The sequence below is a fragment of the Agelaius tricolor genome, unplaced genomic scaffold (assembly GCF_023055355.1).
Source record: "Agelaius tricolor isolate 1412-34295 unplaced genomic scaffold, bAgeTri1.0.p SCAF_18, whole genome shotgun sequence".
NCBI lineage: Eukaryota > Metazoa > Chordata > Aves > Passeriformes > Icteridae > Agelaius > Agelaius tricolor.
Window position 1 is genome coordinate 3878472 of NW_027269278.1, and position 55660 is coordinate 3934131.

At 53.5% G+C, this 55660-nt stretch overlaps 1 protein-coding gene across 3 annotated transcripts; it reads right to left on the bottom strand.

Moving 5' to 3' along the window:
• Positions 1-15267: 15267 nt before the first annotated feature.
• Positions 15268-51822, bottom strand: UBE2D2 (ubiquitin conjugating enzyme E2 D2). 3 transcript variants are annotated; one of them, XM_071443077.1, is made up of 7 exons: positions 51251-51803; positions 42555-42618; positions 39011-39042; positions 38843-38920; positions 38649-38754; positions 29069-29162; positions 15268-15484 (listed from the first exon to the last, which is right to left on the bottom strand). In XM_071443077.1, exons 1-7 carry the CDS (start codon positions 51272-51274, stop codon positions 15469-15471), a joined length of 414 nt encoding a protein of 137 aa, XP_071299178.1. In that variant the 5' UTR covers positions 51275-51803; the 3' UTR covers positions 15268-15468. The 3 variants fall into 3 exon arrangements, with proteins under 3 accessions (XP_071299178.1, XP_071299177.1, XP_071299176.1); XM_071443076.1 differs by lacking the exon at positions 15268-15484 and adding an exon at positions 26651-27536 and having other exon boundaries at positions 51251-51794; XM_071443075.1 differs by lacking the exons at positions 15268-15484; positions 29069-29162 and adding an exon at positions 36028-37781 and having other exon boundaries at positions 51251-51822.
• Between the last annotated feature and the right edge of the window lie 3838 nt (positions 51823-55660).

The following is a 55660-nucleotide window of genomic DNA, read 5'->3' on the forward strand; positions in this document are numbered from 1 at the left end:
GGTGCCCTGGGATCCTCTCCACTAAAGGCTCCCTCCTTCCTGAGGGCTCAGCATCCTCAATGGGTGCTTCACAGGCAATCAAAAATTGCTATTTTTTGCCTCTGGGAGAATTCAGCAGCAATTCAGAGAAGAGCCTGGGATTTGGGCCATCTGCATCCTGTCACACATGGCTTCACTGAGTCCCTAAATCATCCCATGCCTCAGTTTCCCACCTTTATATAGCAGAGAGGCCATTCCTTGGGTTGTCCCACTCTGTATCCTCCTTCTGGAAACCCTCTGGGTCAGAGGCTGCCTCTTGGTGTGGGGACTGCCTGCATCCTGACTGTGGAAATGAAATTTTTGGGTATCCTGCTGCAGCTGAAGGATCTGTCTGCAGTTGGGATGCTCCTACCCTCACACAGAGTGAGGGCCGGGCGCCCCTCATTCAATTTCTTGGCACAGCAGTTTGCTTTCCCCTTTTGAAAGTGCAGACTGTGTGTTTCCAGGAGCTGAGGGCTTGCCTGAATGCCCTGATTTTGGAAGGAGCTCAGTGAGGCCAGGAATGGAGTAACTGCCCTCTGGAGCTCAGAGGGAAGGAGGAGAGAAGGTACCACCAGCCAGGCTGGGGTGCAGGGGTGGCAGGAGCCTGGAGGTGTCACAGCTGAGGTGGCCATGATACACGGGGTGTCACCATATAATATCAAAAACACTCCAGCCCACACAGAGTAACATCACACCACTCCAGAAGGCTCCAAACATCTGCCCTTCTTGTTCTTCAGCCCAACCTTGTATCCCCTCCTGTTGATGCCCTGCCCCTGTGTGCCCTCTGCTCCCTTTGGTGGTTGCTCAGTGCCCCTGGCACTCCATGGCTCATTGCTGGCAGTGCTGCTCACCTGCTGCTCACAGCTGTGCCCATGGGGATGGGGCTGGGCCAGCCCATCCCAATCACCACAAACTCTGTGCCTGCATGGAGGGACCGGTGGCCTTTGGAGAGGTGGGGTTATCCCACAGCATCCCACACGCTCCTGGGACCAGGAGAGCTTTGCAGGCACGGAGTCACTCCAGCCCTAAAAACCCAACAGTGCCAGGATCAATGGCAGGGCCAGAGGATGTGAGGAGCCTCCTCAGCCCTCACAAGTGCTGCTTCCAGTTGCATTTCCCTCCCTTTCCTCTCCAGTCTCACTGAAAATCTTCTCCACCTCCTTCTTGGCCCCTTCCAGAGCCCACATGGAGTGCAGACCCTGGGTCTCCAGGCGAGCCCTGCATCAGGGGCAGAGCAGGGATGGGTGCTCAGGGTTCCTGGGCTGGGGCTGCCTCTGCTCAGCCTCCCAGGGGACACCAGGTAGGCAGTGCCCAAGAAAGCAACTCCATCCTTGCCCTGCACCTGCCCAGGGAGAGCGGAGATGCTGGGGCTCAGGATGGCAGCAGGGAACCCCCGTCCAGGGAAGGATGCCCAGTGAACAGTGTGCACTCCATGGCCAGGGCTCCCTGCTGGCTCAGGCTCAGGAGCCCTGGTCCCACTCATTTCACCTCCCCCAAAATTCCCCCTCCCCACTTTGGAAAGGGCAAAGGTCTGGAGAGCAGCTGAGGCACAGGAAGGTTCTGTGTCCTGATGGGAAGTGGCAGGGGAAATGATAAACCACCTGCCTTCTCTGAAACTGGGAGCAAAGTGGAGAACCACCTCCTCAGTTTGGTGAGTCCAGATCTCACTTCCCATGGCTGGTGGTCAGTCTGAGGCCTGGAGCCCCACGGGGAGGGAGGAGCAGGCTCCCAGCAAAGCTGTCCTGCCCAGAGCCCATCTCCCAGGGCTCCAGTGGCCTGTCCCCACCATGGGGACACCCCAGCTGTGTGGGGGCAGGCAGAGGCAGAGCGCCCTGTCCCCTGTGGAACGGGGATGGAGGAGCTGCAGAGTTGCCATGGAGATTTTCTCCCTAGCAGATGCTCTGGGCAGGTGCAAGAAGAGGCTCTGCCCCCCTCGCTGTGCGGCACAATGCCAGCCGGATCCTGCAGAAACAGGAAGCCTCTGCAACCGCCTGCTGCCAGCCCAACGGCCACCACTGCCACCACTGCCACCACTGCCGCCACTGCCGCCACTGCCACCACTGCTGCCGGCCTCCCTGCCCGCACCCGCGTGGGGAAACTGAGTCACCTCCCCAGGCACCCCGAGCTCCTGGCCTCGCCTCCCCCAGCATGGGTGACAATGGCATTTCTGGGGTGTTTCCACCCGCCCTTGGGACCTTCCAGCCCCTCTCACTGCCTGCTCTGTCACCCTGCTCTGTCACCTGAGGCTATCACCCATTGGTTCCTCACTGAGCAGAGAGGTCACGCACAGCGTTACCCAAAATATCACCCACAGGACCCACACTGCCAGGGCACTGGCAAGGCCCACATGGACAGTCAGCACATGCCAGCCTCCCCAGCCTGCCCCAGGACTGGAGGGGCACTGTTGGCCCCAGGAGTGGCACAGGACATCCATGAGATGAGTGATGCCATCCCAGGGTTGTGCTGCTGGGGACAGACCCTCCATAGCTCTGAACCCATCTGTCCTGGGTTGACTACATGATGATTTTATCATATAGTTCTCTCCCAAATTTGCCCTGAACCAAGACACCATCCCAGAGCACTCAGCCCTCCACCTTTCCTGCTGCTCCCAACACTTCTTCTTCCCCCCCAGTCCTTCCAACTACTCATTGAATCATGGAATATCCAGAGCTGGAAGGAACCCACAAGGATCATCCAGTCCAGCCCTTGGCCCTATACAGGACACTGCAGCAATCCCACCATGTTCCTGAGAGTGTTATCTCACTTCTCTTTAAAACCGCCCTCTGAAGTCCCCAAAGCCACAGCATTAGACACCTAAAAATCCCCTTTCCCTGGGTTTTCCCCAAATGCCTCAAAGCCCACATCATCAGAACAGTTAACAGCCAGCCAGAGTGTGGCTCCTGCAGCAGGGCCCTCCTGAGGAGCCGATTTCACCCGGGCTCTGCTCAGCCATGCGGGCTCTGCCCAGCCATGAGGGCTCTGCCCTGTGTGCTCTGCCCGGCCCTGTGAGCTCTGCCAACCCGTGAGGGCTCTGCCCGGCCCTGTGTGCTCTGCCTGGCCCTGTGGGCTCTGCCCAGCCATGGGGGCTCTGCCCATCCATGCAGGCTGTGCCCGGCCTCATGGGCTCTGCCCAGCTGTGCAGACTCTGCTGGGCCCTGTGGGCTCTGCCCTGCAGGCTCTGCCCGGCCCTGCGAGCTCTGCCCAGCTCTGTGGGCTCTGCCCAGCCGTGAGGGCTGTGCCCAGCTCTGTGAGCTCTGCCTGGCCTTGTGTCTCTGCCCTGCGGGCTCTGCCCAGCTCTGTGGGCTCTGCCCAGCCATGATGAGAGCTCTGCCCAGCCATGATGAGAGCTCTGCCCAGCTCTGTGTGCTCTGCCCAGCTCTGTGGGCTCTGCCTGGCCCTGCGGGCTCTGCCCAGCTCTGTGGGCTCTGCCCGGCCATGAGGGCTCTGCCCAGCCGTGATGAGGGCTCTGCCGGGCCGTGTTTTCCCCTCGCTGCCTTGCCGGTTGCGAGGCGGTTGAGGCAGCAGTGGGAGGGTTCCGGGAGCGACACCCACACAATCAAAAGCTGCTCTATCCAGCCGGGCCGAGCGTTTCCGTGGTAAGAGGAGCCGCTGGGTTGTGTACCTAGCGCAGGGGCTGCGTTTCAAAACACGCCGGGGTCACTCTGCCGCTGGTGCAGAGAGCCCGGAGCGGATAATGGAGGCAGTGTTTGCGCTCATTTCGGCACCATCGCGGAGAGAACACGAGCCTCGCTCCTCCTGCAGCTGCACGGCCACCGGAGCACCCTCCCACGGGCACCTGGGGGGACCGCAGGCCTGGCCGTGCTGGGATAAAGCCAAAAGAAGCCCCCAGCTCCATGGGTCCGTCCTCTTCCCAAAAACCCAAAGGCATTGCAGGATTCTGCTGGGGCTCCTGGCAGCCCAGGGCTGGCAGATCCCTTGCTGCTGCACTTGGTTGGTCATGGCAGTGAGTGGCACTTGCACCCTAAGGGACAGGGTTTTAGGGTGGCAGTGCTGGGTGGGTGTCCCTCAGGGGTCCCAAAGGGGCTGCAGTGTCCTGAAGGGACACTCCCAGGGAGCAAAGGGCAGCAGGGGTACGTGGTGTCATGCTGGGTGGTGCTGGGGTGGCAGCCGTGGTGTGGGGTGCTGGGCAGTGCTGTGGCACAGGACAGCCTGGCACAGTCCCACACTGCAGCACCCAGTGCCCTGCATGGCACTGCCCAGTTTGGTGCTGGTGTGGTGCTGAGTGACACTGTGCCTCTTCAGCACCTCATTCAGTGCCTGGTGTGGCAATACCCAACTGGTGCTGCCCAGAATGGTGCCCAGTAGGGTTTTGTGCCTGCTTAAATGGCTGGTTCGGTGTCATCATAGCTCTGCCTGGTTTGGTGCCCTGGCCAGCCCTGCCTGCTGCAGTGCCTGGTTCTTTGCCCAGTTCATATCCAGTTTGGTGTCTGGTGCAGCACCCAATGCAGCAGCTCCCAGTCAGTGCTCACTGCAGCATGGCCCAGCCTGTGCCCAGTTCTTTGCCTGGTTTGGTACCCAGTTCTGTGCTCACTGCAGCAGTGCCTGGCATAGTGCCCAGGTCTGTGCCTGGTTCCATGCCCACTTGTTTGCCCAGTCCAGCACCCAGTCTGGTCCCTGGTTCAGTGCCTGGTTCAGAGCTTGCTTCCCTATCTGCTCCAGTGTCTGGTTGCCTGCCCAGCCTGGTACCTGGTTCAGTGCCAGTTCAGTGCACGATTGTTTGCCTTGCCTGGTACCTGATTGTTTGCCCCAATGCTTTCCCAGCCCATTGCTTGTTTGTTTACCTGGTCTGCTTCCAAGTTCAGTGCCCAGCTGTTTGCCCAGTCCAGTTCCCAGTCTGGTGCCCTGCTTAGTGCCCAGCTGTTTGCCCTGGGCACTGCTCAGCTGTTCACCCTGCTCAGTGCCTACTCTGCTGCCCTGCTCAGTGCCCTGCTCGGTGCCCGGCTGTTTGCCCGGCTCAGAGCCCGTTCCGGTGCCCGGCTGTTTCCCAGCTCGGTGCCCTCCCCGGTGCCCTCCCGCCGCCGCCCCCCGGCCGAGCGGCTCCGCGGCCGGCGCGGTCCAGGCCGGGTGTTCGGGGCAGCGCGGCGCGGGCGGCGCCAGGCGGGTGCGCGGTGCCACCGGCGGGTCCCCGGGCCGCCGCCGCCCGACATTGGCTGGAAACTGGAGCAGCGCGGCGGGGACGGTCGATGCCGATCGATCGCGGCGCGGGCGGCACCGCACGGCACGGCCCCGGCGCGGCACCGCACGGCTCCGGCACCCCGGTGGCCCCGCTCCGCGCCGCCCCGCAGCCCCCCGAGAGCGGCACCGGGCACGGGGTGAAGGCAGGAGCCCGTCCCCGGGGTGTTCTGCCGGCACCGGGGAGGACCCGCTTGGGGCTGCGCGGGACTCCGGGAGTTTTGCCGGGTGATGCTGCCCGGTCCCCGTGTCCTTGTGAGCCGGTGGGACGGGGACAGGCGGCGTCAGCCCCGTACCCAACCCCAGGGCCACCCCTCGTCCTCCCCGCTCCTTCCTCCTGCTGAAGGGAGCGGCTGGGACATCGCACTTGCAGTCTCTTCCCGCAAGTTCTGGAGCTGGAGGTGTCCTTCCCAGTGGCCCCGCTCCATGGCCAGCTCCCTCCAGCTGTCCCCAGCACCGGGTACAAAGAGCTCCAGGACCGGCCAGCGGCGCTGGGACGCGGCCGAGGGGCTGTGCCCGCACAGACCCGCACGCTCCCGCACCCCCAGAGCCCCGAGCATCTGCCGTGCCCGAAGCTGGCGAGAGCTGCTGCCGCCGGGCTGCTGCACAGGGGACGGTGCCCAAAGTTTCCTTCCTAGCAGCAGGAAAACCTTTTTTAATCGAGGAAAGCAGAGCGGCGGCCTCGCAGTGCTCATGCGTGGCGGGCAGCTCAGCACTTCCAGCCGCCCGCAGGGACGGCCGTGTCCCTGCCCTTTATCTTCCCCAGGCAGCGCCGGATTGTCAGGGCCAGGGACGCGCTGCTGGCTGTACCACAGCGGCAGAAGGAGGACACGGCAGCAGCATCTCTCCCGCCCCGGGCTGGGGGATGCGCCGGGACCCTGCGGTGCGGGATGACGGCCCCCGACGCCGGAGCAGGGAGAGCTACTTTCCCGAGATTGCCGCTAATTAATGGCAGAAGGAGCTGACGAGCGGCTCGGCAGCGCTCAGGAAGGGGTTTAGCCCTAGAGCTGGCAGTTCTGCACGGATACCCCCTGCCCAGAGCGGGCAGCCCCGGCCGCTGCCGCGTCTGAAGTCGGCACCAAAGTTTCCGCCAGGTTTTGCTGTTGTTTGAAGCGATTTCAATAATAATGAAATGGAGGGTCCTGTGGCAGCAGGAGCGCCGGGGGGCTGAGCATCCCCCGGGGAGGGGCGCAGTGGGGGGGGCGGCATTTAAATCCAGGAGATTATGAAGACTTGGTAAGGAAAAAAAAAAGTAAATAAATAACGGGCTGAATAAAATGCGAAATCGTGCTCCTGGATTTGCTCTCCGCGGCTTTTTGCCCCCGTGGAATTAGCAGGCGTCTGGGGAGGAGGTCACGGCGCTGTGCATCAGGGCAGCCGTGGGCCCATCCTTCCCTAATTTATTTTTTCTTAAAAGAAAAGAAAAATTCCTTTCTTTGGCAACTCCTGCATGAATCAAGTTAGCATTTCACAGCTATTTAACACCTGGTTACAGCGTCTGCGGCAGAACCGATGATGCTCCAGCTCAGCACCCGCTCCGCATGGCGGGATCTGCCCCTTCCCGCAGGCGGGGACCAGCCGGATTTATTTTCCCTCCGTTCCCGGCAGGGATTTGAGGCAGGAGGTGCTTTGCGTGACTTTGTCGGGGGTTCCCCCCGGCCCTGCCCGGCGGAGTGAACCCCCAGCTCTCCCCTCAGCTCTCCCCCAGCGCCGCCCCTCGCCCCGTCCAGCTGCCATTACGGTCGGGTGGGAATCGACTCAAGTCCTTAAACCCCAAGAGTTAATCAAAGTGCTTTGAATATGTAAATGCTGAGTATTGTTTATCATTGCCTAGAGCTGATACAGCAGTTTTCCTGCTCAAAGCCCCGTTCAGATGGGAGCTCATGAAAATTCACAACAGCCTCGCAAATAGGTGATGGGGATTATTACCCCCCGTCTTCCAAATGAGCAAGGGGAGGAAGAGCAGCGGGGTGATGCTCCCCGGGGTGATGCTCCCCGTGGCAGCGGGGATGGGCGGTGGAGGTCAGTCCATCCCAATAGGTGTAAACCAGCTCTTGCTTCATTTCCTCTGGCCAAGCGTTTGCCCTGGGCTGTCGGGGCTGCGATGCAGCCCTCGATGGCCGGGTGTGACACTCCTTTAAATATACACCGTGTTGGCACCAGGCAGGGAATTCCAGGCAGGCAACACACAATTTTCCATGAGGTTCTTTGGCAAGACCTCCAGCAATGAGTGCTCTGTCAATGAATGCAACAATGAGCTTGGTGGGGATCTGTGGGACTGCAGGGAGTGAGGGCAAGGGAGAGGAGTCTGTGTCCCATGGGAAGGGGCAAATCGGTCTGTGGGTCTTGACAGGACTCCCTGGGCACAGACATCCCTGGCTGGGCAGGCAGGGGGTGCCAGGATGGGGAGAAGGTTCTCCCATCACTCAGCTCCTCTGGGTAAGGGCACTCTGGAGGGGACCAAGGTGCTGGAGACCAAACCCACCCACACCACAAGAGCTCATCCCACAGTGCTTCCCACCTCGTTCCTGTGGGTCAACCTGTTGGACCAATGCCTGGAAGAGCTTTTGCCCTCAGCCTGAGCTGAGTTGCCTCTGCATCCAAGGAGATGTCCCAGTTTTGGGTTCCCCTTGTGCAGGGCAGCTGACCCTGGAGCCCAGGGCAGCCTCCTGCCTCGTGAGCCGTGCCTGCAGCAGAGCTGCCAACCTCAGGGGAGGCTGGGGGACAGCTGGGAGCAGGACGTGTCTCAGCCAGCCAAATTTAATCCTCCTACGTTAGCAAGGCTTAAAATAGGCTCCCTGCAGCATCGATGAGGGTGGTGGAGTTGGCCTACTCCAGCCCTCCCAAGTATTTTGGGGAAGCAGGGATGGCTGTTTTGCAGACAAGCACAGCTGGGAGGAACTGAGCTGTGCTGTCAGGGCGTCCTTTGCTGAAGCCATTCCAGGAATTAAACACACCTTGAGGTACCCTTACCCCTCTAACCTCCCACTGCCACCTCTCAGGGTGCCACCTTCTCCCTTGCCATTCCTCCACAGCCCTTTCCTGGCCTCTCCCATGGTCAGAGGATTCAGTTTTCCCTGCACCTCATGGAAATGATCCCTTTTGGTTAAGCCCAGCTTATGGATCCCCATCCATCAGCTGCCCAGAGGAGATGCCATCCTGAGAAGTGGTTGGCCAGGACATGACCTGGGCAGAAAGCCATGGAGGAGCCCTTGGAGCAAGGCAGGTGAGGTGACACACTCAAGGAGCCATGGTGGGAACTCTGGGGACACAAAGGACCATGCCGTGCTCATCATGTGGAGAGACTCATTCCATGGCCCAGGTGTGCTGGCTGCCTCCTCAGTGCTGGATGCCCCATGGTGAGGGTGTCACAGCCTTGGGCAGGTTCCAGCAGCTCCCTGGGCAGGGCAGGATGGTGGCTCCAGGACAAAAGATTCCTCCTGCACCTCGCCCCCAGGACCCCACTTGAGCAGGGGGATGCAGGGGCTTGCTCTGTGTGTTGGTGGCTCCTGGGGACCAGGCTTGGGTGGGGTTTGGGGGCTCCTGGGAAAACGCTGCTCCTGCTCCAGCAGTGCCTTTGGCAGTGCCTGTGGTCACTGGTGCAGCTCAGTCACTGGTGCTTCATCCACCCCACAGGCTCTGCCCTCCTCCTGCTGGCTCCCTGCCACAACACTGGCTCTCCATCCCCTCCTGTCCAGAGGCAGGGGCTCCCCTCGAGCTCTGCCCTCCCTGCCTCACCCCGTGCCTGCCTTCCCATGGCACCTGGGGGTTTACAGAAGGCATTTTCCCTTTTCTCCTTTCTCTGTGCAGCCTCTCTGTGGGCCCACGCACCAGCTGGGCCCCCCACCATGCTACTCCCACCAGCCCTGCTGTGCTGCCTGATGCCTTCCTGCCTTCACCTGGTGGGGCCGAGCCCTGCACGGGAAGGCAGTGAGCACAAAAGAGGTGGGAGAAGCCTCATCTCCCTTTGTGATCCCTCCAGAGCTGCTCTTCACCTACCTGGTGGAGCCCTGAGTGAGCTGCCCATCTTCCCCATGAACCACCCTGTGAGCATCTCCCTGGGGAATCCTCTGGAATTAACTCCCCTTGGCAGGAGCAAAACTTCCTCAGGAAAGAGTGCAGAGACAAATTCCTGTGTTCTCCTGGGCTTTGCCAAGCTCCCTGAGCTGGGAGCATCGAGGGTGGCACTGAGGCAGCAGACACCCCGGTGTGCCATTGTGCTTTTTCCTCCATGTCCCTAAAGAGTCCCCAGAGGACCCCTCTAGGCTGTCAGAATCCTTATTCACATGCAATGCAACCTCCCATCTGCATCCTTCTCTGCCAGCACAAGACAGTCCTGTGGCATGGGACCTGTGGGCACTGCTCTGTCTGCCCAGAATGCCTGTGTCACTGCTGGGGCTCCAAAAGAAAACAAAACCCCCAGTACAGCCCTGGCTGTGCATCTCTGTGAGGAGGAAGGGTTTTATCCTGGCACATCCATTGGTTGGGGTGGCAGGGCTGGCCACCCTCAGTGGTGCCCATTCCTCTGTCCTTGCTCCAGCGCAATGTCCCAGCCCCGAGGGGCTCACACAGCTGCACTGAGGGACCATTGTCCTGCTTCCTGCGGGTCTGAGAGACCTTGAGACACAGTGAGGGGGGAAAGGAGTCTGCATGGGATGGAAGGAGCTGGTGAGGGAAGCTAAAGGACACAGGAACTCCCTGAAACATGGAAGGAAAGGAAAAGGGAGAAGGTTTCTCCATAGCAATGACAAAGAATAGGTGAGGAGAGGCATTAGTGCATTGCTAAGGAGAATGGTGGATATTCCCATTTGTGCTCAGAAACCCACTGGGACACAACAGCTGTTGAGCTGCTGTCCCAAGACAGACCCAAAACATCAGCTTTCCCACCATCTGGACATGGGTACCGGCAGCAGCCACTCAGCTGGAGGCACACATGGAGCACTTGGGATGCTTGGAGGCACCTGGGAATCCACAGCACATTGGTGGCACAGGAAAAGAGGAGCAGGCGCTTTCCAGGAGGGTGTGGGACATCCTTGCTCCTGACCTAGATAAACACAAAATGGGAAGGAGAACGGGGGACCCTGACTGAGCGAGAAGGGCAGAGAGCAGCATGGTGTGTGCCAGACCAAAACCATGAATTAGGTCCTGTCCAGTCCCAAGGAAATCCCGTTCTGCTGGAGCGGGGCTGGCAGCAGGAAGGCGGCTGCCAGGACCGGCTTCCGCAAGACTTCCTCTCCCATGGCCCTTCGTTAGGGAATTAGGACATAACGAGACCAAGGCAGCAGAGAGGAAACAGCGCCCGGGGAGCCGCCGCTGGGGGAGCTTGGGGGCTCTGCCCTGGCCCTGCGTGCTCTCATTAGGGAGGGGAGGAGGAGCAGGCAGAGGCTGGCAGGAGACCCATGGCTGGGGGGCAGCGTGACCATGCGGATGCCTGGAGCAGCCTGGAGGGTGCCCAGCCAAGGGAAAACCAGGGCACCCCACAAACCAAGCCAGCAGGATGGTGGGGGGGAGAGGGGGTGAGAGGGGAGCTGGGGAGCAGTGGGAGCAGCAGGAGCAGTGGGAGCAGTGGGATCATGGGGAGTAGTGGGAGCAGTGGGAGTAGTGGGAGCAGTGGGATCATGGAGAGCAGTGGGATCATGGAGAGCAGTGGGAGCAGTGGGATCATGGGGAGCAGTGGGATCACCAGGATCAGCAGGAGCAGTGGGATCAGTGGGATCATGGGGAGCAGTGGGATCATGGGGAGCAGTGGGATCACCAGGATCAGCAGGAACAGTGGGAGCAGTGGGATCAGCAGGAGCAGTGGGAGCTGGGGAGCAGTGACAGCAGTGGGAGCAGTGGGATCAGCAGGAGCAGTTGGATCACCAGGATCAGCAGGAACAGTGGGAGCAGTGGGATCAGTGGGATCATGGGGAGCAGTGGGATCACCAGGATCAGCAGGAACAGTGGGAGCAGTGGGATCAGTGGAATCATGGGGAGCAGTGGGATCATGGGGAGCAGTGGGAGCAGTGGGATCAGTGGCATCACGGGGAGCAGTGGGATCATGGGGATCATGGGGAGCAGCAGCATGTGGGGGTGCAGGCTCTGTGCCATGGAACGGAGGGTTGGGCACAGAGCTGATGAGCTGGCACGGGACATCAGGCACATGCCAGCAGCTAAACCTGCATGGGGCCATCTCCAGGCTCAGTGTGGGCAGGTTGCGGCACCCATCCCAGCCATGAGCACCCTCAGGAGTGATGGGGCTGAGCCCCAAAGGGGGTGGGATGGAGAGCATGTATCCACAGGGCTGGAGCTCGTGAGGGTGGGTGTGTTGGATCCCATTGAGTGGGTGGGGTGGAGCTGTGGGGATGGAAGGGTTGGATCCTGGGTGAGTGGATGAGCTGGAGCCCATGTGGGATACCCAGAGCCCCTCATCTGTCCCTGAAATCCCCCTCCCACCCCTGCTGTAGGATGTTTTTCTATCCACACATCCCTGGGACAACCTGGCCTTTGCCCTTCCAGGCTCCAGCCTGGATGTAGCCCCAGCTCCAGCTGCAGCACCCACAACCAGCAGGTGACAATGCTGGAATAGCCCTAGCTGCTCTCCCTGGGGGCTCTGAGCCCACTGCCCCCTTTCTCCTGGGATCAGGGAGGCTGAATCCCCCATGACCTCCTTGCAGCTCCATCTCTGGGAGCTGCTGGCCTTTCCAAGCCGAGCAGAGGGGAACACCTGCCCTCCCAACCTGGCTCCCCGTGTCCTCCCCACACAGGGGCAGCGGGGACGGCGCTTTCAGTCGCTCGCTATTTTTAATTGCTCTTTCCCAGAAAGGCTGGTGCAGGCTCCTAAAGCTGCTTCCAGCTGGGAGTTTGGAAAGCTGGTTCCAGTTAGGCGCCCGGCGCTCGCTGCGCTTGGAGCTGTTATTTTTAGAAGGGCTGAAGGCAGCAGCCCCACTCCCCAGGCTCTGCTCGGCTCTGGCCATGTCCCCTGGTCGGCAGGACCCCGCTGCACCCTTGGCTGGGGACATTTTGCTGGTGTAATTCTATGACTGCCCTTTTTTCCTGGTGCTTTTTTGGCAGGGAGGGACTTTCATCTCCCCGTGTCAAGCTGTGCAGCCAGGAAGACCAAAGGCAGAGGATATGAGCAGTGGTCATCCCTGAAGGGCCGAGGCGCAGAGCAGCATCTTCTGGTTTTAATTAAAAACCATCCGCTGGCAAAGTTTGATGGCGTGAGCGGTGCCTGGGCCAGGACGGGACCAGCAGGGAGCGTCTCCAGGGGAGCGACCGGCACCGGGGCCGGGGCTGCGCTGCCAGGGCCTCTGCCCCGCGTCCGAGCTCCGCCCCGCGCCCGGGCTCGTCCTGCTCCTTCCCCTGCTCCCTCCCCTGCTCCTTCCCCTGCTCCCTCCTGCCTCCTCCCCTCTCCCCAGGGACCCCAAGGCCACGCTCTGCCATCGCTTGGTCACCCCATCCATGGCCGTGACCCCTTAGAGCTCTTCCCATGCTCGCTGAGGTTCCCCAGGGCTGCCCAGCTTGGGGGGTGTGGGGCAGAGGGCTGGGGGTCCCCCCCAGAGCCGATTATCCCAGGGATAATATCCCATCCATCCATTCCCGGGCCCTGCCATAGACCCCAGACATTTGCCACGGGCACTGTCCCCTCGCTGTGACCCCCATCTCTCTGCCGCGGGGCTCCCCCATCACTGGGACCCCCCAGTCCAGTCCCACCCTCTGCACACCCCTCTTCCCTGGAGCTCACCCTCTCCCATGACCCCATCCCATCCCCGAGCCCCCAGCCCTTCTCTGCAGGGCTGTGACCCCATCCCTGCTCCGAGGGGCTCCCCAGCCCCCCCGAGCCGCGCTGCCTTCACCCCGGTGCGATTTTCCCGTCACATCAAATTCGCCCAGCCCGAGCCCGGCGCGGCCGCTAATCAGCTGGATTATCTGCGCCCCCTTTCTCCAGCGCTCCTGCTGTCCGTGCTGCCCCGCCCGGGCGCGGGGGCTCATCCCACCGCCCTCCTCCTCCTCCTCCTCCTCCTCCTCCCCGGAGCCACCTCCATCCTTCCTTCCCACCCTGCAGCCCCCCCGGCCGGAGCGCGGCCAGCTGGCTTTGCCTGCATTTCGGCTTCAACCTCCCCCAAGGATTCCTAAATCTGATAAGGGAGGGGGGTGCTGCTTTCAAAGGAGCGGGGTTGACCTTTGCCGCTGCAACGAGAGCCGCATGGAGGAAAAAAATTGGCTGCGGCGAGCGGGGGGGAGCGAGCGAGCGAGCGAGCTGCTGTGGTTTTACAATCCCTAAATAACGCCGGGAGCTGAGCTGTAAACACATGGCGGTATTGCCTGAGCGTGTCCGCACCCCCTCGATGGAAACCCAGCCTGGAAAATACTCCGACCTTAAAGGGGAAAAAATAAAAAGGAAAGAAAACAGCTTTCGAGAGAAAAAAAAAAAAAAAAAAAAGAGAGAGAGAGAGAGGGGAAAAAAAAAAAGGAAGAAATCTCGTGAATTATTTAGCGAACGGTTCCAATCCGACGGCTAATTCTGGCGGCAGACGCCGGCGGCCGGAGCCTGGCGTTGGGAGATGATGATGATGATGATGATGATGATGATGATGGCTATCGGCGGGGCTGGCGGGGGCTCCCAGCCCGGGGGCCCAGCGGCGCCGCACGGGTGAGGGCAGAGCAGGGAGCCCTGGCCGGTGTCACCTGGCCCTGCCTGCTGCGTGTCCCTCGTGCCCTGGGGACAGAGCACCCCAGCAGCAGAAGGGGAGGTGCTCCCACACAGCCCCGTCCCCTGCTCATCCCAGAGACACGCAGAGAGGAAACCCCATCACCCGGAAAGAGCCCCGGCCCCAGCATCCCCTCCTCAGCACCCCCGGCCCCGTGGGCACCCCAAAGCGTGCCCTGTTCCCGGGGACTGTCCCCCACGCTGCCCGCAGCGCCCCGGCAGCCGGGACAGCGCCCACCCCGTCCCTTCTCACCTGCGTCTTCCCAATTTTTTTTTTATTTTTTTTTCCTCGGAAGCAACTAACACTTTTCTTTGAAGAGCAACAGATGAGCGAGACCCTCCCAGCGCCTTTTATGATGTTAAATTTATTGCCTGGCTCCACAATTGCCATTTTAATGACGAACGCTCCCACGGCTTTAACGCGGCTGAGTGCTGGCATTGAAAACAGAAGCCGGGGGGGACACGCTGTCTCCGGTCTCCTGGAGGAGAACGGATTCCAGCCCTTTTCCTGATCCTTGCACAAAGTTTTGCCAAATAGATAATGTGTTTTATAATTTCCAGACGGCGCTGTGCTGGTAAGGGAGGCCCTCTGCTGGCACCGGGCTGATGGGGAGAGCCCCGGGAAGCAGCTGGGAACCACCAGCGAGGCCCCGAGCCTGGGAGACACCTCTGGCAAGGTGTGCCTGGAGAACCGAGCCTGCAGATCCATGTCCAGCAAGCCAGGCCCAGGGAACCTCCGTTCTGGAGGTGCTGGGGAGCTCCCAGAGGTGAGCACAGGGAATTGAGCCCACGGGAAGGAGCCTGGGAAATCGAGTTGGGGAAACCAAAGGGAACCAGAAAAGTGAGGCCAGAGCCAGGAGCAGAGACCTGGCCCTGGAGAAAGGTGCATGAACAGAGCAGCCCTGAGGGTCACGCCTGGGCTGGGCCCAGCCCCAGCCCTGCTGCATCAAAAGGGAGCCCCAGTCCCTGCAGCCCTGCTGGGGCACAGGGAGGTGGCTGTGCACACCCAAAGGGAGCACCCCAGACCTTCCCTTGGCTGGGGAAAGCCCTGGTACCTCTGCCCCATGGGTGGGGCCATGTGGGAATGTCTGAGATGCTGGGAGGGAAGGGCGGCAGTGATGGCAGCTTTGCCATGGGGTGTGATGGAGCTGCCACAGCCCCACTGTGTCCCAGATGGGGCTGGTAAATGTTCCCTCTCCACTGGGCACAAAGCCCATAGGTGACAGTCCCCACACTGGGAGTCCCCAGTCCTCTCCAGGAGGGCATCAGGGCCCTGCCAGAGGACAAGGATAAGTGTGGAGGTGGCAGTGTGGGGCCAGCCATGCAGACCCACACCAGGGATTTCATCTGAGGACATCAACTTCTACCAGGAGATGCTTTATTTTTTTCAACAGTGCCTGAAACTCGGCCTGGGTTATCAGGAAGATATTAAATTGCTGCTGGAAGCGACACCAGTGAGGTGGAAAAGCCATGCTGTGCTCTTACCTCTTCCCACAAGGTCGAGGCAGGCAGCCCCGGGGGACGGCGCGTTCGCCCGTCCTTCCTGTAGCAAGGATCACATGTCAGAGCCAAGGAAGCCTGGAGAAAATGAAACCCGTGAGCTCACCGCCCTCCTGAGCGCAGGCGCCAGCCCTGCCCGAGGTCCCCAGGCCTGGAATGCCAGCTGGGGTGGCCTGGCAGCAGTGCCAGTGCCAGGAGGATGCCACGTCCCCAGGGACAGCAGCATTCCCCCGGTGTGGGTGTCCCTGCAGCTGGGGTGTGCAGTGAGGGAGTTTGAACCCTGTTGTGCTTCACTGCCTGATGGGGAAGGACCTTCCCATGGGAAGAAGCTGTCAGCCTTGGCAGAACACAGCTGCAAAAGTCTCCTGAAGGCCTTCAGCCAGATTTCCTCTGGGGATCCAAGTTCCTGCTTGGGCAAAGGGATAGACAGATGGGTTCAGCCCTGGTGGCACTGGCACATTTTGCCCAGCTCAGGCTTGGGGCTGGGTTTTTTCCAGAACAAGGTAAGTGCTGTTGCCTTTGTGGCACAGTGGAGGGACAGAATCAAAGAGAAAGGCAACAGAGTCCTCAGGAGAGCCTGTGTGGGCATGAGGGCTCACCTGGAGACCCCCAAGAACCCCAGACAGGGACCCCAAGCTGCCCACGCCTCAGTCAGCTGGGACCATCACTGGAGAAGGGACATCATGAGTAACACTGCCTGGGAGGGACAAGAGGTGCCAGGACTATGAGTTTGGGACCTGGGGACAGTGAGGGATTGCCCAAGATGGCAAGAGGAGCAAGGGGAGGATGGAGGAGAGATCCAAGGGAGCACCTAGAGACAATTGTCCATGGGGCTGCTAAAGCTCCAGGCTGAGCCAGACCTCTTCCCAGGGCACCCTCTGCTCTCCCAACTCTGCTGACATTCCCCAGCTCAGAGGGGGAGCAGAAAAGCAGCTCAGCTCCCATCTTCCCCTCCAGATACTTTCTCCTTCATCACCCTCTTCCTCCTCGAACCAGCCCAGCTCTGCACCTTGGCTCTGCCCCTTCCCAACCACCAGGACTGGTTTTTCACGTTCCCACTGGGCATCCCCCACAAGGATCAGGGTTTCAGTGGATCCATGGACCCCTTGGCACCGCCCAGTGCCAAGGGGGCACTCTGGGGAGAGTCTCCAGTTTCACTGGTGGCACAGGCAATGCAGTGCACACACACACACACACACAGACTCACAAACCGCCTCTCCCGGCCACCACAGGGGCTTCAGAGCCCTCCCCAGGGCCAGCAGGGACAGGGGCAGCCCCAGCCCTTGGCACAGCCCAGCCCGGGCAGGGACGGCAGCAGGCAGGCAGGAGCCGAGCGGGGATGCTCCAGCAGCTGCCGCCAGCACGGCTGGCGGATGCCCTTCGGCCAGGAGCAGCCAGGCTTTTTTTCCAACCCTTCCCAGAAAAAAAAATACCCAAAAAACCAAAAAAAACAACCCAAGCCCCATAACAAGCTGTAGCGAAGCAGCGAGGAGGCGGCAGATAAGAGGCTGGAGCCGCGCGGAGGCCTCACGGAGATGAAAGGCGATTGCGAACGAGCCTCCCCATCCCCTGCGGACAAAAGAGCTCCTAAAATATTAACGAGGCCCCCGTGCCGCCAGGTCCCCCGGCCCCCAGCGCCGGCAGGAGCCGGCGGTGCCCGCCTGGGTCCGGGGGGATGGAGGCACAGCGGGGAGAGCGCAGGATGCTCATTAATTACCTCCGACGGGCCCCTCAGGGAGCCGCTGCCACCTCCCCAGCGGAGCGGCCTTTAAAGAGCACCGAGCAGGGGCTGCGCGGGCATGGGGGCCCCTCGCTGCCATCTCGGCCCCCGCGGGGGCAGCCGCAGCCCCCCAGAACCGCCCAGGTGGATCTGGGGAGAAGCTGGGGCAGCTCAGGGGGTGTTTGCACACCAGCAGCAGGGTGGGGAATGGGGAACAGGGCAGGGCGCTCGCTCCTGCCTCGTTTGTGTCTGCGGGTGGCTCATCAGGCCCAGAATGGGGATGGGGTCCCGGGGGTGGGGTCCTGTGGGAGCGGCCCGGCCCTGAGGGGAACGGGACACGGGCACTGCTGTGCTTGGGCACGGGCACCGCTCCTGCCGCGTTCCCTCCTGTGCTTGGGCACGGGCACCGCTCCTGCCGCGTTCCCTCCTGTGCTCGGGGCACAGGCACCGCTCCTGCCGCGTTCCCTCCTGTGCTCGGGGCACGGGCACCGCTCCTGCCGCGTTCCCTCCTGTGCTTGGGGCACGGGCACTGCTCCTGCCGCGCTCCCTCCTGTGCTTGGGGCACGGGCACCGCTCCTGCCGCGTTCCCTCGCCATCGGCTGTCCCAGTGCCTCAGTGGCTCTGTCCCCACTGGTGCTCATCCTCAGAGCCCACCTGTGCCCAGCACAGCCGGCCCGTGTGCTGCAGCCCCGGCTCCATTTCTCGGCGGGGACAGGGGTACGGTGACACGGGCAGCCAGGCCGAGCACTCTGGGGACTGGAGGTGGCCTGGTGGAAGCAGCCTCCATGCCCCGAGCCCATCCATCCCCCAGAGCTGCCCCGCTCCCTCCTGACGGCACGGCCCAGCTGGGCAGAGCACAGGGCTGGGTGCCAGGGGCAGCAGGAGAAGGGGGGGATGTTTGTGATGTTTGTGCTCCTCGGAATGTGGCGCCGGGAGCAGGAGCGGGATAACAACAGCTCCAGCTCTGGGTCGGGAGCGGGTCCACACGCGGCCCTCAGACTGGGGGATTTGCATAGCACAGATGGCAGCCCAGGAATCCCAAAGCATCAATCCCAAAGCATCCCCCGAACCGCGGCAGCTGAAGGGCTCGGTGGCTCCGCGCAGCTGCCGGAGGGAAGCGGAGCTGCCCCGGCCTCCAGGGCACAGCGGGCACGGCACGGGCACACCGGGCATGGCACGGGCACAGCGGGCATGGCACGGGCACACGGGCACGGCACGGCACGGCCAGCACCCTGCCCAGCCATGGGGCAGCGATGGAGGGGAACGTGCGGGCGCCGGACCCTGCCGGGAAGGAGCCGCACGGAAGGGCTGGAGGGCATGACATGTGAGAGACGACGGGAGCTAAATTTACACGGCGGCGGAGCGAGCTGCCTCCAAGGAGACGTGAGCACCGGCTATAAATACCTGCGAGGAAACAACGGGGACAGGGCCGGTGAATTATTCACAGGCGCAAGATGGCAGGGCACGGAGCGAGCCGGGCCGGGAGGAGGGAGCTGGGGCCGGGGGCAGCCCGGGATGGGCCCGGCTGTGGGGCAGCGGGACAGCCAGGGCTGGGACAGCCCCTGTGCCCGGAGCTCCTCAGTGGCGGTGTGAGGGTCCCAGGGGTGAACCCCAGCCTGGCACCGTGGGTGCCTCCTCCAAGCGGGTGGCTGGCACCAGGGATGGCCGCTGGAGGGAGGGCGCCGCCAGGTTGTGGGTGCCCCCGTCAGACAGGGGGTGAGGGCAGGTCCGGCATCTCCTATCCGGGCCCTGAGTCCACCAGAGGGGACTGCAATAAGGTGATGTCCCATGTCCCCTGCGCCGGAGGCACCCCCAGCCTGGCCTGTCCCGCTCCGTGGGTTTCCCAGAGGATGCTGAGCAGACACAGCAGCAGGACAAGCCCTTTGTGTCTGCAGGAGACACTTGGGAGAGGATTTGGGGGCTGGAGCGTCGCGGAGCACATCTGCTCCACTCGGGCTTCACGGGCTTTCAACGATAATAATCAAAAATAGAAATAACAACGAGTTTTATTGCTGCTAATGAGAGCAGGTTCCTAAATCCCCGTGCTGGCGGTGCCGTGCCCCGCTGGCAGCGCAGGGGGAACGGGGCAGCCCCGGCCCGGCCCGGCCCCGCCGCTTCCCGGCCTCTGCTGCCCTCGCCCGGCCGCGGGGAGCGGAGCGGGAGCGGGGACCCCCCTCCTGCAGGTATTTCCGAATTCGGGCCCTTCTGGGGGGATATTTCCTCTTTTCAGCTGGATTTTTTCACCCACACCGAATGAAGGAAAGAGGAGACGCTGCTGTCCCTCAGCCCCCTCCGCTTGTCCTCGCCTTCCCCCCGCTCCCGGCTGGGGATTCTCCTTGTGCCCAGCTCCACTCCCAGCTGGAAAGCCCAAAGCTGTCCTTACAAACCACACCTGAATGAGAAATGCTTTGCCATGGAGGTCCAGCAGCCTCTCCCCTGGCCAGCCCAGCCCGGCCCACCCCTTCCACCAGGAGCTTTAAGGTCCTTTCCAACTCAAACCAGTCTGTGACTACAATTCCCACATCCTTGTTTCCCCAGCAGCAGAACTTCTGCCCTGTGACCCCCCAGCACTCCAGGGGTCCCTTGCAGCCTCCCACAGCCCTTGGTGAAGGCACAGCAGTGCCCAGGGTGCCACATCCCTGCTTGGAGCAGCATCCCTGCCCTGCCTGTAATCACATCCCCCAGCATTCCTCCTCCTCCTGCTGGAAAGGCCACAGGCAGCCAGGACACAACACTCCTGCCTGGCTCGGGTCTGAGGGAGCTGGAGGGGGCTGTGAGCTCCAGGGCCAGCACAGGGCCCTGCCTGGCAGGATCCCAGCCCCAGCTCTCCCAGCAGCTCTGGCCTTGCCATGGCTCCATCCTTCCTGCTTCCTGAAGACGTCCTGGAGCTTCCAGCAGTTCCCAAAAGCAGGAGGGATGGATTCTCTTTGGAAAGAGTTTCTGGATCTGGTGGTTTCACCTCAGGGGCAGGCTTGGCTTGGGCTTGAGGAAAGGATCAGCAGATCCTTTATTTACACTGAGAGGTTTGGGGACTCTGGGTCTCAGCACCAGCTCCAGTCCTTTTCCACAAAAAAATCCCTGCAACCAAAGGGAATGGCACAGGCTGGAAGGCAGAGCTAGGGAAAAACCCCCCCAAACCTAGAAACACTCAGTGGTTTACAGTGGCTACACAGCCAAGGGCTTAACCAAGAGGATTCAGTGCTCAAATGCTGCTAATGCAGCTCAGGGCTGGGATGGACATGGCCTGGCAGAGAGACAACTTTGCCAGGAGAAAAAGGGAAAAGACAACAGGAAAGCAGAGGAATGGGCTGAACAGTAGGAGTTTTCATTCAGCTCATGGAGACTGATGCAAGTCACCCCCAGGGCACAGGATGCATGAGAGGACTCAAAGCAATCCCACTGCAAAGCCCCTTGCATTTTGTACCAAAAGGGCCTCACCAACACTTTCCTGAGGCTCATCCCGTGTCATTCCCTCAGCCCTGGCTCCAGGCACTGCCACAGGAGGTGCTCCCAGTTCTGCCCCATCTGCTCCTCCCTGGGGCTGGGGCTGTGTCATCCATCACCCATTTCCAAAAAGCCTCTGGTCAAGGATTTGGGCATTCCTGGTGGGTGCCTTACAGAGGCCAGCACAGCATTTTTGAGTGGAGTTACTTGCCCAAGGCAGGATTTGACATAAGGGAAGATTTCAGCATTTAAATACAGAGTCTGTGCTTACCTGTCCTGTGTCAGCCCAGACTGCAGCGCTTGCACTCGATGATCTCTGAGGTCTTTTCCAGCCTACATGATTCTCTGATTCGAACAATTACCCCATAACAAACCAAATAAAACCTACTTGACAAAACCCCATCCTCCCATGGAGTGTCCAGCATCACAGGCTGGAGCACTGAGTGCTCTGTGTTGGCACTCAGGGTTACAGCAGGAGAAATCTCCCAGGGAGCTTTATGGAAGTGGTGAATCCAGCAGGGTCAATCCCATCTCTGACTCAATAGGATCAATGTGCAGCTGAAGCTCACCTGGCCCAAGGTGCCACAGCTGGGCTTTATCTCACACACACCTTTATCTCTGCAGGTGAGTCCCCACATGCACCTGCTTGGACACAAGAACATCCAGGAACTGCTGTCACCTCTCTGTCCCACATCACCCTGCTCACACATCCTCACCCACTGCTCCATTCTGCTTGTTTTCCTGAAAATCAGAACTCTTATCCCACACAGTCCCAAGCAATGGGGATAAAAAAGAGGGGACAAATCAGAGAAGTTGTGCACAGGGTTAATCAGGGGAGCAGGAATGTCGGGACATCCCTCCTGCAGCTGTGCAGGTGACAGCCAAGGGTGAGTTATGAGGACAGTGATCCCTTCCTGGAGCTCTGGTGACTCCAAGTTACTCCTCTGTTCCCTGCAGCTCCTGGCAGGAGGTTTGAACCATATGGGGTCAGCCTCTTCTCCCAGGACAAGAGGAAACAGCCTCAGGTTGTGTCAGGGGAGGTTCAGGTTGGATATTAGAGAAAAGATCTTCACTGAAAGGTGGTTGGGCATTGGCACACACTGCCCAGGGATGTGGTGGAGTCACCATCCCTGGAGGTGTTAAAAATAAAAATCTATGGATGTGGCACTTTGGGACATGGCTTAGTTGTGGCCTTGGCAGTGCTGGGGGAACTGTTGGACTCCTGATGGGGTTTTCCATCCTCTCTGCCTGATATCCTGCAGAATTCCTGCTCCCCACGCTGAACTGGCCACGCACAGAGCTCCCAGAGAGCCCCAGACAGCAGCACTGCAGTGACTCACTGAGCTCCAGGGCAGGGGGCAGACAAATAATCCCCATCCCAAGCTGTAGGGGAGGTTGTTTCAATAAAAACTGGCTAAACACTGACCCAAGAATAGCCACAAGGCAGGGGGATCAAAGCTCCCAAACAGCACAACTGCCTTGGGCACTCAGGGGGAGCACAGAGAGGGTTTAGACACAGAACACCAGTTCTGCTGAAGGCATTCCATGGCTACCAGCTTTCTGGGCACACCAGAAAGCTCTGCAGCAGTCACTCCATGGCTGCCTTTCTCCATCAGAACAAGGAATTAATGCTCCCCCCTTCAGAACACTGGCACTTGCTCCCAGCTGTGGGGGCCAAGGCCAGCTTGTTCCTTTCTGCCAGCCTGGCCAGCCCAGATGGCTCCTCCAGAGGCAGCAGCAGGGCAGGATGAGCCTCCCCAGGCACCTCCAACAGCTTCAGCTGGGCAAGGGCAGGACCACAGAGCTTCTGCTGGGCACAGGGACCACAGACACCGGGGAGAGAAAAGTTTGGGGTATGCTGATTGTGGCTTCAGGACACCAATTCACTTCTTATTCAAAACGCCATTTTTATCTATACCCCAACAACCAGCTCTTCCAGGCAAAGAAATGTTTCGAGTTGAGCAACAATCAGATTTGCTGAGGAAAGGAGGAGAATGGTAAATACACCCAACCCCCTCTCGCCCCGAGGTGGTTTCACCTGACTAGACAACAATGAAAACGAAATCTTCTCACCCAGGGAAGGAGGGGGTGGACACAGAGAGGCAGCAACACAATAAAATAGAACCTGTGGGTGCCAAATCCAGGTTAGAGAAAGCCATGAGCTGTGGGAACCAACAGCTCCAGCTTCCCCAGCAGCCCCTGTGCCTTGTGCTCTGGCTCCTGAGCTGATCCCAGGTTTTCTCAAGTGACCCCACTGCATCAGGGACTGGATCAAGCTCATGATGAAATCAGAGCACCAACAAACTTTCTATCAAGTCACAACTTCCAAAAAAGAAGGGGACAGTGTAGGGCTTGGTGAGAGCATAGGGATTTCTGCCACTCCAGCTCACCCAGAAAGCCCTGCCTGTGGTCAGAGGGAGCCAGGCTTTGCAGGAAGCTTAAAAAACAAGATGAGGGTGACTGGAGAGAGTTGAGAGAGGGACAGTGCAAGACTGGAACCTCGGGGAGAAGAGACAGAGCAGCCACAAGAGGGAAGGAAGCAACGTGAGCCAAAATAAACAGGCAAAAGGCACAGGTAAAGCAAAAACAAAACAAACAAACAAAAAAAAGGCAATCAAGCCAGAGAGTTTAAGGGAATTATTTAATGGTGATCAAATTGCAACACAATACAAGAGTACAGACAGTGTTAGCATGGATGCAGTCACACACACTTCCAGGGGAGGGAGGGGCAGCCAGGACAGGCTGCAGGGATCCCTCCCAGTGCAGTCACACACACAGGGCTGGGTCTCCACGCCTCCCCAGAGCTGCACAGCAGGATCTGTCCTGCTTTGAACCTTCCAGACACCCTCAGTGCTCTTGTCCCTGTGCATTCCCTGTAAGAAACCACATTTGCTAAACCCCAACAACTGAGATCTGCAGCTTTTGCTCCAAGCCTACCCAAAGAGCCAGGGAATGGATGGAAGCAGGAACTGTGGGGATGAAACTCCATTCCAGCTACAGGAGAGGGAGGGAGGCTTCCCTGATGCTGCAAGGATGAGAAGACTTTTCTGAGGTTCTGTATTTCATGGGGACAGCCTTCCTGCCACTCACATACACCTCCAGGCTTCTTTTCTCCAAGAGGTGACTTCCAAACTCTGCCTGGATGCACTGGCATGCCTGGAGCCTTAGCCAAGGGCTCCTCCACCTGGAATGGGAGTGCTGAGCACATTCAGAGGTGGTTTCTTGTCCTGGTTCTTTAGAGCAAGGTGACACATTCACTATTGGGAGCAGTTTCTCCACCTCCCACACCCCCAGAGGCTCCTGCCTTGCTCCCCCAACAAAGAGCTGCTCAGGCACCAAGAAATGCCCCTGTCACTGGGCACAGCTCCCCTCGGGATCCTCATCTTCTCCTGCACATCAGAACTGGGAACACGAGCAGCTCCAGAGATGTTTTGCTGCTGAAGATGACCAAGACTGTAAAAACCAGAGCCAGGCATTGCTGTCTGCAGGCACAGCTGCCAAACAGCAGGGACCAGACCTCCAGAGGCATGGGACAGTGAACAGTCTGCTACACCCACTAAGGACACAAGATCACATCCAAGTTAGCCCTGCTGGTTTTCCCACATCATCTGTTGGATGCAGACTGAACAGAAGAGTCTGAGGATACTTTTGGATGCAGCTCAGTTGGAAGCATTGGGATAATATGGTAATAACTGAATTAAAAAATCTCTCTTGCCTTGCCCAAAAGCTGTGACAGAAATGCAGCAGCACATCCACCACAGGACAAGCTGGGTGTTTGAAGCACAGCAATCAGGTCTCCAGCACTTCCCAGGATCAGCTCCATCCCACTCTGCAGGTCCTTGGAGGTTGGGAATGTTTAAGCCAGTTCTGCACAGACAAGTGGTTGCTCAGTGCTGAGCCAAGAGAGGTTCCAGAACACAGGGATCACATTCCTGCTCTGGGTCACTCTGAGCACTGGACAGGCACTGATGAGCACAAGGAATGCATCCAGGCACAGTGTTCCAGCTTTGCTGCCAGACCTGGGGGGTTCTAAGCAGCCCAGCACTATCTTTAAATAAAACACACTTAGCACATGACAGGGGAAAAGGGAATTGCATGAACAATCCACATCCACAGAAGGCCCAACACAAAGAAAGCCAAGCAAAGGGAATCAGGCAACTTAAATTACTAAATCAAGGTAAAAAACTGCACAGGGATGGAAATGGAAAAGGTTGATGACATGACAAGCTCAGGATTCCTAGAAAGGAAGTGACCAGAGCCCCTGGCCTCATGTGCTGTTTGACATTACAACAAACTCAATGTACAGCTTCCAAGGAGCAAGATTCTAGTCCCAAAAATAGCTAAGCTGGGTCAGGTTTGCAGTTAAATGCTAAAGGCTCCTGCATCTAGCTCACAGTGCAACCCTCAACAACAAATGGCCAAGCCACAGGAGGCATGCAGAGCACATCCTCCCCTCTCAAACATCAGCAGACCTGCTTTCAGTGCACCACAACTGTGGTCATGCCATCAGCAAAAAGGTCAGAACTGTTTAAACAGCTCACTGCAAATGAGCTCATCCCAACATGAGCAGATGTGTTAATGCATCCTCCAAGCTGAAGCTGTTACAGGTTCAGGATTGTTTCAGGGCGTGAGTGGTTTGTTCATGTCCTGTCACCTCATGCTCATGGCTCCTGGCCCACCAGAAAGAGAAACCATCCTCCTCCTCAGCTCCCTCAGCTGTCACTGCTGCCTCCTCTCTGTCTCCACTCCCATACGGTCTCTGATCTCTTCCAGTGACTGCCAATTTCCAAAGGCAGCCAGATCTGCCACAAAAATCATTCTTGGGTGGCTCAGTAGCAAAGCAGTTACAGAGAATCCCCCCAGACTGTTCACAGTCAGTGCAGCCCCTTCCCTGCACTTCTCAGCGAGCCCAAGGAAAATCACAGGAGGGCAACTCCACCATGGCCAAGGTGAACTGGGGAGTCCAGCAGGAGCACAACAGGTCAGGAGAGGCAAGGCCATGGATCCAGGCTGCCACCAACCCCAGCCACACCAGCAGCCACCAACTTACACTCCAGTCTGGCTGCCACAGGTGTTATCCAGGGTCACAGGCTGCTTCCCAGACACCCTGTGGGTAACACGAGTTCCAGGTGACCCAAGCTGAGCTTGCAGCCCTGCAATGTCTCCCCTTCCCCTGTGACCCTACAGTGTCCCTCAGGCAGGACAGTGGCCACGTGCTCCCTTCCTTCTCCAGAGCAGCAGAGGGACACAGCTCCCTGCAGGAGGGCTCACACCTGCCCAGCACCAGAGAGATGAGACAAGAGGAACAGATTTAGACCAAAAGCAGTGGACATTTATTCCTCGTTTGTGCAAGAGTGTCAAGATGCATTTGGGAATGGCTGGGACAGACCCTGTGGCTGGAGAGCCAGCGGCTCCAGCCTCTCCTGCCCGATGGCTTGGGTTACAATTCTACTAAGAGGAGATAAACTTGCAGACTCACCTACTGTCACACCAACGATGCTGGCAAATACACTTGTATACAAAGAAAAGTTTCAAACTACATTTTTTTCACTAGATTCAAGTGAAGACTTTGTTCCAAAAAAAAAAAAAAAAGAAAAAAAAAAGACACATACAAGTACAATTTAAAACTGTATGAACATTTGCAAATGTTTAGTGCAAAGTAATTATGTAAAAGCTACATTTTATGAAAGTTTGTGCTGATGTGTTTGGTAGGTTTTTTTCTTTTTTTTACCCTTTTACATCCATTTTTTTAGTTACATAAGGTTTCACTTACCTACAGTACATATGCATTGTGTTAGGTCCCATGCAAGTGGGAGTAATACCATCAGGCTTTGTAAAATGTCACTCTGATTCGCATTTAGTAAACTGCTTATTTGGTTTAACAGTCAAGTTCCTGGCACACTACACATCCTGATTTCATCTAAGTGCTCAAGCTCCTGTTTGCCTCTTCAGGTGCCTTGTGTGATGCAAACCAAACTGCTTCACGACTTCAGCCCAAAAAGTTTTTTTTTAGAGAAATCCACCGTTAGTTTAAGCCTGTAACAAACTGCTCTGAAAATTAAAAGCCTATTCACACAAAGTTATATGTAATGACTGTAGTAATCAGTTTATTACACAGATTAATTCATTCTTGAACGTACAAGCTCCAGGGGAGCAGTTGGGTCTTTAAATACACACAAGTTTTCTGTCATATGGATTTTTTTTTTTTTACCCTTACATCCAGAAAGACCTAAGCAGTTAAAAAACTTAAGAAAAATAAGAGCTATTAGCTAGGTATTAACTGAGAAACCACATACAAACCAAAAAAAGTATGAAGGGAGGGAGAGAGTTGAAACAAATCAACATCACTTGATGCACTAATAGCTCCAATCCATTTAAATGGTGACCGGTTAAACTTAGACCTTAAACACAGGATGTGGGTACAGTTTCTCATTGGTCATAACATTTACCTAAGGTGTAGGTCCTTCAGAATAAAATGAATACAGAAACAGCTTCAAGTTCTTCACCTTGCTTTTCATAACTGTTATGAGTTTAAAAGGATTCCACTTAAAATCCTTCACGGATCAGCAACACTGTCCCTAGAAAATCTGAAACCCACCAGAACTCTCCCCATTCCCATTTGATTTCCCAATTTAACTCAGCAAGGAATGCTTTTAGGCTCACAAAGTTATGACTGAAGAACCAGCTTTTCACACACACACTTCTCTGCTAGGAGTCAATGTTGGTACGGGGAAATACAGTATTTCTAGTTTGTTGTTCCAAGTATGTACAACACGCAGCACTGCTGTATCAGGTAAACATGTGCACAGGGGAAGATGAGGCGTGGGCTCATAGAAAGCAGTCAAATGGAAATCAAAAGGACTTTCTCTTTCAGAGTTCCCCTATCTTTATTTGTAGAGGTTATCCAATAATTTCTTTAATTACATCGCATACTTCTGAGTCCATTCCCGAGCTATTCTGTTGTACCTGTATGTATAAAAAGAGGATTTATTTAACATGGCATCTGCACAGTATTTCAGCTCCACCACTCTAGTCTACACATGGCATGAAATCACAGTGCTATCATCAGTTTGTAAAACTGAAGAGCAAAATTAAACATTAAGCAAACAAGGGAAACAAGAAAGCCCACAGTGCTTCATGGAAAAGAAGTTCATGGTGGTATTTACAACAGGAATGTGAGATCTTTGTGATTGGAGACACAAAATGGAGCCACAGCAGGGCTGAGGGAAAGGATTTTCAGGAAGGCTTTATCTGTGCCTCCCCCAGCCCCATCTGCTGTGTCCCTGGGGAAACTCTTACTGTAGGGCTTCACTTGGTCATTGTGGAAAACAGATTAACATGTTCCCCCATCTCCTGCTTCCCTGCAAAGTTAAGCCCAGTACCTGCCATCAACTCATCTGCTAAACCCCAACAGCCTCATTTCTTCCTACACATTTGGCTATTTTGATGGCTGTCAGGAGACAATGATTTGTCCATCAGAATCTTTTTATTCTAAAGGCACAATATAATTAAGTTCCCAAGAAATCCCTGGCTTTTGCACCCAAATACTCTTTACAGCCAGAGGAAGCTGAGGATATTTGTGTAAACAAAGCACTTGTGTGATTAACTGCACTGCTAAAAGCTTCTCTCTGACAACAGAAGGCAAGTTGTTCATGTTCCACAGAATTTGCAGAGTAAGACACAGCCTGAAATTCCCTACAGTTATGTACACCAAGTTGGTTTGGTGTTGGAATTTAGTCTGTAGACAATGTTCTTTAGCTTAAACAATCTGACAATCCACTCCTAACTAACTCTCTCCTTCATATCACTGCTCAGAGATTACCCAAGGAGCAAGTCCTTCTGTTTAAATCCAAAATTTGTTTCCCTATTTTTGTAAAAACCAGGAAGGATTTCTGCACACTTAAAAGTGCAGATAATCATTGCTGATTGTGTATACAAACATGTGCTGCTGGTCTTGCAGCTCTCAAAACCAGGATGCATAAACTTCTCTAACATTGCTCCTCAAGTATGCAGTAGAAGAAGCAAATCTGTGGACTGTTTTCCCTTCCCTGATCAGGTCTGGAAGGGAATAGTGAGATAGAAGTGTTTACAACACTCAACTGTTAAAGTGCTTGTTAGCACTGAAATTTCTCTGTGCTTGCTGGAGAGTCCTCCTGCCCCACTTCTACACCACTGGTTCTTCCCTTGTGTTGTAGAGTGAAGGTAAAGCAGGGAGTTTGTTATTTCCTTGTATGACTCCAGACCCAGAGCTGCCATTGAATATTCTCCCGTTGGAGAAACTTGCTCTCCCTCTGGTGGTTACATGGGATTAAAGCAGCTCAGACGGTGGTAAAGATCCCAGGAAAAAAAAAAAAAAAAAACCAAACCCAAAAATCTCTAAGAAGACCACAGAGCTGTGATGTGCCTTTTTTCACTCTCACTCTTTTCCAAGAACCCTTCAGTGTGTAAGTGTGGATGCTGCCCTGTGAAATCCCATGGGTTTTGGTTTCCATACTCACTTTTCTCTATCTGTTTTGTAGATCCGTGCAATCTCAGGCACTAAAGGATCATCTGGATTGGGATCACACAACAGAGAACAGATGGACAAAAGTACTAAGGAGAGAAAAGAGACACTGAATTAGTTCCAGGACAGCTGAGGACACGTGCACCAGTCAGCCCATGCACTTCCTCCCCCTCCAGCCAGTAGCATCAGCAGCATTTATTTCAGTTTGCCAGGAGCACCAATCCCAGGTAACTCAGCTGAGTGATTTTGAATAAACTCCTTTTACCAGTGAACTACACAACTTTTCACAGGCACAGTATCACAGGGAGTAACCTCCTGGATAGGTCTAGCCAGCAGCAGCCTTAAACCACAAGGCAGAAGTGTTCTGCCTGAGTCTGGTACCTGAGAGTCCTCTGGGAAAACATCCTTGCTTTTGCACCTGAAATTCAACTGTTCCCTAAAGCAGCCACCTCACTGTTGGATGACTTGGAGAAGCATTATCAAAAGCATTAATCAAAAGTGAAACAGCAGAGTAGTCCAGCTGAAATGAAGGAAGCAAGGGCTGTTCACAGCCACTTAAGAATCACAGAATGGTTTGGGATGGGAGGGACCTTGAAGCTCATCTTGTTCAAACCCCTGCCATGGGCAGGAGCACCTTCTACCAGCACAGGTTGTTCCAAGCCCCATCCAACCTGGCCCTGAAGATTTTTTAAAATTTAAAGTTTAAAAATAAGCTGATCTTGCAGTGAATTGAAAGGCTTAATTATTTCCTAAGCATAAAGAAAGCTGAGATGGATTTAGGGTAGAACAGCATCCAAAATGACCCAAGAATGCCCAGCTCCTTGCACTTCTATGGATCACAGAGCCCCAGAATGTGAGTGTGTCACTATAAATACAGAGTGGATGTATCCCAGAAGGCAGAGTGACAACCCTCATCCATACAAGGAGCCAGGACACTGCTGCAAAGCCACAGATAGCACATGGACATTCCTACACTCACTGCACAGGAGAAGGGAGGAAGTTCTAAGCAAACATATTGGGACAACACTACACCAGGCATGGCAGGGACATCTTGCCCCACTCCTGAAAATGCCAAACATTCCCTTCTCTCAGCCTGTTTGGATCCAACAGTGCCACTCCATATGTCCCTTCACCAATTGCAGCAAAGCAGTTGTCACAGTGCAGCCTCCAGGCAAGGTGCAGATGACAAGAGTGAGGAGTTTGAAGACACTAAACACGAATCTGCTCCAATTCCCATCACTTGCAGGAGGCAGAGCTATCTATGAAAAATGAAAGGAAACAGCATGCAGCCCATAAAAACAACAAAGGCTTTAAGATAGGTTAAAAGAGGGCCACAAAAGTGAGATCACAGAATGGCTTGGGTTGGAAGGCCCTTCAAAGTCCATCTCATTCCACCCCTCTGCCATGGGCAGGGACACCTCCCACTAGCCCAGGTTGCTCCAAGCCCTGCCTAACCTGGCCTTGGACACTTCCAGGGATGGGGCAGCCAAACCTGCTCTGCCAGGGCCTCACCACACTCCAGAGAGAAGATGGAAACAAGTCTGATACTCAGCTTTTTTTCAAGTGGGACAAGAGTGAAAGCTTCCCTTAGGTCTGAACTGCACAAGTTGCTCAGCATTGTGAGCACCAAGACCCCACAAAGCCACTTGGTTCAGTTTTCCCACCTGTTTCTGTAGACCCTTCACTAAGGAATTATCAATTCCCAGTTCAAAGCTTCTAAACCAAGTTTGACAATAAACCAGTCTTGGTTTGGGAGAACATATTTCTTCTTCTAGGAAAAGGAGCAAACCTCTTCTCCCTTTCCCCAGTTTTTTTACAGTGCACTTATGAGAGTGAAAAGCTTCATGGTTCTCCACCATCAGCTGACCCAGGGCCCATTTACTGAGCTCCCTCTCAGCTCAGAGTGTGCAGGAGCTCTGCAGAAGCCACTGCTGCTGTCCTGCTGTCCCTCAGCAAGGCAGCACACTGAGCACCTGTAGCACAGGTCCAGCACCAGCTCTTTTCCCCCCTTTACTAAATCAAGTCAAGGCCATGTTAGTTTTCAATGGGAACACCTCTGCCCCCTCACACTGCTCAGTCAGTGCAGTTTGAAAACAGCTGTTTCTCCAGCAATTTTCTTGTAGCTCATTTCTTTCTGTCAGACTCCACTGCTCTGGTCACTGAAGTTTCTGTTTCTTCAGCTGTAGGATGAGCAAGGCAGCTCTAATCTGTCCCCTGCCCTCACCAGAAGACATAGGAAATCCAATCAAAAGTTTTCTGGTTGTAACTACTCCCTCCAGTTTTATCTCATCACAGTCCTTTAAAACCCCAAGGACTTTTTTGAACACAGTGGCTCAGCCTTCATCAGCAGAACCACACTGCAGGTCTGTGCACTGCTCTCTGCCCACCCTCACACCCCTTCTAACACCCAGCAGTTCACTTTGCAGTATCACCCCAAAAACACTGAATAAAAATGGACACAATTATTTGGCTTCAAGCTGGACTGCCACATTCAGCCACTTTGATTTATTTTTCTAAGTCTTCATTATTCCAAATTATTCTCATTACACTCACTCTTGCTGGTGACTTCACATCATTCCCCTTTTATCTGTACAGCCACAGCAAAAAAAACATTTTTAACTAAACTGGTTTAATTTTAATATCCTGCTGAACCCAGCTATTTGTCCAAAATCAATTCTGCAAGTTTCTCCCAAGGCTTTCCACTAGAACACTGCACATGCACATGTTTTAGAACAACATACAGAAAAATGCCTTTCCCTTGGAAAAGGCACCACCTCAGAGTTTCTAGTGCAAGGGGAAAGGGGAAGCAACCCTTACAGATGTCAGCTGTGTACCAGAGTTCTTTGATGCATCAGATAATGAATTAAACCAACACCACAGAATAAGAGACTCACCAGGCCTCCTCCCTCTGCAATCAAGTATTAGTGCAATGAATTCCACAGCAAAGCCTTGACATTTTCTAGTCAAATGACTACAACATTGCTATCAGACAGTAAAAAGAGCATTCCCTAAGAATTGTGGAACCACAGAATGAGGTTGAATAATTACACAAGGCAGGTAAGTGACACTTCACACCTGAACACCCTGCATGGCCATGGGCAAAGCATGATCAGCTTGGCAGAATCCCTTCAAGTCCCTCCTGGCAGGGAGGTACCTCAAGTGTGCACTCTCTGAATTCAAGTCTGGATTCTTCTCAGTAATAGCAAAATAAATTTTACTTGCCATTGACTCAAGGGATTCATCCTTTGAAACAACTCTGTACAGAATTATTTCTCATAACTCTTAGCTGTCAGAGCTGTCCAGCCACCAAGCAACTTAAACCACTGTCACTTTCAAGCTCCTTTTCACTTGGAAATTGGTTTTGCTTTGTTTTATTTCACCAAGCAGGCAGCCTACTGACCTCCAACCCTTCAACTACACTCCCCATCTATCTCTGCAGACAACAGAGAGAATTTATTCTTCCTGCTGCCATGGACTGGGCACAGACTCCTCAACACCAAGGAGCTGGGAGAACCAAACTCATCAAGCAGAAGGGCTGCTAACAAAGTGCTTCTAGAAAATGGGCTCAGCTTCCCCACAGAGCAATGACAGAAATGCATTCTCACCAGGCACAATGATCACTGAACACTTCAGACTGCTTGAGTACCATGCAAAACAAGCCCACCAGGGTAACACTGCACAACTGAGATCCAGGTTCCCTCTGCAAGACTTTCCTTTATAAAGCATGTAACACTGAAATTCATGGGCAATGTTTCTCCAGGCAGCTCCTCTGTGCAGAAAATCATGCCAGTGACAGTGTGTCAACAAGAGCAGCTCCAGTTCCCCCCTGCACAGTCCACCTCAGCAGCTGCCCTGCTGTGCTCTCACCACCAAGGTCAGCTCACCACCCTCCATGGGCAACTGCACCTCCCTGGCTCTGTCCCACCTCACACTGAGCAGATGTGGATGCAAATCCCACAGGTAAATTTCATGGCTGGGTTTCCTCTGCTCTGAACAGCTCAGCCATTAGTCAGGACAGTCCATGGTGTCAGCTCTCCACAAGTCCTTCCAGCAATAGCCAAAGGAGCAGGGCAGAACACAATTTAAAGCCCATCTGGCTACTGGAACATCCCAATTTAGGTGTGTTAAAGCTCCTGGAACTCAAGAGGTGAAGACACTCTTAAAAAGCAGCTGATCCTCATCTTCCAAAACACAAACCCCAAATCACTGACCTGGTCTGCAAAGCCTGACAGGTCTAACACCCACCACTCCAGCCACTCCCCTGACACAGGGCACCAACCACTACACATCCTGCTGCTTAAGTCTAGCTGGAATTCCAAACAAACTTGCTCCAGTAAAGCACTCATCCATGGGGCATTTCAGAATGAGGAAAAGCAGCTGAGGAGCCATGGAATCTCCAGCTGAATTCACAGGAGGGAGATAAATGGCACTTCTATTTCCAAAGTAATGAGCTCCCCAGAAGAAACAGCTGGTGTGTTCTGATCCAACTGCTGGTTGGTGCAGTTACTGCCCTCCAAAAGGAACCAATTTAGAATCCATCTAGGAGTAAAGGTCCATCTCTAAGCAGGCACAGAGACTGCACCAACAAAGTGTTTGTTGCAGCACCAAGAAGGTGCTGAGATGGTTGCTCTGCATGCCAGGCTGTCAGGACAGCAGATGACACTCAGCTCTGCAGCCTGGCTGGAGTCACACCAGAGAGCAGCTGGATAAAGCAGGGAAGCATCAATCCCTGGCCATCATGAGGTCACAGCAAAGGCAGCAGTGCATCCCACCTGCTCTGTCCTGGGGAATGACAAACACTGTGCCAGGGCTTTCCAGGGAAAGTGATTTGTCCCCTCCTGGAGAGCAGGCCATGGGCTCTGGCAGACAGTGCTGTGCTCCTGGCCCAGCCCAGTTTCTGAGTGGAAAAGTAACCATTTGTCAGCACAGGTTTGACTGAGCCTGGTAGGATGGGAGACACCTCTGCCAGCACAATGGGAGCTCTGGACATGCCAGGCTGCTGAGGAATTCCTAATTTCATTCTGAAGGGTTTATCCAGCTGTCCTGCCTGGCAGCCTCCACATCAGGGTTCACTGCTACTTCCATCTCTGCTCCTTACAGGAGTCAGGTTTTTTCCTAATTTTGGGGAATATTCTCCTACACAATCACTGGTTTTGAGTTTCAGGCCCCAAACCCTTGAAACTTGAGATGGGTAGTTGTTAAAGCTTTATCAGTACTGACAGATGTTAAGCTTGCAGCATTCAGCACTGGAAACACCACTGAGCAACAGGTTCAAATGCCTGGCTCCTGACTATGAACAGGCAAGATGCAGCCAAATAAATGAAAGGAACTCTGGCCTCTGCTTGAGTTAAATCCTATTTGTTAACCACAACCCCATTTCCAGCTCCTCCAGCCATCTTCCCCAGCCTTACAGGAAGTGTATGTTTAAATCTGAGCAGCTTAAACTTCTGCCTTTAAAGCAACTTGCATTCCTGCTAAGTCAGTTCAACCATTTCTGGTGACAAAAGAAGAAAAGTTAAGCATTGCCCAGTGCATCCCAGACTGGTTGAGGCTGGAAGGGACCTCTGGAGACCATCTTGTCTCAAGCAGAGCCACCTAAGACAGGCTGTCCATGACAATGTCCAGGGGCTTTGCAGTATCTCTGAGGTGGGACAGCCCACAGCCTCCAAAGGCCAGCTGTGCTGGTGGCTCAGCATCCTCACAGTAAAACTACAACATCAAATGTTTCCTGCTGTTCAGAGACCTTCCTGTGCTTCAGCTTGGGCCCACTGTCTCTTGTCCTGTCACTGGGCACCACTGAGAAGAGTCTGGCTCTGTCATCTCCACATCCTCCCTTCAAGTATTTCCAGACACTGGTAAGATCCCCCTGAAGCTCCTCTTCTCCAGGCTGAGCAGTCCCAGCTCTCAGCCTGTCCTCACAAGGGGAGATGCTCCAGTCCCTCCATGGCAATCCTGGCCCCTCACTGGGCTCTCTCCAGTACATCTACCCTGGACAATGCTCCAGGCACAGCTTCAGCAGCACCCAACAGAGGGACAGGATCAGCCCTCTCTGGAGCAAGGACAGCTCCTGGGAAGCTGCACAAGTGGCTCAGTTAGAGTTCTGAGAGTTGAAACATAAAAGTGGGCATTTCCCTCAGAACCCTCACCCAGCACAGCTGGAGATTGACCCATGCTCTGTGACAAAGCCACCCCCAGTTATGTGGGTAAAGCTGCAATGGGCAAACTAAAAGTCAAGATAACCAGAACCCAACTCCCTGATTTTGAAAATGACACTGTGCATGTCCAATTCAATCTCCCAGTACTATTACTTCCAACAAGTCTTAGTGAAGTGATTCATGAAGAGCCACATCACAGAAATGCTCACTGCAGCAGGCATGGAGCTCTGGACAGTGGGAGCTGAAGTCCTGCATGAATGAGGGTGAGGTTTCTCACTGCAGGGCCCTCAGCACACTCACAAAGGCTCCGTGATTTATTCCTTACAAAACATGGGCAGAACTTTTGTTACAGAACATAGGGATGAGACTGCAGATTAGTCCAACCTTTACTGCACAAGTGCTTTAGTTCAGGATTAACTCTTGCACAGTCACTTGCCAAATTCAAGAGAAAGAGTGTTTCCCCCCAAAATGGCTGAGAACAGCTGTAATAATGTTAAAGCACTTCATATTCTCCTGTTTCAGGCAATAGGGATTCTTATTTATGCAGACTTGGAGATAACGTTTTTAATTTAAGCCTACACATTCTGCTTGAGCATTGGAGTTCAAATTACCCACCATGGTGTGGTTAAGAAGGTATTTTGAGGTTATTTATTCTCCAGTATGTATTCTTGAGGGAACATTGAGTTCAGAATTACTAATATAAGCAAGGTAGCTGTTGTACTGAGACAGTCACTGCTGTTCTCCCAAGTTTTAACAAAACTGTAGGAGGGACAGAACAAAACCCCAAAATGCCAATCACTTCCATCATAACCACAATTTTTATTAAATTGCTTACAGAGGGCTGGCTCCAGAGTGTGAGGAGCCAAGACCCCAACCTTTACCACTGAACTGGAATGATTAAGTAGCACTGCTATGATTTTTCAGTCTTTCCACCAGAAAGTGGCACTTTTAACCCACAGCAAGTCAGTGCACACCCCTTCCCCTCTATCCTTGCAGGTTAAGGTGAAAAACATCTTCATGTAGCACACATTACCAGTGAGCTGCTGACAGTGCTGCCTCCCAGCTGCCTCAGGAGGAAGCTGTGCATGATAAGCTCTTTCCTACAAAGACTGTTTCTACTCTTCCCAGATTTCTCAATCAGTAGGAAGTACATTTTTTCATAGCTGTGCTCTCTGCTTACAAATTTTAAATTCAAACAGCTTGCTCCCAGTAGCATCCAATTTAAAGAGTGGCACAATTGGGGAAATGCTCTCAGAAATCTACACTACAAATAATAAATTGATGCTTTGGAAGAGGTATGAGCTTAATATTGAATGTTCTAAGTCTTATTATTCACCTCAAATTACCTAAATCCAACAATTTTTCCTGCTAACAACACATTCATTCTTTGATAAGGCTGATCAGTTACTAGAAAGCTGAAACATCCCTGAAGTCTGTCACAACACACTCTAATCTGACTGAACACAAGATTTCAACCCCAAAAGACCCAAATTGCCTTTGTGGACTTTATTTCCATTTGTTCAAGATGGGAACAGTTCTCCTAAGTATCAGCTCTCTGCTTCTGAAGTCTGCCTTTGACAGCACATCCCTGTGATTCTGAGACAAGTATTCCTATAAAGCCACCCCTAGGAACTGGCTTTGTTGTTTTAATTCCTTCAGTAAATGCAGCCCAAGGGAGCTGGGAGAAGATTTTCTCCCAGGTTAGGGCAGTGTGGTTGCTGTGCTGGGTGCAGCAGTGAGAAGTGATCAGCACTCAGAGCCCCCTAAACCCAGGAGGGAGGGAGAGGGGCACTGGAAGGGGCAGGGGCACAGGAACAGCCACCCTGATCCCATGGCTTATTCCAGCTGAGCCACAAGGATATAGTTTGAAAAGGATAAGAAAAAAAAGAGTTCAAAGCAGAAGACAGAGGGAGATTGAAATGTTAAAGCATATTGCAAATGTATTTGGGCAGTAAAATTAACACTAGGATGTATTTTCTGAGTGATTAAAGCTGACAGCCTGGAGCAGCCTCTTAAATTCTTGCCCCATCTTCTCCCAATTGTCCTAATTCCAATCTATCTTCCAGTATTTTCAATCATGCTGTCTATCACCCCACCACCCATCTGGTCACTTCAGATTCCCTAAAACAATACAGCATTTTCTCCAGTTAAGCAGCAATTAAATCAAACCAGACCAGACATCAGTGCTTGGGGCTAATTTGGTGCTTCTGAGAGCAGCCAGTACTGACTGAGAGTACTTGTAAGGAAACTGCAGCAACCTGACAATCATTTTTTCTTCACTGACACCATTTTTTCAGTTCTTTCAAGACTTTGAGCCTTGTGCCCAAGCAGATTCACTTCTGACAAGAGACAAGGAGATACTGGTTTGGCTTTCCATCTGCTTCTGCAAATGCCTTTAGGTGGCCAGAGAAGGTGGGAACTTCTGTGGGTTCAGGGAAAGGCAGACAGTGCTGATGTCCAAGGGATGTACCAGGATCACCTGTCTGAACCACAAAGTGCTGGGAACATCACATGTAGCTGGAGAGAAGGACAGGCAACAGGAGAGCAGGGACACTGTGAAGGACAATGTAATCAATGTGACAACTGCAGCATTTGATTACAAGGACAGTGTGAAGCTGCAGAACAGAAGGGTCAAGACATGATCATGCACAGGGTAGACTCCAAATATTCCTCAATAGCCACAGCTACACCTACAAGCTTGATCTACAGTTTGCAAATCTACAGTTTCAATAACCAAAAAAAAAAAAAAAAATCCAGCCTGTGTCTCCTTTCTAGATGTTTAAAGCCTCCTATTTATATTAAATATAAATACTGCTTTACCAGGCAAAGGCTAAATTCCAGTGCCCCACAAGCTAACACAGTTCACAGGGACCAAGATGCTATTAGCTAATTATTTTGGATTGTTCAAGCTAGGCAAGTTTTAACCATGTTTCACTAGTCCACACTGGAAGTTCTGTTAAAAAATTACCAACATGGAGTTCTGATGCTCCCTTGAAAGAGAAATTCTTTTTAATATGACAAATAATTAGCAACTTCACTGGTTTTTTAAAAGCCACAGCTGCTCCCTTACATATTTTACTCTGGGCATATCTTGAACATTAAAATCTTCCACTGTCACACACTAGGTTTTATTTTATATTTTAGCTGAAGTGTTCTGAGGTGAGGTGGCAGGAGTATGTAGTCAGTGTAGTAAAACTTATCTGATCCACTGGCAAAGCTGAGGAGCCTCCCCATGGCCACAGGGAGGCTGGGTGTCCTGAGCATGCCATGCTCAGGAATTGGCTGCAAGCTCCATGGAGAGTCACAGGACAGAAGCAGTGCCCACAGAAATGGTGGATTCCAGCAGGAATGCAGCAGTTTTTACATCCCAAATCAGTACTTCCTTTTAGCAGAGTAAAATGAAATAAGCATTGGAGGTACCTTTTGAAATAGTTAGTGCTGGGGACCACTGTGATCGTAGAATATCAAGACAAATGCTGCCATTACTGTTAATATTTGGATGATAGATTCTTGTTGTAAATGCAACCTGCAGAAGAAGGAAAATTTCAGTGTAGGCTCACAAATATGCATCACACCACATGGGAAAGGACAGATTTATGGCAGAAGCCACTCACCTTAGGTGGTTTGAAGGGATAATCTGTCGGGAAGTGAATTGTCAAGAAAAATACTCCACCTTGATAGGGACTGTCGTTCTGTTAATGAAAAAGAATCATTGCAGCTTGAGGAGTTCCTACAAGATCACCAGTCAAAAAAGCCATGAACATCAATTCTCTCATACTTACTGGTCCCATTATTGTAGCTTGCCAATGGAACACTGAAAAAGAGAGAGATTTACTTCAGTTTGGAGAAGCTCAAGTAATGATCTACTTTCTTCCAGACAAAGCAGCACAGAAAAGAAAAGTCTATTTTAAAAACAAAGCCTTGTGAAAGGCTGCAGGGAAGTGAGCCAAGGAATTAAAGAGAGACAGAGTGAAGCACTCCATACTCTGCAGTCCTCACTCCAGGACTGCTGTGGTACCACACACATGTCCTGCAAAAATCCCATGACAATAAAAATCTACAATTTTTCAGGCTCAAAACTGTGAGTTTACACTTTGCAATTTCTAATGAATCAGCACCCATGACTGCCCTCTTCAAGCCAGCTACAGCAAAGCTCCAGGATGAACTCACAGCTGCTCTCCTACTCAGACCTGTGACACATGGAAGAGAAATCCAGGCTCTGTGTGAACCAAACCAGTGCTGTCCTCACAACATTGAAGCATCATCTCCACAGAGGCCTCAAAGCAGCAGAAAGAACTGTCCTAAGAAAATGCAAGAATGATAGTCTGCCCCATACTTGGAGCAGGATGTGCCAGGACACATTTCAGGTTAATCCTCACAGGTATGCATCTGCCCAAGAGAACTTTCACCTGGTAACACAGAGGATCTGTGAAGAATGTTGCTGTGCTGGAAAGGAAAACAGTCAAAGCTGATCAATCTATGGGAGGCACACTGGGGAGCTCTCAGGGTTCCTGTGTCTCCGCAGGCTTCAGTGCAAAGAGCACCAGCCAAGGAAATTATTTGTGAATTAAGACTATGGAAGCTTCCCTCAGCATGGATGTCACCTTCACAGCACCTTCAGAACTGGGGAGTTGTAGATGATGGCAGCAAAGAAGGAAGTCTCCAAGAGAGGAGCTGAAGCCACGTGGAAGGGGCTGTGCCTCACTGGCACCTGGTGCCCCCAGCTGTCAGGACTGCCAAAAGCAGGAGTGGTACTACCTGTTCTCATCTAGCACAAGCAGCTTTTAATTACACATGGTACAGGCACTACAGCTCAGAATGATCTCATACAAGGAAGGAGGAAAAAAGCAGAGTGGGAGTAGCTCTGCAAGGCCAGGGGAGAAGACTGTTGGGTTGGAACAGGTTTGTTTTAATCTACTCCTACATTTCTACAGGAATGTGTAACTTTCTATACACTTCAGCACTGCTGAGTAGCTCAGAAATGATTCAGAAAGACCTTAGCAGCTCATTTTTTCCTTTTAAAAAGGATACCTGAGCTTAGAGTTCTCAGCTCTAACAGAGAGAGAGGATTTCACTACTTAAATATTCACTCTCTCAGGAGCCTGGCTTTGAGAAACTCTGCATCCAATGAAGAATTAGGAAACCAAGACAGCAGCTCACATATAGCATTCACCCATCTTCAAGGGGTTCAGTTTCCCAGGAGCTCCCTGTCACCTGCAGCAGGACAGGGAGAAACATGGAGGAGAGGACAAAGGGGCAGCAGAAATCCCACAGGAGATTGCAGCCAATCCAAACAAAAGCAGTAAAAATCTCACAGATCCTGATGAGATTCACTGTGGTTGCTCTGCAGAGTCACCACTGAAAAGAGAACCTCAACAAACTATTTTCTTAAACCAAACAAAACCCCAGAAATAAAAACATATCCACAGGCAATCTCAACTTTTGGAAAGCTAGAAGGGAGGTTTGTGTTTCTTCCCACTCAATGCCCACCCCAGACTTGTCTGCTTGCTTAACCTAAGCTTTAAATCCTGGTAACATCCAGGACAAGTCTGGTGAATGCAGAGATGGATTTGTCATGCAGAACTTATTCCAATTGATTCTTTCCTTTGCAAACAGGCAAACAGAGGTGTTTACAGAGGCAGGGGCTGCTGGTTTTCAGTAGGTAAGCACAGGTACATGCTGGAAAAGGCTAAGCCACTGGAAGCACACCAACATCATCCAGTCCCCAGCACATTTCCAAAACACAGGCCAGAGGTGGGTGGAAGAAAGCTCAAACTACATTGCCAAGAAAACCCCACTCCTATAGTTCACAAGGCAGAACAGCCCTTCACTTTGTGAGGTCCATGAAGCCCAGGGATGAGAAGCTTCCAGCTGGGGACAGTTTATATCAGCTGGAACAGCCACAGGAGAGCACTCTGCAAGCACAGCATGTCCTGAACTCTGGGAAATGTCGTTCTGACAAGGCAGCTGCAGCAGACCTGGAGCACAGGGACCTGGGAGAAGGCACCTTTCTCTTGCTGCCACTGCTATCCACTTACACACATCCAAATTGTGGCTCTCAAGAACAAAAGGCTTTCATTAGAGGTCTTTCAGAAAGGTGGCACCAGGAGAACTGAATAGTACTTTAAAGCTTTCTGTATCAGGAGTAACTTTCCATTCTCAGCCTTCACCAACTTCAGTTACCACCTCCTCTGCCAGACAATCGTCATCACCTTTGATAAGGCTTTGGAAAACACTAAGTGGTTTATCATGGCACAAATCACACTTTCTAATTTAAGGGAATAAAAGCCTCTGACTGGCTCCCCATCTTAGTAATTTCTTGTCTAGGAAACTACAAACCTCTTTGAAATACTGTTTGGAAAGCAGAAATAGGTTGTGAAGTAACTACTGCTAAACACCCTCAAAACCAAGCTGGGCTTCCACTCATTTGAAAGAGCTGCTGAACAGGAACATTCCCACTAATTTCAGTATTTTCACCCTCAGGTTTCAAGTGCTTTTTTTTAAATGTAGCCCTACATTTCTACAGGAATGTGTAACTTTCTGCACACTTCAGCACTGCTGAGTAGCTCAGAAATGATTCAGAAAGATCTTGGCATCGTTTTTTCATTTTAGAAAGGATACCTGAGAGCTCTCAGCACAGAGAAGGAGGGTTTCCCTGCTTCCCTCTCCCCTCTCTCAGGAGCATGGATGCTTTGCTGACATCACTTGTCAGACCACACTGCACAGGAAATTCAGTGTTTGCTGTTTAGGGGGACTGCAGTCACAGCTGCCAAGGGTTCTCTAGGAGCCTTTTCCACTGTCAGAGCTGCTACAGAAAAGAATGTGAGCACAGAACAGAGCAACAACTCCCAGTCACACCCCAGGTGAACAGACCTCAACAGCAAGGCCAAGAAGATTGTCTGAGGCTGTCCCTTACACAGGACCTGGCAGGGCATGCTGATTTGAGCCCAGTTTTCAGACACTATGTATAGTTAAGATATCTGAGTTCAGAAGGCTGTGGGCAGCTGCTTGTTGGTTTGACCACAGATCTCCTGAGGTTTCCTAACACCATTCCCCAGGAGAATTCCAGAACAGTTAATTGAAAAGGTGTAATTTAAGATGTGCATTGAGTTGCCCAATCAATAGAGTGGGAATAACACCACTGGCACACAAGGAAGATGTAAGAGATACAGAAGAGCAGCAAATTTAAGATCAGGAGGTAGAATATTATCTAGTACTCTAAAAGAAACAGAAGGATTCTCCTTGCTGAGGAACTGGACATCCCATTTCAGAAGGAAAAGGAAAAACATGGCAGAGGGCAGGTGCTTGCTGAGAGCAGATACTCACTGTCATCCCCGACAGGCCCTGCTGAACACTGTGCTGGAGGATCACGTGCCAGGTCGTTCAACTCCTAAAAAACAGGAAGAGTTTGTTTCACTTCATTTCAAAAACAACCATGTCATTGCTCAAAGGCTGCTAGGGGCACTCTGGCAGCACCACAGAACTAATAACCAGGACTCTGAAAAGTCAAGTTGCATCTTAAACCCAGGAGACACAGCTGGCAGAGGCCTCAGGGACCTGTCCAGCTCCAGAGCCCCAAGTACAGCAATCCCCAGGTCACAGGGGCTGCCAGCTCTGCCTGCACTGGCCCAAACCATGACCAGGTACTGCATCTTCCACCAGCCCCGGGTCACTGAGAGATAAGATGGCCTCAAGCCAACAATTCTCAGTATCAGCCTTTTTTATTCCCTCAGCTGTAACAGTGGCAGTGCTGCTCCAGTGATCCAGTTTATCAGCTCCACAGCCAGCCTGCAGCACACACAGCTCCCATACCCTGGGGCTGTTTCACCTCCACACGTACACATCAGTGACCGTGGCTGGAGTGGAATAAAACACAAGGCCTGCCATGCCCACACACCTCACTGAAATCCCCCACTTTTCAGTGCCTGTGTCAGTCAAATTCTCCTCTGAAGAAATCCTATTATGAGTCTGAACAGGGTGAGTAACTCACTACAGCTAAACTATGTTATTTTGCTTCAGTTTGAAGCAAAATTTCAGCACAGTTCAGAGAGTTACTGTTACCAGTAATTCACACCAGCCATTTGCTCAGGAAGTGGATGTTTGGTGGAAAGTGCAAACAGAGTAAAACTTTGAAGTCAAACTTTACCTGCTCCATTTCTGGCTCAGTCACTGACCTGCTTTGCATGATAGGCCTGAACATATCACCATTTTTCTCTGTGATCTCAGTCTAGAAAGCTGAACACACACCAGATAAGGATTACAACTATTATCTAGTGCTCAGGAAACACTCCCATGCTGTCCCTGGTCCTTTTGTGTTCAGCTTTTCACCTCTCAGAACAGTCCAAACTGGAGTCTCCATACCAGGCTTTTGGCAGACAAAACACATAAGTACAATGATTAAGACAAGCTGATTGCAGGAATGGAAGAAAATTTGCCATTTAATGGCCTTTTGTTATTCACAGGCAGTGATTAAGCTTTTGAACAGATGATCTCTGGCAGTTCCAGCTTCTACTTCCCAGGAACTGGGAGGCCACCACTAACCAAACCCACAAGACACAAATGTTGCCTCACATCAAACACCTGAATCTCTGGAGTTCCCCCTCCAGATGCAGAGCCCAGAAAACCTCACAGCTCCTGACACACACACATGTTTGGGGTTTGCCCTCAGCAGCTTCCAGCTTCTAAAGAGCCCTGCTGGAAGCCTCCTTGACTTGAACCAGACTATGGAAGCTTTTCTAGGGCTCCTGCTGGGCTTTTTCCACTTGGTGTTCAGTATGGACATGGGCAGGAACAGACACTGAGCATGCAGCACCTGCTGAAGAGCCTTCTCCCTCCTGGAGGGGGAGAGAGCCTCACCAAGTGTCCCCCAAAGACACAAAGCCCTTTGGAGTGGTTCCAGCACCCTGAACCACCAGGGCAGCACAGGAAGGTGCAGAAACCTACACACACCTTCCTCAGGGGCTGTCCAGTCATGGCCACCAAGAATGAACTGAGTCCACACACAACAGGCAGGAAACTTTTAAAAGAGCAATGACAGCAATGTACCTACTCTTTCTAAAGGTGTTGGAGTACAGTCCACTTCCAAACAATACTGGACTCTGATTTTCTGGAAAAAAATATTTAATGCTATTGTATTCAAAACCCAAAATACACAATTAAAAAAAATACTCCTTGCCACTTCTCATCCCATTTTATGCACCAATACTACACATCCACGTGACCCAGAAGGTACAGCTGTAAGAATCCATGTTTTCCATGCATGACCACAACCTACCATGGATATTTATGAACACACAACATGCACCTTCCCTGCTATAAAAGGGAAATAGTTACAAATTGGGCACACACTTTACCAGTTAGTAGAATACACAGCTCCAGAGCTGCCCTGACACTCCCCCTACACCCTGCTGCCCAAATGCACCAACCACTTCAAACTGCACATGAGAGGGACCACAAGGTAAATCTCCAAGGCCACAGAGGCAGCAGTGAAGGTCAGGTGGTAGCAGTTTCTCATCAAAATACTATTTCATTCTCTACACATTCAGTTCCAGAGAGATTTCTGAGTTTTCTGAAGCCCTGGGTATTATCTCACTAGAAAGCGATGACTTACAACAACCACTTGTACCACTTGTCTCAGTGACAAGGTGGCATTTCAGGTTCTGCTCCATAAATTCATGGAATTAAACACCACAGATTAAAAGGTTTATGTAAAAACCAGTGTGTAAGTTCCTTCTGCTTAAAGTATTGCACCAACTCTCAATACAAGCCCCTGCAGCACAAAACTTCCCAAATTTTGTAGAACAGCTTGGAGAACGAGTTCAGCTCCTCCCCTTCACCCCTCAAGACTCCTCTGGAGTGCAGGCACCAGCTGCTTCTGCCTACAGGAGAGGCAAACACAGCCCTGGATTTCCTGGCAGGGCACAGATCAGCCCTTGAACATGCCCTGCCATGGCCTTCCAGCTGCTCCAAGACTCCCTGTACACCTGCAGAGCCAAGTTCAGGAGCAGGAAAGGAGCAGCTCATGACTGGTAGCACAGAGAGGAGCATCCCCCGCTGCTGCACAGAGCCAGGCACCTGTGCCAGAGGCTGCTCTGCTTTCTGCAGGCTCCTGTGCAGCTCCTGAGGTATCAGGAGCATGACACCAGAGCCAGCAAGGTCCTGGCTTCCAGCTGCTGCTGAGGGACTCTGAGAACCAGCTGGTTTCTGTGACTCAGAACAAATGACCCTGGAGTTCCATAAAACTGGAACTCATAACACATGGAGGATTCAGTTACAGGCTGGTATCATCTACAACCTGATGTACTGGATCCCAAGTTGCCAAGCCCACTGTTTTTTCCTGTGATCCAGGAAGTCCTGCTGGTCCATGAGAAAGACTGACCTTGACCACACTGATAGAAAGCCAAAACCTGAAGAAAGCCATAGCAGTTTCCACTCCAGACAGTTTTTGATCCTTAAGTACATGCAGGTTTTGCTTCAGGAATTTACAAGCAGCCTTTAGATCAAGTTCCAGGCTGAGTTACTCAGCTCCCAGGGCTGCCTCACCCTGAGCTGGCTTTCCAGCTGAAGGCATCTTACAGAACTTTAAGTTTCTGTCATCTCCCCTAAGGAAAATATCCCTGGGGCTGGGCCCACTGCTGTGGATCCTACCATTAACCTGACCCATCTCACAACTCTTAATGAGTCCCTTAGCAAAAATGAGGAAGTGGAAGAACATCACAAAGCAAGGTTCAAGGTGTCCTGCCTAAAGGCCAAGCTGAACAAAACTACTACCATTAAATCCACACAGGAGATACCCTAAAAGCTACAAAAATCTCACAAGAAACTGATATTTAGGCTCCAAAACCCAATTTAATCATGATCTTAAGTTCCCAACAAACCAATCCCCACAAAGGGGTTCCAGGAAAGCATTTTAAGGTAGATGGAATGTGCTTATACCACAGATCCCCCAGCTGTGCTTCCCAAGTCATGACAGGCACCAGCTGCCACGAGGCCTCGAGGCTCACAGGTAAAGCAGCAGCACCAGCCCTGCTCAGCCCCACACACCCTGAGCCCTACCCTGCTCCTGTTCTGCTTCCAGGAGTGGTACTGTGCCTTTAGAACATACCTCAATGCAGGCATCCACCAACTGCACAAAAAGCTTTCAAAAAACTCAAACACAAATGGTTTAAGTCTTATAAGTTTAACCCTGCACACGTTTCAAGTTATAATTATCAACTCCAAAGACATTTGTCAGTAAAGTTCCAATTTACTCCTCTAGACAACAAATCCCTCCCCAGCCTAACACACTCCTGGTAAAACCTGCTCTGGCCAAAAGATAAGACTAGTTTTAAGGATTAATTTAATGCTAATACAGCCTTCAGTAAGAATAACCAACATAACTGGCAGCATCAAGAAGCCAATCAGGCAAGTAAGGAGCCAGCTTTTTTATTTTTTTTTACAAGCCAGCTCCAGCAATTTTTCTAAGCCTTGGGATACAGCAGAGCTCCTCAAATCCACTCCAACACACTATATGTACTCCTCTGGATTATCCAAAGTCCTCTTAGCTTGAACTCCACAGGCTTTCCACTCTGCTCCAGTCTGAGCTGCTTTCACATTGTACTTTACTGAGAGACCACATTAGCTTGATTATAAACCTAATTTCTGCCTCAGGTTGCTGCTGTAAGTGAAATAAGCTTTTCATTTGCCTTTAGCAAGTTTATTTGCCTGAAGCCCCTGAACCCTTCAGCAACAGGCAGTGTAGGGAGAGGTTACAAAATCCTGACTTATGTAACCAAAAAGGAACTCGTAGCCACTTTAGCCATGAATTGTTCCCAGCTCCCAACAGAGTAAAGCAATGGGGAATGAGGGCCAAAGTCAAATTGATCACACCCTGCCTCACCTCAGGACCATGGCACAGAGGAGCTGCCAGATCCCTGTGCAGGGCCAGCAGGATGGGAAGAGCCATGCCCCTTCCCTGGGCCAGCAGCATCTCCCTGCCAGGTGCCAGAGCTGTACCAGAGGCATTTCCCCCAGCTCTGCTCTCCACCTGCCCAGCAGCACTGGGCAGGAGGCAGCACCACCCACGTGCACCAAGGTCAGACCAACAATTCCCTACAGTGTCCACAGGTGCTCTCCCACCCACAGGGCTGTCATTCCAGAGCATCTGCCACTACAATTCACAGAAGCATTTTAATCCTTTTGACAAAAACTGCTTTTGCAATGCTTGAAGCTGCTCAGATCCCCCAACTCTGACTCTTCACAAGACTCTGCAAAAGTCAGAAGGCAAGTGAGCAGCATGAGAAATCATGAAACACAGCTACAGCCAAAGTACATGTTATAAACAAGCTCTGATGTAACTGCCACCTTTCTTTTTTTATTTTTTTTTCCAAAGCCTGAACAGGAAGAAGACCAAAGCAATGTGTAACTTCCTCCTGGTGTAGAATGTGAGTATCAAAACACCTCTCTAGCTAACAGAAGCTGCAGCAGCATTCTCTGTACACAAGCTCTCCAACACAGATGGGCTGTGCTGGCAGCTCCACGCACTCAGCGAGAGGCCCAGCGGAAGAACCCAGTTGCTCCCACTGGCTGCTGTACAGAACTGGCAGCACAGAAATAACACCAGCTCTGCCCAGCACAGGTAGCACAAACACAACTCTGACCACCAAGGCTGCTCTGCACCCTTGTCCTCACAATCCCACTGCTCCTCTGGGCACAAGTGATGCCCAAGCATCTCTGGACTGCAGGACTACAGCAAGGACTACCCCTCTCTTCCACAGCTACACAGGAGCAGCACTATGGAATTCAGTTTAGCTCGCTGGTTTTTGTGCCTGTACATTATAAGCAGTAGTAATCCCCAATTCCTCTGCTACAGAAAGTGTTTTACTTGAGCAGGGCTCGAGCACAGCTGCTGCTTTCCCTTCCCCCTCACCCGCCCATCACACAGGGGAACCCTGCAAGACAATGAGCTAACCTTTTCCTTGCTTTCCATTCAAAGAACTCCAAACGGTGCCCTAGTTATCCACTTAGAGGTATTGCATTCCCTAAAGATCAGCAACACAGATGGGGATGGGGCTGAATCCAAAAGGTTTTGGCTTAAACCTTAAAATGGAAGGCCCTCCTGTACATCCCTTCCGTCCTGCCCTTGGATTGCTTCACACTGCTTTTCTTATAAAATACATCTGGAATAAAATAGACCATTTTTACATATATATAAAAATACCAATTCGATTACTGGGCAGGAGGGACTCACCCTGGCAGTATTGCTTACACTTGTCACAAGGAAAGATTTCAAGTTTCAGACCCATGATCCAATAAAAGCACCCAAACAAGAATTTGGAGCCTCAGTGCCCGAAATACTGTGGTGAGTAACACAGGCAGCAATCTGAGAGCAGGTCTCACCCAGCCTGAGCTCTTTTGGCGCATCTGCTTAGAGAACAGCTGCTGCTGTGTGCACACATGTTACCCCAGCTCGAGCCTCTGCACAATCCCCAGAGCAACTGTGCCACCAGTGACAGACTGGGACAGACCCTGCAGGCTCCTGGGCTGCCTCACAGGCCAGCAACAACACGGGCTCGCTGCTTGTTCTGCCCCCTCGCAGCCGAGTTCAACGTAGAAGAGGCCATTTCAGGTAACACTGTATCAAACCTTCACTCTTGGGATTTTCTCCTTTCCAAGTTCTCAGCCCTGTGTTATCCGAGGACACAAAAATTTTGACAAAAATCTCCTAGAAAGCCTTTGTGGCTCAGTAAAAACCCCAACTGCCAAGAGCAAGAGCCAGTGGCCAGACTGAGCCGTGCACACTGATATACCATGACTGATAACACCCTTATAAAACAGCCAAAGCAGCAGTTTTCTCTGCCATCGTGTCTCTGTGCTCGAGTGCACTGGGATTATTCCTACTCAATCCACATTCTGCAGGCTTCTGCTCCTGCCACAAGCTGCAGCAGCAAAGGTCAGAACCTGGCTGTCCCCTCGTTATCCTGACAGGGACGGCCACTGCACCCTCCCAGAGACCACAAGCAGCCTGAGATGATGATAGGAGCGCTCTGCAGGGGGTTTAAAATAGCCCGAGAGAGCGTAAACAGCCAGCCATGATTGCCAAAGCAGTTACACCGAGACACCCACAGCAGCTCCGAGGGCTCCTTCAGCCTGTAGCTTCACGCCCATCCAACTTCCAAAGCATCTGGGCTGCTACAACAGGCAGATTGATTTCCCTCCCCATACGCTGTTTAGTGGAAATGCTGCCTCCAGCCCCAGCATCTCCCTCTCCTCCACAGCCACCACACTCCACTGAAACTCTCTTTGCAGAGCTCACACAAAACTGCTTTGGTGATGGTCTTGCTACTTCCCAAGGCTTTGAAGACTCTCACAGCCCTACACAGTCCCCATTATCTCTCAGGGTTCTTTATGTTGAAAAGCAGCATGAGGAGTCAGTCCACAAGCACCCAACGTTAACAAAGACTCCACACATCCAGCTTTTCTGCTGTCACAAACCAGCCTGGAAATGCAAGTGCTCTCACAATGTTGACTCCTGACCCTCAGCATGCACTGAACCACAACCAAGCAGCTTTCCTGATTTACCTCACCCAAGATTCACCTCTCCACAACAGCCCTGCACTATGTGTGTCCAGCCCCCCCACAGCCACATTTACCCTATTTAGCATCTACTGCTGTCCCCGAGGCCTATGAACCCACTGCTGAGGAGTAAGAGCTCTTCCAAAGAACTTGTGGGCACACAAACACCGTGGAAGAGTTTCCACAATGCCCTGAGGACCACTAAAGTAAGGGACAGAACACTTGCAGAGAAGCAAGACTCAGCTGGAACACAGTTTCTTTATGTAACTCACTACCAGATCCACAGCTGGAAAATCCAACAGTCTAAAATCACAATCCAAACACCTCCCTTCCCAGGGCTACCTATTCCACAAGCATAAGTAAGGCTTCAAGCTCTCCTCCATTTTCTTCTCCACCTGAGCTTTAACCTGATCAGTAGGACACATGAAGCTTCACAAAGCCTCCAAGGTAACCTACAACCAAAGCAGAGATGTTAACACAGACCCAACACTACACACAAAACTAAACAGAGCTACAGAGTGAGCTGTGAGGTGGTGGGTTTACAGCTGGTTCTAGGTAAAAAAGAATTTAAATAGTGATCAAGAGGAGAAACACTATGGAAGGGCTGTTTGCTACACCTGAACCTTGTACAGACTCCAAACTGACAGCTACACAATTTGCAGGGAAAAGGATACAAACTCCCTGCCTGAGTCACCAAGGTAATACAAGTGGACTGCAATTACCGTCGAGGGTTTTTTCCTGGTAAAAGACACTGATGGATCAAGCAAACATTGTCCTAAGACGGCAATGGACTGGGCAGCAGTGTTTTTCCAAAAAGCCAGGACACGGAGCACGGCGCGGCTCCCGCTCCAGGAGAAGGCAAGCTCGCAGCTTTCCCTACCAGCCTGCGGGATGACTCAGGCTGTAGAACAGCGCTGGCTCCATTAAAAGAACAAACCACACTGCTGTATGACAGGTTTAGTGCGCTCAGCTGCCCGACACCGCGATCCTTGTCGCTGCTGAAGGAGGCAGAGGAGCCCTTGGCCACGGGGCTCCGAGACGAGCCACGCCGGAACTTCCAGCGCGGGCCACGCTGCGCTCCTCGGGGCGCCTTCCTCCGGCCGGGCCGGGCCGGGCCCCGCGGAGCCGCAGCAGCTGCCGGGGCCGCCGCCACCTCCGGCCCGGCCCCGCCGCCGGCGCCCCCTCGCGGCCCCGGCTCGGGGGCCACGTTGCTCCGGAGGGGCCCGGCCGCGGTGGAGCCCCGCGGGCAGGCCCGGCCAGGCCCCCCTCGAACAAAGCGGCCGCGGCCCCCGGGAGCGGCCCCAGCGCTGCCGCCCGGCCCGAGCCCCGCGGGAGGGAACCCGGGCGGGCCCGGCCCGGCTCGGCCTGCCCGCCCCCCCCACTGCAGGCCCGGGGCCGGGCCGGGTTATATAAGGCGAACGGGCCGGGGGGAGCGGGGCCGTGCGGGGCCGGGCCGGCTCGGCCCTTACCTTGTGGATTCTCTTCAGCGCCATTGTGTGCGCGAGGCGGCGGCAGGAGGGGCGCGGGCGGAGGGAGGGGGCGGCCCGCGGGACTATTTGCGAGGGGAGGGGGGGAGGAGGAGGAGCGCGGAGGTGGCGGCTGCGCGGGGAGGGGACGGGGAGGGACGAAGCGAGCGGAGGGGCGGGAGGGGACCGGGGCCCCCCGGGGCGGCGGGGCCGGGGCCTGGCCGGTGTCGGGCGATGGCGGCCGCGGGCTCAGCGCTGCCGCAGCTCCTCCGTTCCCTCCGCCGCCACCGCCGCTTTATGCGCTGCCTCCGCGCCGTCCGCAGCGGATCACTCCGCCACGCCGCCGCCGCCGCTGCCCCCGGGCACCGCTCCGGTTCCCGGGGCGGAGACACCGCCGTGGCGGGGAGGGGAAGGAAGGGAGAGGCCAGGACAGGAGCGGCGGGAGGAGGAGGAGGAGGAGGAGCAGGAGGGGGAGGAGAGGGCGGGGAGCTGCGGGGACTATTTGTCGTGCCGGCCGCCGTGCAGAACTCTCCAGAAGGGGGAGGGGGAGCGCGCGGAAGGATACGGCAGCGGCGTGAGAGCGCGCGCGCGCGAGGCGGCCGCCGCGGCGCGTGACGCCACAGCGCGTTCTCTCGCGAGAAGACGGGACGGGAAAAAGTCCCGGCCGAGCCGGCCCCGAGACTGAGGGGACGGGACCGGCCTGAGGGGACCGGACGGGTTCGGGATGGCAGGACTGGCCTGAGCTCCCCCCGGCCCCAGTTCTCCACCCCCTGCCCCTTGTGGAGCCGCCCGGCCCCAGCGCGGAGGTCCCCAGGCCCTGTCCCGGGCAGGCCGGGAGCGCACTTGGGGCAGGCAGAGCCCTCTTGGAGCACTTGAGGGGCTGCAGCCGTGATTGGCTTGTCCTGATGGAGCTTGTGGGCCTTGGCTGGCCCTGGGAAGCACAACTCACGTTAAATGGCACTGAAACACCGCTGGTGACAGTGTCCCTGCTCCTTCCTGTGCCCAGGTGGGGTTGAGAGTCCCTGGTGCTGCCTCTGGGCCATGGTGGGCTGTTCTCATGCTGACTTTGCTGTCAGCCTTCTGTAAGACTTCAGCATTTCTGGAGGCTGTAACACAGGGTGTATTTTGAATTAATTTCTTCTCCCTCCACATTTGTTACAGAGAAAATAAACCAAAAATTCATAAAAATGGCTCTCTGGGTGGGTTTGGTTGTTTTTTGTTTGGTTGGGGGTTTTTGGTTTTTGGGGTGTTTTTTTTGTTTTTTTTTTTTGTTTTTTTTTTTTTTTTTCAATTACTTTGGTTCATCTTGTGGCTTCCTGTTCTTTTCTTTCGCTTTTCTTTCTTTCCTTTTCATTTTGGGCATTCCCTGATTGCCAAATTCCAGACAAGCCAGCACAGCTCATTGATCTGATGACAAGGCAACACACCCTTCATCCTGGCCACAGCACTGGGAAGGCTCAAACACTAATCCCAAGCAGTCCTGGCTCCTAAAGCCAATACTGGGTTGGGGTAAAAGTGCTTTTCTTCCAGCATTTTCTGCTTTCCTTTTGTATGGCCCAGCCAATGCCTGATCCCCATCACTGGAAGTGAATCCCAGATTCCTTTTATGGGAGATGCTCCTGTGGTCCCTGAGGGCAGCACAGCCCCTGGCTCACACCTGGCTGGGCAAACATCGTGGCTGGGGCCGTGTTCCAGGGCACAACAGGCTTCTCACCCCTTGGGAACATCTCTGGAACCTTTTCCTGTTTCTGAGGCAGTTTTCCAAGTCAGCCAAGATGAAAGTAACCTTTTTCTAGTATTCACAGGAGAAGCGTTGGATTCTGTCCCCAGGAGGAGATAGAAAAGTGGTTTGGTTGTGGTTCTGATACCAGGGATAATGAAGACCTGCTGTTTGCTGCCAGCTGCATGCAAACTGCTCCACCAGATAAGATATGGAAGCAGGAAAGTCATTTTCATCATGGTTTTTCACAAGGTAACAGCCAAGACGTCCAGGAATGGCATTTCACAGAATCTCAGAATCACAGACTGGCTTGGATTGGATGAGATCTTAAAGATCATCCCAGTCCCACCCCCTGCCTGGGGCAGGGACACCTTCCTCTGTCCCAGGGTGCTCCCAGCCCTGCCCAGCCTGGCCTGGGACACTGCCAGGGATCCAGGGGCAGCCCCAGCTTTTCACAGCCCCCTCACAGCATTTGAGGAGTTTCCAGCTGCAGCTTCCTCCCTTCTGTCTCCCAGGGCCAGAGCTGCTCCTGCAGCCCCTGTGGGTGTGACTGTCCCTATCCTGGGGACACTGCTGTGCCTGAGCTCCAAAGGGAGCTGCTGAGGGATCTGCTGTCTGCACCTGCCAGCACCATCCCATGCCAACATCTCCTGCTCCCAAGCATCCAAGCATCACTGCAGGAGTTCTCTGAGCTCTGCCTTGTCCTCAGGTGGCTCCTGTCTCTATGTGCCTTTCCTTCACCAAATCCCTCTGATGAGCTCTGCAGGGTCAAGTTGCAGTTCTGTATTAGGGGAAAAAACTCCTGAAGGGCTTAGGGAAAGGTACAAGGATTTAATGGAATAGAAACTTCCCAGCCAAGCTGGTTAAATCTAGTTATTCCAGGCTTTGATAACTTATGAGGCCTTGGTTAGAGGGTGCAAAAAAGTCACTCTAAAGGAGGAGAGACACAACTGGAAAAGGAGAAACTTCCAATGTTGGACAAGATTCAAAGAAAAGTGAAAACTCCCAGAGAAAAAGGACCAGGAGCAGCCTCTGTCCCAAAGGTGCTCTGGCCAGCAGTACCACCCCAGTCATGGAATCATGGAATGGTTTGGGTTGGAAGGGACTGGAAGCTCATCATGTTCCAATGCCAGCCTGTGACAGCTCCAAAATGAGTAAAAATGGTTTTTCTACCCAACATGTACGTGGGGAGTCAGTGCCACAGGACCCTGCAAGTGCTGGCAGCTGACAGAAATCACAGATTGGTCCACTGACATCTCTTACATTCAAACTCTCTTTCTCCTGGGAAGGTTCTGGTGCTCCAAAAGAAGGCAGAACCTCAGTGGGTGAGGGGTGTGCAGCACTCAGAGCAGCAGGGATGGAGGGAGGCTCCATTCTGCCACCAGGACTTGAAACTCATCATTGCTGAGGGCTCCAGGCTGGGGTCAGGCTGAGGCAAAGCAGCCTGGGCACATCCCTGGGAAAGGCAAAGGCTGCACATCCCTGGGAAAGGCTGCACATCCCTGGGAAGGCAGCACATCCCTGGGAAAGGCTGCACATCCCTGGGAAAGGCTGCACATCCCTGGGAAGGCAGCACATCCCTGGGAAGGCAAAGGCTGCACATCCCTGGGAAAGGCTGCACATCCCTGGGAAGGCAGCACATCCCTGGGAAGGCAAAGGCTGCACATCCCTGGGAAAGGCTGCACATCCCTGGGAAAGGCTGCACATCCCTGGGAAAGGCTGCATATCCCTGGGAAAGGCTGCACATCCCTGGGAAGGCAGAACATCCCTATGTGGGCTCTGTGAGCCAAGGTCAGGGCCCTGAAGAATCTGGAGACCAAGGGGGAAATTCCCAAATCCTCCCTGGCCCCCTTGGCTGCCCCCTCCTTTGTCCCACAGCCGAATGCTGGGACAAGAAGCTTGTCCAACGAGCATTTGGACAATGCTCTCAGGCACTGGGTGGGATTCCTGGGGCTGTCAGGAGCTGGGCTTGATCATCTTTGTGGGTCCCTTCCAATTCAGGACACTCCATGATTCTGTGGAAGTGCTTGGCTCACTAAATGAGAAACAATGGATGCTTAGGAGGTCCAGGAAGCTTCAGAAGCTTCTTCTGCTGCTACCAGATCTCCTGCAGCACACCGTGGCTCCTCACTGCACCAGAAAGTCTGGCCTGGTTCACACAGCCCAAGGCCACACAGAATATTGCAGAGCACTTTATTTTTGCTATTTTGTGTCAGTAAAGCAGCCCTGTCACACGGGACCTCTGAGGGACACTGCTGGTGCAACTGCAGCACTAAAACCACCGACTGCAGCACTTTTAGTCAAGGGACCAAAGCCACTTTTGACACCAGCCTGGCACTGGAACCCCATCCCTGCAGGTATCCCCAGGGAAAGCTGTCACTGGGCAGCCTGCCCTCAGCATGAAGCCAGCAGCTCTACCTGCTTCCCCAGACAATGGAAAACAAGGGAATTAAAGGAAGGAAGTGCTGCTGCCGTGCCCATCCTGCAGCAGAGCCAGCTCTGTCACACTGCTGCTGCTGCCTGCTCACAGCCCTTCACCCAGGGGGTGCCAGGGAGAACACCCTGCTCCTGGCCTGCCTTTTGGCTGGGGACATGCCACAGGTATCCAGCCTCTACTGGGGGCAGGTCTGGGCACCACAATATGAGAAACAGAATCCAAAGAGGGACACGAGGATGGTGAAGGGTCCCCAGGA

Bases quoted from the DNA above. Each gene is read 5' to 3' on its own strand.
- UBE2D2 (XM_071443075.1), bottom strand. From the start codon at position 51,274: ATGGCGCTGAAGAGAATCCACAAG. The intron at 39,043-42,554 runs GTGAGTATCTGC...TCTCTTTTTCAG, and splicing joins AGGGCCTGTCGGGGATGACA to TGTTCCATTGGCAAGCTACA. The intron at 38,921-39,010 runs GTAAGTATGAGA...TTTCATTAACAG, and splicing joins AAGCTACAATAATGGGACCA to AACGACAGTCCCTATCAAGG.